The sequence below is a fragment of the Canis aureus genome, chromosome 10 (assembly GCF_053574225.1).
Source record: "Canis aureus isolate CA01 chromosome 10, VMU_Caureus_v.1.0, whole genome shotgun sequence".
In the NCBI taxonomy this organism is placed as follows: domain Eukaryota; kingdom Metazoa; phylum Chordata; class Mammalia; order Carnivora; family Canidae; genus Canis; species Canis aureus.
Window position 1 is genome coordinate 2,556,030 of NC_135620.1, and position 52,641 is coordinate 2,608,670.

The 52,641-nt window shown below is 48.5% G+C and overlaps 1 protein-coding gene and 1 long non-coding RNA gene across 2 annotated transcripts; one reads left to right on the plus strand and one right to left on the minus strand.

The window, feature by feature from the left end:
- The first annotated feature begins 5,722 nt into the window (after window positions 1-5,722).
- Window positions 5,723-47,542, plus strand: GFPT2 (glutamine--fructose-6-phosphate transaminase 2). Its single transcript, XM_077911093.1, has 19 exons — window positions 5,723-6,112; window positions 17,850-17,957; window positions 19,008-19,106; window positions 19,507-19,632; window positions 22,822-22,880; window positions 23,530-23,664; window positions 25,821-25,882; window positions 28,529-28,608; window positions 29,067-29,184; window positions 33,343-33,506; window positions 35,239-35,334; window positions 35,413-35,510; window positions 35,766-35,886; window positions 38,020-38,177; window positions 38,334-38,448; window positions 41,408-41,535; window positions 43,464-43,631; window positions 44,697-44,858; window positions 46,649-47,542. The coding sequence occupies exons 1-19, from the start codon at window positions 6,106-6,108 to the stop codon at window positions 46,691-46,693; spliced, it is 2,049 nt and encodes a 682-aa protein (XP_077767219.1). The 5' UTR covers window positions 5,723-6,105; the 3' UTR covers window positions 46,694-47,542.
- Window positions 35,410-37,154, minus strand: LOC144321847 (uncharacterized). Its single transcript, XR_013387359.1, has 2 exons — window positions 36,919-37,154; window positions 35,410-36,562 (listed from the first exon to the last, which is right to left on the minus strand). It is a non-coding gene; the product is annotated as an uncharacterized LOC144321847 (long non-coding RNA).
- Window positions 47,543-52,641: the final 5,099 nt, after the last annotated feature.

The window sequence follows — 52,641 nt, forward strand, 5'->3', positions numbered from 1 at the left end:
AGGGGTGGTTCCAAGGAGGAATCCAGGGTGTTGTCTCCAGGGGAAAGGAAAACAGGCCCAAATGTCCTCTTTGCCCATTAGTCACTCCAGACATCTTGGCTTCTGTGTCCTAGTGAACTCCCAGGCAGACCCTCCCCGAAGCCTCCTTCTCACCCTCATATCCCACCTGCCTCAACAAACATGAAAACCAGGCTGCACATGAGACAAGAAAGGCTTCGGATTTGCTCTGGAACCCAGACCCTGCCCTATGCAGTTGGACTGATGCTTGCATAGGATGCGCTCCACTGAGCATCTGCATGGGCCACCCAGAAGCACACCTCCTCCACTGTCCAATGGAGATGGACACCAGAAGAGTCCTGGACCCCAAACCTTCACCCTCTGTCCCTGTCCTAGGCTCTAAGAATCATAGGCGAATGTCACTGTTAGACTGGACGACTTGGAGGGGACACGGGCCACCGCATTTGAAGAGCCCCTCCTCTACCCGCCCCCAGAATCTGCACAACATCAGTAGTGGATGGAGTAGTTGACTCAGCTGCCCTAGGGCCCAGCAGGAAACCAGGGCTGGAAGGACAGCCAGCACTCAGCCTAGGAGGGAGGCTAGGGAGGACATGGAGGGCAAGCCCCTCTAAGGATACAGCCACACTCAGCACCAGGCAACAGTGGCCAGAATTGTCAGCTCTTCTAATCAGTCAGAGACACTGGAAGCCCAGGACACAGACTGAGCCCTTCTCAACCCTGTCTCAACAGACAAGAAGGCGAGAAAGCAAGAATGGAGCATCAGAGCATCCAGAGAAATTGGTAGCAGCCAGAGTGGCCAACCACCCCAGTCTGCCCAGGACCGAGAGGTTCCTTGGGATGTGGAAATCTCAGAACTAACCCCAGGACAGTCGCAGTTAAAAAAAAGTCAGACAGCTAGTCACCTTGGGTTACACCCTCAGACAGGATGACAGAGCATTTCCTGAAGGGAACGTGCAGGGTTAAGACAACCAGCAGGGCTGGGTCAGCTTCAGGGGTGCTCAGCTGGAGCATCACCACCCAGAGACCTGATGGATTGGACCCTGACAGGGCAGTGTGGGAGAGGCCACCAGACTTTACCTGAGCCCTCAGGGAGAATATTTATATCCTGACCGCACCCCCCCCTCCAGACCTTCTGCTGGCCAGAGCCAACCAGTAGCCAGGGAGCCTGGGATCCCCATGAAGGCCAGTCTCCCAGGGCAGAGAGTCAGGGGAGGGGTAAAGAGTGGGTCTGGTGCCTCTTTGTCCCAGAGGAGATGCTTGCCTGAAATAATGGGGCCTGAAATAATACACGGCTTGGAGTGGTGGAGCTTCTGTAGTCACATGCAAGCCTTACCATCACCAGTTCCCTGGACCTGGCCAGAGAGCCCCCAGAGTACTCCCAGCGCCTGTACCCCTTGGGGTATGCTACTTCTCTCCATTCACAGATACCCAATAGCCAGTGCATGCAATCCCAGGCTTCTGCTTGCCCACATGCACTCCCACCCTCTCTCACTCCCACCCAGTTTTTCCTGGGTGCCAAGGCAGCAGAAGTGCATTGGTAGCACTGGCACTCCTGGGCCAGATCTGGGTTTCACAGCACAATTTGAAATTATTTCTAATCAGAGATCAATCTCTGGCTAAAAAAAAAAAATTTGTAGTACAACCATATTATTGTTTAAATAATGACTACCAGGGGCACCTGGGTGGCACAGAATGTTGAGCGTCTGATCCTTGGTTTCAGCTCAGGTCATGATCTTGGGGGTCATGGGTTCAGGTTGGGCTTCCACACTTAGCAGGGAGCCTGTTTGAGATTCTCTCTCCCTTGCTACCCGCCCCCCCCCCCCCGCATTGTGCTCTCTTTTTCTCTAAAATAAATAAATAAATCATTTTAAGAAAAATAAATAATGACTACCAATGCAAAGAATAATGTTTCAGGGGTTGGTAAAAATCTGACAGGATTAACTCTTAAAAGTGTTTTTTTATTCTTTATTTCCTAAAATGAATAGGTATCTCTTCTGGAAGAAAAAAGTTACAAAGATTTATAATTAGCCTATTTTTTTTTTTAACTAACTTACAATCATAAAACAATACAGGAGTTGAGGCTTAAGGCAGAACTCCCCTTCGGTCCCCACAGGACAGAGAAAGGAGGTAGAACAAGTCCATGGCTCCAAGGAATTCCTCAGGAAGATAACCTGTGTGTTGTGTTGAAAGGGATGGGGGGGCCTCTCCTGCCTCAGTGCTGAGGTGGGTGGTGGCAGTGGGGTGGAGCCATCTGGCGGCCAAAATTGCACTGGACAACCCTCCCACTTTCCCATGCCCGGACAAAGAACCTGAGGCCTTAATCCCTCCAGGATTCCTGCCTCAGTTTCCCATCCAGCTCTCCATTTCAGGCTGTCCTCAAACCCTGGCCTCGGGCCTGTCTCTCAGACCCTCCTTAGCCCTGAGCCTTTTGCATCTCACCCCATACCTGTCCCCATCCCCAACCCTATAGGAGGGAGGAAGGAGGAGTCTGAGGAGGTGGCTTCCTGATTGACCCCAGGTCTGGCCTCATGTTTTGCACTGCTTTGCACTCCCCACCACAGGTCTCATCTGAGGACCAGCTACCCGGAGGCAAGGAACTCCATCCAAGTCACCATACCTGGGGGTTCTGACCTGGGTTCCCCCAACCCTGTCTGCCATGGGCACCGCTCAGGGTCCCCTTAGAATCTGGCGCCCTGCTGCTGGATGGAGTGATCTAACTCAGAGCTCCAGCTGCAGGCTTCAGCATCCTGCACACCCCCCCTTCCTTGAATCCTCCGCCGAAGCCTGGGAAACCCTGTGCTTCACAGCTCTCTGGGAAGGGTTGGATCTCTGGGCTGAAGGAGCTGACACCAAGTTCTGCCTGGCATTTTGGCTCTCAGAGGGGAATAAGAAGACCAGGAGGAACAGGTGACTAACCCTGGTCACCCTGCAGCCACAGCCCAGCTGAGGTAAGTGAAGACTGGTGCTGAGGACCCTTGATGACAACATGGAAGCTGTTGAAAGCCCAGCAAGGACTCCCACAGGAGTTAAGGGCAGCCCTCATCATGCCATGGACCCCATAACCCTGCCCAGGCCCCAGCAGAAATGTTACAGAAAAAGGCGGCTGAACAGGGCCTGTAGCCAGATGATAGCTGGCACCATTCCATGTCTACCAGGACAGTCATGGGGCTTAGTGGACTGTGTGAGAGGAGGAAGCAGATCTCCGGGTTGTTTGGGAGAATCCAGTCAATGAACAAATCCCCTAAGTGTATCAGAGTTGACCTGAGGTTTGGAAAAAACAGCGCAGGTGAAGAAGCTCTTTGCAATCCCAGCACATGGTCCTGCTCTGCTGGCCAGAAGGGTCAAGGTCACTCCTGGAAAGTGGGACAAGAGCCAGGCTTCCAGCTCCTGCCACTCAGGCTCACTCTCCCAGGAAAACGGGCTGAGGCAAGTGTCTATATACATGGTCTTTCTTTCTCCTTCCTCTGAGAGGGGCCACACAAGGGCCTCCTGATCAGACCAGCCTAGCTGGTCTTCCTCTTCCTAGCTGAGTGACTTTGGGGAGATTGCTTAATCTTACTAAGTCCCAGGGGCCTCCTGGGTTGTACCAGGACAACTCCCTGACAAGGCTGACGGCAGGAAGGGTCTCTAACCAGCAGCACCTTACCAGCTGGGGTCACCAGCTGCCTAACTGCTCCCCTGAACCTCAGATCATGGTTCCTACAGGTCAAAGGAGTCAAGACTCTATTCAGTTGCAAATGACAGAAGTCACTTCAGAGTGCACGCAAAGATGGGAACTTATTGAGTCTTGATACTGAGAATTCCAGGGATAAATGCTGGCTTCAGTTCCAACTAAATCCCAGAGCTCAAAAAAATGTTCATCTTTCTCCATCCCACAGATCTGTTGTGCTCTGGATTGCCTCACTCTCAGACAGCCAGCCCTTCCCCACCCCACCGCACCCCAAAGTTGACAAGAGGGTCCCCAGCATCACTAGTTTACCTTCCAGCCAGCTGTGCCACCAGGCAGGAAAGAGGCTCATCTCCTCTGATTTGTCCCATGTCCCTGAGCAGGCAGAACTCAGCACAGGCCACATGCTGATCCCTGAACCAAGGCCAGCACCAGCCAGATCTAGTGGCTATGTGGCCAGGCCCAGACCACAAAACTAGCCCCCAAAGAGAGGAGATAATGCTAACCAAGCTGCAGATACCTCCATGGGGGTCCTAGCATCCATGCCACTCCCCACTGGGGAGCTGTGAACCCCCAAGGAGGATGGGAGACAGATCTGGACCCTAATAGGCCCCCAGGGCTCCTGGTGTCTTGGTACTAGCAGAGGGCCTGATGACATGATGCTGTTCCCACCTCAGTTACATGGGGGGCGGGGGGTGCTGGTCTAGGGTAGCTAGCACTCTAGTAGTCCTCAGCTGTGGGAACTTTGCACACACCTGAACCTTCCTTCTCAAGTCTGTTAACTTCCTCTGGCAACCTGTCATGGCTCTACTCTGACCTGCACCAACTCCAGCCAGCCCAGTCCCCAGGGAGAGCCTGGCACCCTCTCCATCAACCCCTCCCCATTCTCCCCCCACCAATCCAGATCCCACCTGGAAGTTTCTTCCTTTCTGTATGACACTGGATTAGTGTCTGCCTCCCACCACTATCCAAGCGCCACGTACATGCCCAGGCTGCACCATTCTCACTCATCATGAAGTCCCTTTACGCATCAGGACAGGCATGAAGCAGCTGCTTAGGAATGAGGGAATGAGAGAATGAAATGAAATGAAAGCAACCCTGCACCGTGAATGGGGACAGGCAGATACAGTGACTCCAGAGCTGGCTCCACAACTTCCCAGCAGAATGAATCAACCAAACCCCTTCTTTACGGTCACTGAGCCTTAGTATCCTCAACGGGCAAATGGGCAACTCTGCGTAGGACCTGCCAGAGCCGTGGTGAAGCTAGGGAAAGAGTACACCAGGCAAAATGCCCCAGACAAGAGGCAAAAAGCTTCGTTTTGTTCTCTAACACGACTGGGAAGTATCTGTTTAGAATTTCAAGATGTTTTTTAAAAAAGTAAAATAAAAAACACCAGATGCCTTCAAAGTACGCAAATGATGGGCCAATTCTCATGACCTTCCTCGGGAGACTGAGGCCCAGGCCCGGAGAGCAGTGAGGAAGGGAGGAGCCAGCCAGGAACCGGGCGGAGGAACGAGTGTCAGTGACTCAGAGCGGGGCCAGACTCGGGCTCCTGGCGGGCAGGCGGGCGGGCAGAGATGCCCCTGCTGCCTCGGACCGGACCGGTGCGCTCAGGAGGGCCCCGGGGTGGGGGTAGGGTGGGGCTTCCACGACCTGCGGAATCCCCGCTTTCCCGGTCCAGCCCTCCAGTAAAGCCCGGGCTCGAATTCTGCCACTTTGACTTTGCCACCGCCGGCCTCCCCTCTCTGGCCAAGTCCCTTTCCACCTGGGAGGGGCCCCAGTTCTGCCCTCCCTCGGGGAGGCCCCTAGGGTTCTCCCCCCGCCGGGCGGGGGGCATGCTTGAAGGCCGTCCACGTGCTACGCTTCTGATGCCCTCGGGGAAGCCTGGCACCCGGAGGGGCCCCAGGGGAACGCGGGCCTCGTGCCTGACCCCGCGGTCTGTGCCCTACACACAGTCTTAATCCTCACCGGGACCGGGTAGGAAGCTTTCACTGTCAGCCCATTTCGCAGACGGGGTAACTGAAGCGCAGAGCTACTCAGTCCCCCGCCCACAGCCCCACGCCCGGAGCGTGCGGAGTCGGGCTGTGAACACGGACCGTCTGCCGCCCCCGGTCCAACTCCAGGACCCGACCCCCGACGCCCGCGCGTCACAGACCCGGGCTGCGCGCCAGCCGCCCCTCACCCAGTTCCCGGACTCCTGGGGGCCCAGGCCCCGCCGTTGTCACGACAACCGGGGGCCAATGGGGAGCGGGCGGCGGCGGAGGCCCCGCCCCGCCCCCCCTCCGGCTGCGGGCTCCTCGCTATAAGGGGCGGAGGCCGGCGCGGGAGCGAGGCCAGCGGAGCGCCGGGCGCGCACGGGATCCGAGTGTCCGGAGCGCGCAGAGTCCCCGGGCCGCGAAGGGCGCGAGCAGCAGCCACGATGTGCGGTGAGTGCGGTGGGCGCGGGCCGTGCCCCTCCAGCTTCTCGGCCCCGGGGCCTGGGAGCGGGGCGCCGGGGACCCTGACGGGCGCGGGACGCGGCCTCGACCTGCGCCCGCCCCAGAGGTAGAGGCTTCCACCGGCCGGGTTTGCCGCCTCCTGCCCCCCGCCCCCGCGGGGGTGTTCCAAGAGGTGTGGGGCAGGAGGTGCCCCTCCGCGGGCTCGGACTTGGCGAGGGCAACCCAGCCTGGCCCCCCACAAAAGGGACAGAATTGATCCTGTCCTGGGCCGGCCCTTCACGGTACAGAGGCCCCCCCATGTCCAGTGAGGAAAGCGCCCTCAAGTCGTCCACAAAGGCGGCCACGCACAAGCTCACGCGTCCCAGCCCGGCTCTCGGCCCCCCGCGCCCCCCAGGAGGGGCCACCCCACCTGCACCCTCCCTGGCAGCCCGCCAGGCTCGCCCGCGTGGCGCCGGGAGCAGCCCTCGTGCGCTCGGGAAGGGCCTGTGCGTTCTCCTCGCGTCCCAAAATGAACCTCTCGTCCCTGGAAGGGTTGATGCCGTGTTGCCGCCTCTTTGCTGAAACAGCTCTTGGCGAAGCTTGGGGAGAAGGCAGCGTCGCCTGCCGAGCCTCGAGCCTCGAGCCGCAGCGGGGAAGGAGTCGGGTCCGGGGAGCAGGGCCGGGCTCGGGCGTCCCCCGCACGGGGCGGCGGCGGAGACGCGGTGCTGTCCCGAGAGGCTGCTGCGTGGTGGGGAGGGCGGCTGCGGCCCTGCGCGCACATCTGCAATTCCTTACTCTCCTGGCTGGGCCGCCCCCGCAGGCTGGGGAGAGGGCCCGGAACTTCTGCAGGGACAAAAGGTCACTGTGCCTTTTTTTTCCCTTGAGTAGGATTCAGTTACCCATTTCAGCCTCCTGTGGCTGGAGGACCTGGTGGAACTTTTGAAGCCATGAAAGGCCTCTGTCTGACTTCTCGAGGGCTGTGCGGTGGGATGTGCCAGCAGTGAGCCCTGGGCCAAGATCTGTACAGGCCTCGTTTCTGAGGCCAGCCGCTTCTGAAAGTGAAAAAGAACCTCTGACTGAGAAGCCCGCAGCCCAGCGGCTTTGGGATGCAGCCTCCCCAAGGCCAAGCAGGCGTCAATTTAAATTCCTGAACCGCCAGCAAAAATCTCAGGGCTTTGGGGCATCATTAACAACGTATAGGGCTGCCTGTGGGTATTTCTGGGCTGAGAGGCAAGGCAAAGGTGCCACTTTTGCCAGAAGCCCATTGGAGTCTAAATCCCTCAGTGTGGCATTCAAGGCCCTTGACCAACTGGTAGCCCTAGCCAGACTAGTAAACCCACCAGGATCTGCCCGTCCAACATCTTCCACCTCCCTTCTTGCTCCTCTCAGGTGCTTTCTTGCACCCTTCCCCACACCAGCACCCCAGCCTTCCCTCCTGCTTCCTACCTGCATCCAGCTTTCTCTGTGGTCTCTTTGAGCCTAGGGGAGAGATGGGCTCAGACTCTCCAGATCTGGGGTTTGGTTCTGCTTTCTTAAGGGGCCGCACATATTTGGTCCCCTAAGGAAAGGATGAGCTTTGGGCTGTAACCACCTATGTCCTCACATCAGGGCTCCCCACTAGCAGATCCCACTCTGAAGGACTCAGTGAAGTCGAGGAGCCACGTGGAATTCCCACATGGGGGTTATTTCCTTTTCAAGTAGCCAGGAGAAAGTCTCAGCTAGGTGCTAACGTGTCTTTTACAGCTCTCCTACACTTGCCAAGCACCCCTTGCACGAGGACACTGCCCCAAGCTCAAGCCTCATGGCGGCAGCTGGCTAGAATTAAACCTGTTGTTCTGGGTTAGTTCTGGATTATGGTCTGTGTATGTATGGCCGGTGATACTCGATTTCGTTTTATGGTTGTGCTCTTTCACAGTGCATTTATTTAGGTTTTCAAAAACTTAATCAATTTCATAGAAAACTATTAAGGATATGATTGCATGTTTGGTACAAGGATTTGGCAAAATTTGCAAAGATGCTCTTAGAATAAGTCGCTTGCCCTCGTCACTGAACTCCAAAGAAGTCTATGCGCACCTGTGTCTGAACACGAGCTGTTTTAAGTCCCCTTTCTGGGCAGGCTCTGGCCCCCACTACGATCTGCCACTTCGAAGCCTCCTCCTAGAGAAGTCAAATCTCCAGGGCTGCTCCTACAGAGGTGAACAGGGACTGAGCTGAAGGCCTTCCCTTTAGTTGCTAATGACCATGCTCAGATTGGCTCTCGTTCACCCTCATCTCTCTGCATCTCCCACAGAAAGCCAGACCCAGTACTGGCTGATCCTCCACACACTAAGCAGCTGATGTACTGAGAGTTTAGCATGGCAGCAGGGACCAACACATGCATGGGAATTTGGCAAAAAGGATTACACTTTCTGTCCACGGATTTTTAGATCTTCCCTATCCTTTACCACTGCATTTAGTAATGCATGGCGGTGGAGGCTGGGGGGAGAACTTGGCTATGCAGAATTAACGAATTCTTTATTTTTTCTAGAAGGTAAAGCCCTTGCTTTGAATTCATTATCTTTTGTCTTAGTTGGTGTATTAGTGTCTGCTGGCTGCTGTAACAAGTTACCTCAAACTTGCTGGTTTAAAACAACATGAATGTTATTTTCTCACAATTTGGGAGACCAGAAATCCAAAACTCAGTTTTACTGGGCCAAAATCAAGGTGTCAGGAGGGCCCCACTGACACTCTGTTCTCTGGACACTCTAGGGAAGAATCTGGTCCTGTTGCTTCCAGACTCTCATGGCTGTCAGCATTCCTTGGCTTGTGTCTGTACCTTTGTGGTCACATCACCTTCTCCTCTTCCAAGTCAAATCTCTCTCTGCTTCCCTTTTATAACACTTGTGATGGCATCTAGGGCCCACCTGGATAACCCAGGAGTCTGTCCCATCTCTAGATCTTTAATTGAATTTCACCTGTTAAGACCTTTTCCCATATAAATATTTTTACAGATTCTAGAGGTTAGGACATGATATCTTTGAGGGTCATTATTTATCTTGCTACAGTTGGGCTCTTGCTTTTGGGCACCCTCTCCAAGAATAACTCAGTATCACTAATCCCATATGCTCAAGACACAGCCTCAAGGATGTTGACCAGAGGGCTACCAGTGTCCCCTCTATGCCCAATGCATACACACACCCAAGTCCCCGGGTTCCAGAACTTGCAGACTGGGCCCACCATAGTCAGAAGATGAATATAGGCATCAGTTAAAGATCCCGTCCTTCACTGGCATGGCCAGTTGGAGCAAATAGTCTTCACAATTTTTCTAGAAGTCAGGTCTTGTGTCATATAAATATGGTGCTGACCTTATCTCGCCCTCCATGCAGGTACATACTCTTCCTGCTCATGTCTCCCCTGCAAGAAGCAGACGTGGTTTTATTCCCCAGAATCAGGAGGGGCAGGATGCGTGTGCACGCCCTTCCCCCACAAGCTCTCTTTGCTTACATAGTGGTCTTCAGAAGAGCTTGTTATGTGCTTAGGGGGTTTGTCTCTCATTTCAGCTGAGGAAACAGCCATCCAGAAAATTAGATGACACCGGGGAGAACTCACCCTTTTGTTCCAGACTACTTCTGGCTCTGGGAACCCCATCATATATGACACCCATTTCCTCCCTGTAATGGTTCAATTCATGGGATGGATGCTTCAGAAGAGACTCACCTGGAGTTGATGGGGCACAGACTCTGGAGGCAGGCCACTTGCCTTGCCACCTCCCCAAGCCACAAGAACCTTGCAAAACAGAGCCCCTGCTCCAGGATGTGCAGATAAATGTCTGACAGCTGGCTCCCTGTGGCTAATTTCAAGTCATCAGTGTGGGGTCCTTGAGTGTGGAGTTGAGAAGAGATGAGTATGTTTGGCTCTCAGGAGCGAGCCCTAGCAGTTCCCGCACCCTGCTCACACCCTGCGTGCAAGATTCCTGTGGGCATTCTCGAACAGAGGGCTTCATAGGGGCCAGCTGGGGAGGGGCTCAGCACTGGAAGTGACTCCCCACGTCCCCCGCCTCCTCCCCATTATTACGCCATTCCTCCCTCACTCAGTCTTATTCATCCGGGGTTTCCCAAGTTCGCAGGAACCTTCTGGAAATTTTGTGATGTAACCTTAGTGAACAGTACTTTTAAACCGAAGGATTCTCTTTATGTTTAGTGAAATTTGCTTATAAAGGAAGATTGCCTTGAGGTTACAAACACTCCAAGAAGAAAGTTCTGGAGAATTAATTGGCAAAAACAAGCGCTTTCATCTGATTGTCTGTCTCTTTCATTTTCAAAGGGAATATTTCACCAAAAAAAAGTTTGACCTTTTTTTTTTATAGCCAAATTTTGGCAGGTTAAGCAAAGACTTAAACTTTCTTAAAAGTATTTTTTAGTACAACTTAGAGTATCTGTTACTTCTCCCTTTGTTCTTTGTGAAATTCTAAAATGACAAGGACACCAAGAACTTTTTCATTAAAAATAGAAATGCCTTGCCCATGTTTACTGCAGGAAGCAGTCTCCTGTTATCTCAGAGATTCCAGTGGTGCAGTAACTTTAACTCATGGAGTCCCAGCGAGGCCAGAGGCAGGGTGAGGCCGTCCTGACCCTGAGCCAAGCCCTCAGGTCCCTGTGTCTGTGTGGGAACCTGTGGTGGGACCTCTGCCTTGGCCCACTTCTGTGAGAAGATGGCAGCAGCTGTCGTTGCCATTTTATCAATACAGTGCTGCCCCGAGAGGCCACAACCTCCTCGGGGGTCGTCCCTGTTGGCACAGTGGCCTCCCCGAGCTGGGCACCTCACCCAGGAGAGTAGACCTGCCCCACCTCTCCTAGCACACCACATATATGCGCCCAACCCTCAAACACACACTCACATACGCTCAAACACGTACCCAACACTCAAACACAAACTTACACACATCCAGCGCTCAAACACACATTCACACCCATACGCATTCACGCACCACACACACTAATATGCTCTCTCACCCTGACACTCAGACACTCACATATATACATACTCTCACGGACACACACGCTCAGGAATTCTGGGAGGCAGGAGTCTGACTGGCTGGCACGTCTTCTGCCTGAGTGGGGAGTGACCCCACTTGAGAACCGGACTAGTATCTAATTTGTACTAGGCTCTGGGACCAAGCAATGCTAAGAAGCATGGGATGGTGGTGGGAAGAGCACCCTCAGTCTCGTGGAGCACTGGGGAAGGGATCCCCAGCCTGGTGGGGTGGTGGTGTGGACCTGCGGAGTGAGCCCCTACCCTGGTGGGGTGCAGACTGTATCTCTAGCTGCAACTGTCCACCCTCCCTCACAGTGAGGGCAGGGCTTTCATTGAGGAGGAGAGAGGGTGAGATTTTCCAAAACGACAGCCACAGATTCAGAACACAGACCCCAGCCTGCCAATTGTGAATTTGACCTCTTCCCATGTGCACTAGGCCCCAGACAGCCCCTGTTCTCCTCCACCACCTCAGGCATTCCAGGGTTGTAAAGAAGGTTCCAGGAGTTCGGTGCTACTAGTCCTGGCCATGAGTCCAGGGGACACGGCCACCAGACCTGATCATTGTCATTATGGTTCAGAGTCCCCCTGCCTGAGTGAAAGGACCTCATCATCCTGGTGCCTTTGGTCCTGATTGCCTGTATCTCTCAAACCGTTTACAGAGGGAGCGCTAGAACCCGCAGGTCCCCAAAGGGAGCCAGGCAGAGGGGCTGCAGCCCCCTTACAAAGGGCTAGTCTCCATTCTACGTCATGTCTGGAGCCTTCCCTGGAGTTTATCTTGGCTTTTCTCCCTCCAGAACCTTTTCTCACTCACTTTCCCCATAAGATTTAAGAGCAGGGCCCTAGAAAGCTGTTTAGAAGCTCTGGATGCCGGGGTGGGGTGTGGGCATAGGGCATGTACTGAGCTGGAGTGGTTAGGCCACAGCAGCCTCTGTCCCAGGGCCAGACATTTCTGTAAGCCACCTTGGGAGGATTTCACCACCCTGCCTGTGTAAAGGAGGGACAGATGGACGTAGGGAGAGCCAGACTTGCTGTAGTTGCCATGTCCTATATGGCAGAGAAAGTGGAGTCAGAAATAGCAATGTCTGGTGGGGCCAGGGGGAGTCTCTTGATGTCACCAGGGCCCAGACCCTACCAGGGAGCTTGGAGGTCTTTCCATCAGGGGTGAGGTGGGCATCTCTCCAAAGACCAGGCCCCTTCTACACAAGCGATTTCTCACCCCTCGAATTGTAAGACGGGGCTTATGCTGATTTGAGGAGCAACAGGGAGACACTCGCCATCACTCAGATAGACCTGGCTGTGACTTCCTCGAGTCTTGGACTTGGAGCTAGAGATACCCTGTCCGTTCATGGGAACCACAGCCTTGGCACAGGATGTTGTGAAGATCAGACGAGATAAGGTTCTGAAAGTACTGGCTTCCTGTGTGCTCCGCGCATCTGCTGCTTGGCGTCTCACACTCCCCGGGAGTGGGAAGACCCTTGGGTGGCTCTGAGCCCATCCTTCTATGCATTGGAAGGTGTGCTCAGACAGGGCTTTCTCCTCGAGACCGTCATTCTTCTGGGTGAGCAGGACTTGGGAGCCACGGAGAAGTCAGATTGGGCTGGATGACAATCCCAGACCTACCAAAACTAATTCATATAGTGGCACATGGTCAGATAGTGTACATGGGCAGAAATACTGTGACCATGCAAAGAACACACATGCAGTAGGAAAGGAGTTTCTGCCCTATAGCCAATGCCCTCTTCTGAGGCAACCACTGCCCCCCCCACTCCCACCAACCTCAGGTCTTGAGAGCCCTTCCAGAAATACCGTATGTGTCTCCCAACCCCTCCCTGCATGATTTACTCAGGTTCTGCGAATTGCTTTTTCCCTTAACAGATCTTGGAGATGTAGCTTGTTTTCCAAGAGAATACAGAGCTTCACCTTGTTCTCTGCAGAAGGCCACCTGCCGGGATCCCTGGGTGGCGCAGCGGTTTAGCGTCTGCCTTTGGCCCAGGGCGGATCCTGGAGACCCAGGATCGAATCCCACGTCAGGCTCCCGGTGCCTGGAGCCTGCTTCTCCCTCTGCCTGTGTCTCTACCTCTCTCTCTCTCTCTCTCTCTCTCTCTCTCTGTGACTATCATAAATAAATAAAACATTAAAAAAAAACTATTAAAAAAAAAGAAGGCCACCTGCCTGTGGTCCCATAGTGGCCCTGCCATGTGGCTATGCTGCCACCTACCTGGTGGCATCAGGGACCATCTTCAGGACCAGGATCAGGATCCCAACCTTGCCCCCATCTTAACTCCCACAAACAGTGCTGAGCAGTGGCTCAGGCCTTGTGCATGCACACATGCCCCTCTGCAGAGATAGCCGTTGGAGACATTCCTAGCAACAGCTCTGGTCAACAGATGTGTGCATTTTTAATTTTGACAGATTGCCAGATCCTTCCAGAGAGCGCACATGCATTTAAACTCTCAGCTTCTTGTCAAACTGTTTGATCTTTACCAATTCCGTAGGTAAAAAACCGAGTCTCCTTGTAGTTTTTATCATGGATGATCTGGATCCCAGAAGGGAATTCTGACACCAATAGAAATGCCTGGGAAAGCAGCTTTATTCCATTTCTTTATTTTTCTAAGCTAGTAAGAGTATGATGTTAATGCTGGGTGTTGGTTTTTTTAGTTTTTTTTTTTTTTTTTTTTTTTTTTTCACTTCTTCTCGGGAGAGTGCAGGGAGAAGCCTGCCAAGAGGGAGAGCTGTGAGAGGAGATGGAGGCGCTTCGTTAATGAAAGAGCTTACTGAATAGGTGTCTGAATGCAAGAGATTTTTATGTTGAAATTAGATTTATGTTGTCATGTGCAAAGACCTCGAAAACCACTCCCTGGCACCCCCCCTCACCACAGTATTCTCCCAAACTGTGCTGGGGTGGCTGGGAGCCTCCTGGCTGGGTGTGGACACAGCTGATAGTCCTGAGGACAAGGCGGCTTTAACCAGCCCAGCTACCCCCACCTCGGGTGGAGGAGGGGCTCTGGAGGCAGCACCCCCACCTCCCCACCAAGCAGGCTACCCTGGATCTAAGAGCCAGGGGCGCCTGACAGGAGGACCTCAGAAGTGCAGTTTAACCCAGAGGAAGGAGAATCATAGGGGAAGATTGAAGGATTGCAGAGTAGAGCCTGAGCTCACTCTCATAGAGGCATTTCAGATTCCAAACCTTTCCAGGGTTGGTATATGGGCCTTTGAGTCATCTGCAGTGCCTGTCAGCTCCCCTCAGTGAGGAGCCGCTGTAATTCTAGAAGGATTCCCGGGATGCCGGGGAAGACTACAAAAATGATCTGTGAGTGGCTCCCTCCTTCACATAATTGTCTCCCATGGCTATGTGTCTTTACAGGGACTGGAATTGGCCCACGTCCCCCCAAGAAACTTCCTGATATTTTGCAGGATAATTAACGTGAAAAGTTTCACCCAAACATTAGATTGTAGTGGTGGTCGGACAATTCTGTGAACATAGAGTTGGCCCTTGAAAAATGAATAGTGTGTGTGTGGAGGAGTGGGGTGGGGTTAGGGGCACCAGCACCCTGCACAATCAGAAATCTGCATGTAACTCTGATTCCCTGAAAACTTAGTTACTATTGACTAGAAGCCTCACCAATAAGCATTAACACATATAACTATGTTATATGGAGCCTATACTGTATTCTCATAATAAAGTAAGCTAGAGAAAAGCAAATGTTATGAAGAAAACCTTTAGGGAGAGAAAATATACTTATGTACTATAGTTATCAAAAAAAAAGTGGAGTTGGTAGTTCAATCCCATATTGTTCAAGGGTCAAGTGTCCTGAAAACTATAGAGTTATACACTTTAAATGGGAGAATATTACGGTATGTGACTTACATCCCAATAGAATTGCTCAAAAATTTTTAATGTTTCCATTAGAAGGTAACTAGTGGGGTATTTTTTTTTAATGAGTAAGGTGAGAAAAATACATCCTCTGCCCACGTGTTGAGCTCTGAAGTGTAGGGTAAGGTGTGAGCTCCTGTGACCACACCTTCAGCACCTTCACCCAGCAAGTGCCTGAATATACACAAGCCCCTAGACACAGTGGCTCTCACCTTAGAGTTAACCAGGAACCAAAATAGCTGACCACCAAGATAACCTTAGCCATGTTAAAAAGAAAGCATCTGTCACTGCTCAGAAAGCATAGTGTGCATGTTTTTATATAGAAATTCTATACTTTAATACTTGTGTGCAAATATATCCTGTGTACAGTAATATACAGGACAGAATGCAAAATATCATTTTTAGCACTGTTTAATTTTATTGCCCAGCTTTTGACTGTGTCTAGAATGAATTTTAGCAAGTTTATTATTCATATGCTGTGCCCCTACTCACTGCTTAGAGATATAACATCCCTTTAAGTGACATTGGATAGCTCATTCAGAAATACTATATTGACTTAAGTCTAATCTTTTTTTAAAGATTTTATTTATTTATTCATGAGATAGAGAGAGGCAAAGACATAGGCAAAGGGAGAAGCAGGCTCACTGTGGGGAACCCGATGTGGGACTCGATCCCAGGACCCTGGGATTCGCCCTGAGCCCAAGGCAGACGCTCAACCGCTGAGCCACTCAGGCATGCTTGAATCTAATATTCTCAATGACTGGAAATATTACAGGTGGTTTTCTGTAAGTTGTCCCCTCTGAGGTTCATCTCTGACATTTCCCCCCAGTTTTATTGAGATATAGTTGACATATAACATTGAATAAGTTTTCAGTGTACTAAATGATTTGGTATATGTATATATTGTGGAATAATCACCTCACTAAGATTAGTGAACAGCCATCACCTCACATTGTTACTTTTTCCTTGTGGTGAGAACTTGAAAGGGCTACTGTCTTAGCAACTTTCAAATATACAATCAAGTATTATTAGCTTAGTCACTGTGCTGTACATTGCATCCCTAGGACTTGCTTACCTTATAACTGGAAGTTTGTACCTTCTGACCATGTTTACCTAGTTCCCTCAACTCCTACTCCCCCACCCCTGGCAACCACCAGTCTGATCTCTGTATCTCTGAGTTTGGGTTTTTTAGATTCCACATATCACACAATATTTGTCTTCTTCTATCTCACTTATTTCACTTAGCATAACGCCCTCTCGTTCCATCCATGGTTTGCAAATGGCAAGATTTCCTTCTTTTTTATGGCTGAGTAATCTGTCATTGTAAACATATACCATAATTTTTTATCCATTCATCTGTGGATGGATAATTAGCTTGTTTCCATGTCGTGGCTGCTCTAGATAATGCTGCAGTGAATACAGTGGAGGGAGGTGGATATCTGGCAAATTTTTAATCCCGGTTAGACCTTTCTGTCATCCCAGGAAAACAGTGGGAAAATTAAAAATTAAAATAAAATCATTAAAATTAGAAAAATAAACCTTCTACACCTATTCATCCTTGAGGCAGCACTGCCCAGTGGTTAGGAGCATTTAAATCCTTTGGTCAGATCGCCTTGGTTCCCAGTCACAGCCTCCCAGGCTTCTGTTCCAGAGAGTAAAGGGAGGTCATTGGTAGGTCCAGTGCCTACAGCTGATGTGAGCTTTGATTGACATCTGTATGGGAACACTTGGCCCAGTGCATGAGTTCTCAATAAGAAGAGTTACTAAGAATGTTCCTGAAGGCCAGTATTGTTCACAATCCAACCTCTTGGCTTCCCTGATGAATGCAGATTTACAGTCATTCTACTCCACATACACTTATCGAAGAAGCATGGTATGCCAAGACATAGTGAGAAAGATAAAGATAGAAGTGCCAGCCTGTGTCCTTATCAGGGGATGTAAGTGTTCCAGGATGTAAGAGCACCGGGGTGGCCCAGAGCAGAGGAGCCCATCTGGCGGGGGCCTGGGAGGGATAAGCCTGCCATGGGAGGTGGTTGGATCTTTGAGGAGCACAGGTCTTCCCAAGTCAGGTAGGGAGAAAAAAGGGCAGAGAGATGTCAGGACAGGCAATTCGCAGGAGACCAAGGGTCTAACCTAGTCTCGAGCAGGCAGGGACATAGAGGACTTTGGCAAGAACCAGCATGATGACTGGTTTATCTCCATTTAGGAAACTATTATTTTGAAATACAAATACAGAAAATGCAGCCAAATAAAATCTTCTTGGTATGCAGATCTCCCTTGAAGATAGGGATTCTCCAGGGGCCAAGAGATGGTTTTATTTTTGCTGTTGTAAAAGTAGCGTTTATGGATGTTGAAGCTCAAGGCAATAAATAGAAAGGAATAAAGGCCCCAGTCCCTGTCCTCACCTGCTGTAAGAGGCTGCTGTGACCTCCTTAGGACTCTCTCCAGGCCTGTTCTGTATGGATCAAGGAGTCCAATAGGCAGGGACTTCCAGATGCCCCTGGGTGGCCAGGTGGTTTTGCTGATCTTTGCTTTTGTAAATATTGCCACAGTGAAAGCCCTGTTGGAAAGTACAGCTGTAGGAGAAATTCTCTGCAGTAGGATTGCAAGGCCAAAGTGCGTGCATGTGCTCTTCACGTGACTTGTGAGACCTTTTGTCGGTCTCACGGATGAGGCTGTGGGCCATGTCCTTCTCAAAGCAGGAGGGGAGCACGGCTGTCGGGTTATGTCAGGGAAAGGCTGTGCACATGGCCAGAGAGCCCTCCAGCCTTGTCACCTGTGCCAGCATCCCAGGAGCTTTTTTTTTTCTAAACACCAACCAAGCAATTGATAAACCTGTGGCCTCCCGTCTTTTCACAGGAATCTTCGCATACATGAACTACAGAGTCCCCCGGACGAGGAAGGAGATTTTTGAAACCCTCATTAAGGGTCTACAGAGGCTTGAGTACAGAGGCTATGACTCAGCAGGTAGGTCCTGCGGCCACCGCATGCAAGGACGCATGTTCGTTTCACTTGACAACTAGAGACCAATAGGAAGAAGAAATCAGGGCAAGCAGATCTCCACCGGAAGTGTCCCATCCATATCTTCGTGTCCCTGTTCAGGTCACTGCTGTGCATCTGCTGGGGTGCTCAGGGGTGGTGAGATGTCACAAATAGATATTATTCTTTCTATCTGATTTCATGATAGAATTATAATTTTATATCCTGTGTTCATTTCTCTCCCACATTTTCCATTGTCTCAAACTCTTCCTGACGCTCTTTCTTGGTGGCTGCACACTCTGACAGCCTCAGAGTTCACTCTCCATCTACTTGACCTATAGACATCTGGTCTTCTTTCCATTTTTAATTAAGCAGCCTGAGGGAGAAGGGGGAGGCAGATGATTTTATATATCCATTCATTTTTTTAAAGATTTTATTTATATATTCATGAGAGACACAGAGAGAGAGGCAGAGACATGGGCAGAGGGAAACAGGCCCCTTAGGGGAGCCCATTGTGGGACTTGATCCCAGGATCCTGGGATTGCGCCCTGAGCCCAAGGCAGACGCTCAACCGCTGAGCCACCCAGGCGCCCCTATATCTGTTCATTCTTAATGGAGAGCAAGTCAAATGAAGGATCGCAGGAACACTAATGCAGCAAGGATACCAGCTAACACAGCAGAGTGCACAGTGCACAGCATGACAAATGCCCTCCAGTGAGCCTACTGCCCTCACTGGTGGGCCTGGAGGTGCCTCCCTCACAGGCAGGCTTCCGGGGCTGCACCCCAGTTGGAAGCCCCACCAGGCAACCACAGCCCAGGCCCAGGCATGCGTTCCCTGCTGGCTGTTGAGCACTGCTACAGCCTCTTTTTCCGAGTCGACATCCTGAACACTGTCTAGTTCTCTTCCAGGCCACAAGCCTGGTGAACGAGAACCGATAAATCCACAGTGCTGTGTAGCCCTCACCCGGGGTTGTACTCTGTAACAAAGGCAAAACTTAAATTCCAAAACCAAAAAAAAAAATCATGTGTATACCACAGGTGTGGCCATCGATGGACATAATAATGAAGTCAAAGAAAGACATATCCAGCTGGTCAAGAAAAGAGGAAATGTCAAAGCTCTTGATGAAGAACTTTATAGTAAGTGTAACACAGGCCCTGTCAAAGCAGTAAGTGCAGGGTGCATCAGTTTAAAACCTTTTATTGCAGCAAGACTAAGAATAGGAACTTAACAAGGGGAATCAATAGAAGAAGGGTTCAGCCCACATTGTAAACTGTGTCTCTGAGGGTGTGGATTTTTTTTTTTAGGAGGTGGTGAATGAGCATTTTTAATTTTTTAATGTTTTATTTTTTCTGGCAAATGATAGTGCTTTTCCATTTATAGTAGTGCTCTGTAATTTTCTTTTTCAAGTAAGCTCATCTTGGTTAGTGAGTTAGGATACTGAAGAGTACTGAGTAAACCACAGTGGTGGAAGGTGGGATGTGCTTCTGACCTAGCTGAGGGGACTCCTGTGTCAGTGCTTATTTTTCTTTGATCTAGAACAAGACAGCATGGACTTAAAGATGGAGTTTGAGACGCACTTTGGTATTGCCCACACGCGCTGGGCCACCCATGGGGTCCCCAATGCTGTCAACAGCCATCCGCAACGCTCAGACAAGGGCAACGGTAGGTCCTATGGCCCTGCTCCCCATCCTGAAGGTTCCATCGGGCCCTGACCTGTGCCAGTGTTGAGCCACACACATCACCAGCGGCTGGCTTCTCTCACAGCCCTGTCTTCCCCAAGGACCCAAACAGGTGGCACCAGGCCCAAAACAGGAGGTGAACTCAGCCTGGCTCCTGGGCAGCGCTGACCCTCCAGGCTGCCACAGGAAAACAGTGACGCATCCCAGGCCAGCTACTGGCCCTTGAGACCCAACCCGAGTGGGACCTGGCAGCATGAGGGGTCGAAGAGTCTGGGCACTGTTCTTTCCTCGACAAGGGACTGCAGTGTTCTGGAGGGCTGGGTGCCTCAGGGAGGGGTAGGTGATCTTGAGCCAAGGCCAGTGGCAGTGCTGATCTTGGTTAACATCGAAGTGCCCGCTCCAAACCTGGGCCTTGCAGTGAGGCCTTGGCTGCCAAAGGCTTGAGATCTGGAGACGCAGAGGCTGCAACAGGCAGCCCGGGGCTCCCTCCAAGCAGCAGAGCCCTCCACTTGGTTCCCTACATATTTTTTTAGACCTGAGAATGATAATACCTAAAAGTCTGGACTTCTGGCATCCCTTGAAAAACTGAAAGGTATGGTGACGGGGCTCACAGTAACTTGGAGTTCAGGTGGCAATCTGAGGCTACAAGGTAGGATTCCAGACCCTCGTTGGAGGACTGCAGGTTCCCCAGTTTCCCCACCCGGCCCCTCCACATGGCATGCCTGGGCCTCCAGGACAGTTCTCCACACCATAGTTCTTCACGCCCCCACCCACTCTCGTAGGAGGACTGATAGGTCTAGAGATCCTAGTGGGTCTCCACTGTAGGTTAGGCCTGGTCAGGTCAGAAGCCCCCAGTGACCCACACCTGGGCATGAAGGGGGAGGGTCTCTGGCCTAGAGAATGATCTTTGGAGTCAGCAGGGACCCCCACCCCAGGACATCCCCGGCCCCATATTAAAGTAGAAATCAGATACATCAGAGTTTCTGAGTAATTGAGGAGTGGTTACTGGCAAGCACTCAGCTAAACTCTTGGCCAACCTCACTGCAGTTAATCGTCATGCAAGTAGCATCACAGGAGAGACTGGTGCCTCCCTGCTCACTGTCCTTTACCCCTGTGAATGGTGGTTCATCATGCCTGATTTGGAAGGGTGAGCTCTATGCCCCCTGCTCGGCAGAACAGTTGGGATAACACAGGGGCTGGTCAGAGTCTTGGGTAGTGAGGGTTTTTTTTTTTGCTAGAGATTGACCCTTGGATCTGGTGCATGCCCAGAACCATGGGACATCCACTACTGGGGCAGGTGCCCCATATCCAGGAGGCAGATAGCAGACTCCCTGGTGCTAAGGACCCAGAATGTATGCCCAGCCGAATCCCAAGCCAGATACAGACGCTAGCCCCTGGAGCAAACAGAGTCCCAAGATCATGTACCCTGAAATGTTGCCACCCCAGGTGACACAGTGAACCCCCACTTCAGCATAGATGATGACTCCATGTCCCCCCAAGCAGGGAGGCTCCAAGAAGATCCCCCCACACCCAGACTTGAATATTCCTGCACTGACTCAGGATGAGTAATTGAAAACAACGTGAGAAGGAAGCAGAGATTTGTAGAATTCCTTTAGCAACTCACCAGGGATTAACCAAAGAGCATATTTTTGAGGAAGACTTCTACCCAGCAACAGCATTACACAAGAAACTCACTCAGAATTTTCACAAAGAAAACACAGATTCTAGGAAACAAACTACCGATGAGAAGTTAAGACAATTGAGTGAAATGAAAAAAAAAATGGGACAGGGTTAAGAAAATAATCTGAAGAAACCATGTTGGAGTTGGTGTGAAAAATAAGAGGGGGATGGATATGGCGGCAGTTAATAGAAGTCCAACAGGTGGGTATCCCTGAGAAGAGAACAGAACAAATAAAACAGTAAAAACAAAAGACAAAAAAGCCCCATACATGTAAAGCTGTACTAGAGTTCAGCTGTGCCTAGCACACTTGCTGAACGTGGCTTTTCTATTCAAGCCCTCCAAGTTTTTGCGTGACTTCCCCAAAGTAAACCATAGGTTATAAAAAAATAAAAGAGGAAATTATGATAAAAATAAAGAAAAAGAATAAAGGACCAGCCTGTACTGAAGAAGAACTTGAATTGGGGAGCCAAAGTTTCACTGAACAATAATATGTAGACACATCCTGGTAGAATTACTGACTCTCAAGGACAATAAAGGGTCTTTCTATTATCTGAACTCAGGAGGAGTGGGAGTTACTTACCCAGAAAATTTCTCATGCTGGTATTAGACCTTCGAGTTATTTATCAGCTACTTATTGAGAAAATGCAGTGTTGACTAAGCTGATGTATCCTTGCTCTCTCAGGGCTGGCGGGCAGGGGTGGGGGTGGCTGTTCCTCGTGCAGGGAGTAGCCTGACCTGAGCAGGGTTCTGGAAGGCCGGAGAAGCTGCAGCGGGCAGACCTGCAAAGAGGAGTGTTCATGGCCACACAGGAATGTGGCTGAGCCTGGAGATGCCAGAATTTCTGGGAATTCTTCCTCCCCTGAGAAAATCAGGATTTTTTAAAATAGATTTTATTTATTTCTTAGAGAAAGAGAAAGCATGTGTGGGGGCGGGGTGCGGGGAGAGGGAGATCGAGAGGCAGATGCTCCGCTGAGCAGGGAGCCCAACGTGGGGCTCCATCCCAGGACCCTTGGGACCATGACCTGAGCCGAAGGCAGACGCTTAACCCACTGAGCCACCCAGGGGCTGTGAGAAAAAAATCAGGATTTTTAAGTGAAAATTCAAAAATTTTAAACTTAAATCTTTTTATAATGCGATGTGGGTCAAACAAAGCATCTTCATTCTGAATAATGAAGGGTTCATCCTCCCCCATTTGACATAAATACCAAAGTGTGTTTGACAATACTGTAGGGCACCAGCCAGAGCTCTGTGCATGGTCTGGCTGGCAGGTACTTTCTATCCAAAGAGAACTGTGTATTTCCTTGGGTTTAGATTGTAGTCGTAGTAGATGGTAGACGTCAGCTCTCATCTGCATAAGTGATGTTTGCTAAATAGCAGATGCTGTGGGAGCAGAGCTTGCAGAGTTTCAAGCTGTCAAATCAGTGTCCTTCACTGCTGACTTGAACTTCACTTTCTCATGGCATTTCTGTCTTCACCCAACTTTTCTTCTAGAATTCGTGGTCATCCATAATGGGATCATCACAAATTACAAAGACCTGAGGAAGTTTCTGGTAAGATACTTGCCCTGGATTAACATGTAACTCAAGTGATCTTCCCCAGAAGCTTTCCAACCTGCTCATTTGCCTCCGGGAATGGAGACAGGAACTGAGGGAGACCTACTCTCAGTGACATCTCCAAGCATCGGGTGTACTTCATCCCAGCTCAGCCGCCTCCCCTCACCTTGCTGGAGAAGATAGCAGGGCATTTGCATGTACTTCAAGTGCCACTGCAGATTCACAGAATCAAAAGAACTTGAACTTTCTTTTATTAAAGTGTCTGCATTACATAAGCATATCCACTCATACACCAAATGGAATGTGGGGTGGGAATGCAGATGGCCAGTGTCTGATGTATGACAAGGTTGTGGTGCTGGCTGGGACGTGGGTGGATTTGACTCAACATATTTGATCATTTTGACGGCTGCTGTTTTGCAAAGTCCAGATTAACAGCAAGGACAGGCTTCTGAGGAGGGATGATCTCAGGGAATACTGGAATGACTCAGCTGTGTTGGGCTGTGTGATTCAGGCAGACAGTTCTCATCCTCGCTTTCCTTGTTCTTAAGTCATGTGAGGGTGGGTGGGTCATAAGAAAGGAGGGGAGCTGGCCACGCTCTATTGCGCAATGACCTTTTCTGATCCTCGGTCCCACGAAATATTCCAGGAAAGCAAAGGCTACGAGTTTGAGTCAGAAACAGATACCGAGACCATCGCCAAGCTGATTAAGTATGTGTTTGACAACAGAGAAACTGAGGACATTACATTTTCAACACTGGTCGAAAGAGTCATTCAGCAGTTGGTGAGTTCCTGGTTCCACCTGGTGTCAATAAAGCAACTCTGTACCTTCACTCTTCAATAGCGTCTATGATGCAAATATGTGCAAAGCACCTAAAGTTTAGAAAAGGTTAGTCTACAGTGTCTGTCCTTAAGATGTCATATTGTGGAGAATTGAGAGAAGTCCTGAGGTTTTGGTAATGAACACCAAGTGGGGAGTGCCTGGCTTCATTTCAACCGCCTGAAACTGTGGTCAGAACTTCCCATCTGTGGCTCTCACGTGCAGGACTCAGTTGTGGTGGGTCCTTTGTCATCTGTCACTTGTGTTTCATGTGCCGTTAATTACATACCCAGGGGTCCATTGAACTGATGTGGGAGACTCCGAACTGTAGCCTTCCCTCCTGTTCCAGTGAAGTGATTGTTTACCACGTGTCCTTACTGAGCAGAGTTGGGAAGAAGAGGAAGTAGAGACAGCACGTGTGGACTTTTGAGAAGCTTGATTAAAGTGTGTTGAGAAATGGCCCAGTGGAAGCAGAGGCTTGTGGTTCTGAGGAAGGACTGTGTTTTTGTGATAGGAGCCATCAGATCAGGTCTGTGTGCTGATTTAGGAGAGACAGAGGCCAGTGGTGTCCCAGAGGGCTGGACCCATAACACTAAGCCTCGAGAAGGGGCACATGCTTTGGGAGATTGTCCACGAAGAGGAGGCAGAGCAGACCCAGGCCATCTGCAAGATGTACAGGGAGGAGGAGAGGTGTCCTGACTTTTCAGAGTACCTCCTCCCAGGCATCTGAGATGGCGGTAGCCTGGAGACAGTGTTTGGGGCCGAGGATCTGGAACATCCAGTGTCAGAGGCTGCTGCAGGCACAACACTGTGGTTTAAAATCTATCACCCTTTGGTGTTTTAAGAGCCTTTTTAAGAAATAAATCTAGCGTGAAACCCTTTGCCCTATAACTCCTGTTTTTGGGGGGTCATAACTCAGAAGACACTTATAAATAAGAGCCTGTCCTGTATGAAATGCATAGTGTACTGTACTGTGTGGTTTACAGTAGACCGATTTGGTTTTGCAAAACAGTATTTCCTCATTTCCATTTGTAATTTTCAATTTTGGAACTACCTCCACAGTGACAACACTTGTAAATTTCAGTGAGTTCTCATAAGGCAGAGAATGGGAAGTGTTTTTCTCTTCAGAGCGACATTTTGTTGCCAGAACCAGCAGGATGAAGATCAGGATCCTCAGGATCTTCCTGAAGCCTCTTCATTTTGGGTAGTTGGAAAGGCCTGGGGACACTACTCTGGGTCCCTCTACCTGTGTGAGTCAGCAATCTGGCCAATGCACACTGGCAACGCGGGGTCTTGGGTCTGTCCAGGAATCAAAAAAATGGGGCATTTCAGGTGGAGATCCATATTTATAGCTCGTGGTACATAACCCAAGTCTACTAGGGTTGTGGCAAATTAGTACAAAATGGTCAGAACATAGAGAATTTTGCGTCAAGGATTTCAATATAGCACTTGGAGTCTTGAGTTAGGAGAACTAGATTTATTCTGGTTTGCACAGTGCAACAAGCTGAAGCACAGAGAACAAACGACAGTCATTGCTAAAGAAATAATCACACTGAAAACAGCCCATGCCTCTATTGGGTTTTCCATATGGCAGCCACTGTTCTAAGTACTTTAAGCGCATGAGCTCATAGCAGGCATAGAAGGTAGGACTATTCTCATTTCTGTTCACCACAAAGCACACAGTGATTGCCAGTTACAGGGTTTAAACCCAGGCTGTACCATGTGTCATGAATTTTCTTTCTCATAACTGCTCCCTGAGTAGGTACCATCCCGGAGGCCCCAGGCAGGACCCCCAGCCCCAGTTGTCATTTCCTGAGGCTCTAACTGCACCCATCCACCCATATGGTCACAGAGCTGGGAATCACTCCTTGTGGGCTTGGGCAGGGGTGGTTTCCGTCGAGTACCATGAAATCCACAAGTTCTGGTCTTTGGTTCTTCAATGTAGTCCTATTTCACTTTCTCCTCCTGTCATCACCCTGAATGAGCTGTCCTGCGTTCAGCCCCTTGAAGGAGTGACCCCAGGACCCACCCACTGTGCCAGTGGCCCCTGTCTGGGGCAGTGGGCCGGGCTGGCCGGGCCAGAGCATGTTGTTCCTCACCCTTGTTTGCTGTGTTTGCAGGAGGGCGCATTTGCTTTGGTTTTCAAGAGCATCCACTACCCGGGAGAAGCTGTTGCCACCAGGTGAGGCACAATACATTGACATTTCAAGAATAAATAAATAAAATAAAATTGTTTAGATTGAGGTCCAGAGGAGAAGTAGAGTGTCTGGCAAGCTGGAAGTTACCCTCTAAGGGATAGATGTGGCTTGTGTACCCCACCATCTCTGTGGCCAGAGCTACTGATTCTTAAAAGAGAAACCAGAAAGTTGGATATTTATTTGAAATCTTCATATTTTCAGAAGTTGACAACAAATGCAAACTAAAAAAATAAAATTGTAAGGGGCACCTGGGTGGCTCAGTCGGGAAAGCATCTACTTTCACTCAGGTCATGATCACGAACCGAACATCTGAACATCCACATCCAGCTCCCTGATCAGCAGAGAGTCTGCTTCTTCCTCTGCCCCTCCTCCACTTGTGCTCTCCATCTTTCTTTCACTCTCTCAATCTCAAATAAACTCATAAAATAAAATAAAATTTTATAGTGAGGGGCATATCTAGGTTGCAGGTCAATTTTGGAGATTCTCTTTAGAGAAAGCATGCAGAATTATGAAAATGAAACTAGGAACAACTAGTTTATTCATCCACCCAAAATTTGTTACTCTACGCTGGGCCCTGGGGGACCTAGTAACCCCTAGCCCGGTCCTGCCCTTAAGGACCGGACAGCAGGACAGCGTGGGGTGGAAGGTATTGATGTTCCACATTCGGGGCTGGGGGGTAACGCAGTGGGGGCATGAGGAGGAACAGGTGTCAGCCGAGGGGAGTCAGGCAGAAGGACCAGCATAGCAAAAGCAAGGGGTGCAGAGTGAGCTCAGCACTTCAGGGATCTGCAGGCAGGTCAGGAAGTCGGGAGGTGGGGAACTTTCTTCTCTCCCAGGGCCAGCGAGTGCTCATTGCCTCCTGCTGTGTGCTGGGCACAGGAGAGGGAGACAGCTGTGAGCAGGGTCTTGTACACACTTTCCCTCCAGCTTCAGGGGAGGTGGGGAGTGAGGATGAGGCAGAGGCCCAGCTCTCTGAGATCAGAGGAGTACAGCAGGCTGCAGGCTTCGTTCTGAAGTTTGGGGGAAGCCACTGAGAAGGCACCTGTGGCCCTGGGCAACCAGTAGAGACGATGAGGCAGCCCTCGCAGACTGCCAGACTCTCTAGGCAGGAAATGATGCGAATGTGTCATGATTCAATGTTTTCCTAGGAGAGGAACTAATTTACTATCCAACATCGAGCTCCTTCAATCGTAGGATTGTAAAAGACCACTGGGTCCCTCTCAAATTTAGAAACCTCTTTTAGGGCAGGCCTGGTGGCTCAGTGGTATAGCGCCGCCTTCAGCCCAGGGCCTGATCCTGGCCACATCGGGCTCCCTGCATGGAGCCTGCTTCTCCCTCTGCCTGTGTCTCTGCCTCTCTCTCTCTCTCTCTCTGTATCTCTCATGAATAAATAAATAGAGTCGTTAAAAAAAATAGAAAGCCCTTTTAAAATCTGGTATTATCATGGGATTAACCATTTGAAATGTAAACAAAGAAGGCAGCAGTGTGAAGAAGCTATAAATTTTTTTCTAAATTGACTATAACTAGTGGCTCTGTAATGCCCAGAGCAATCTTTGGGTTGTCTTGGGAGCATTATCTGTGGCAAGGCTTAGAGAAAGCATAGACCTCAATCTACAATAAAATTTGGGGGGGGATGTTTGCCAAGAAAGTTAGATAACCACAGTATCTTCTCATTGTCAGTATTAAAAAGGCTGTTTAAACTGGATCCCCACTGGACTCAGAACCACATCTCCTCTTTGCTTTAGATTTCTTTATTTATTTTAGAGGGAGAGAGAATTTCAAGCAGATTTCACTCTGAGCACAGAGCCCAACTCGGGGCTTGATCTCATGACTCTGAGATCATGACCTGAACTGAAACCAAGAGTCAGACGCCCCCACCTCTTTGCTTTAGATACAATAAAAGTTGTCCAAAATATTCCGGTGCTCAGAGCACCTTCTTCAAGGCCATAGACTTTGTCCCCTCACTTGGAGAAGCCAGAGAGGGGGCTGGGAATAAAAAAATCTAGTTGCAGGTGCTCACTTAGGTCAGCTGCAGGAACTCCCCAAGGCTTTGTCTTGTGAAAATCACTGTCCGCTTTGCAATGGGGTCCACCTCATGCAGACAGGTCACTGCAGTCACCCAAGCAGACAAAACCACCCTTGAAAGCATGTTAAGTGGCTCACCAGGTTGAGCAGACCCAGAGTCAGTCATTTTAATGCCCCCAAAGCTAGAGAACAACTGAGTTAGGCAAAAGGCATGGAGGCAGGGAGAGAATCTTTGGGCAGAGTCTCAAGGACTCCTCCTTTGGAGATGGCAGCAAATGGAGGCCAGCTGGGGATGCCAAATGTTCCAGTATGTTGCCATGGACTACTGAAAGTCTCAGCCTCTGTGATCTAACTCTGGGGATTCACTGGGCAATGGGTGGCACCATGAAAACAAGCTGAAATTCTCCCGCTAGTCTGTTGGTCCCTGCTTCAAGCTCTGGGAGCATCTTCCTGTGGCCAAGGACTCTATCTGTGGCATCTCAATAGGACACCTTCCCCTGGGGGGAGGGTTGGATGCGGGTGCCCATCCTGAGAGCCTGGACGCCATCCAGCCCTGCCCAGGGTGGCAAGGCAATGAGTAACCGGACTTTTTCTTGTCTCTACAGAAGAGGCAGCCCCCTGCTCATTGGAGTGCGGAGCAAATACAAACTCTCCACGGAACAGATTCCTATCTTGTATAGGACACGTAAGTTTTTCGAGAAGGACCTGAACGGGGCTCTGGTGCAGCCAGCCCCCTTCGGAGACAGGATGTCCTCACTCTGCTGGGGCCAGCCTGCACATGGCTCCAGGTTGGAACGGTTTTTGAATAACTGAGACTTTGCTTCATTTTTTGTAAAAGCTTTGTATAATGGATATTTTAAAAAAACTCACAAGTCCAGGGAGTGGCATGCAGCTCCGTTATATAAAGGCGTCCCCGCTCTTGGATGAGTAGTGATTCGGTTTTGTTTTGTTTGCAGCCATTTAAATGCTCTTGCAGTGGTACTGTGCTATTTGGGGATCATTTGCACAATTTGGCTGATGCAGCCAAAGCTAAAAATTGCAAATTTCTCCCACACATATTCAAAGGGGAAGCTGGAGCTTTGCTTCGTGTTATTCAAACAAAATAGTTTAATGGGACTGGAGATTCTTTCCTTCACTTGCTAGGCAATTTTGAGAATGTGAAGAATATCTGTAAAACAAGGATGAAGAGGCTGGACAGCTCGACCTGCCTTCATGCCGTCGGCGATAAAGCAGTGGAATTCTTCTTTGCTTCTGATGCAAGGTAGCTGAACCTTGTTTCTTTTTTTTTTTTTTTTTTTAAGATTTTATTTATTTATTCATGAGAGACAGAGAGAGGCAGAGACAGGGAGCCTGATGTGGGACTGGATCCTGGGACTCCAGGATCATGCCCTGGGCTGAAGGCAGGCGCTAAACCGCTGAGCCACCCAGGGATCCCATTGTTTCTTTAATTTTCTAGGATTATGTAATCAAAAAAAGACTGGCTAAACACCAGTGTTTCTAATTTATCCCCTTGTTTTGGCTGTTTTCTCACTGCAAGGAGCAGGGATGATGGCAGATTCAATTCTCTATGACCCTTCTCTGAGAATCCTTCTGTAGTGAGCACCTTGTGACCAGAGACCAGGTTGCCTGACATGCACAGTGTTTGGGGCCTGCACAGAATAACTGAATTATTCGCCAACATTTTAAAAGTGGGAGATTTCCTGTAAAAGTCTGGATTTCTAGCTTGTCTGGAAACTCAGCAGGTCTGAGCACACTGGGCTGTGCTCCCTCTGGCCCAGCCTGTCTGGGGCTGCTCAAAGGCTGCTCCCATTAGGTGGGGCAGATGTTCCCAGCCCCATGGTCTTTCTTGTACCCCAACTGCCTTGCCTCAGTCTGACCACTCATAAAAGACGGTGCCAAGATGTAGGGGTTTGGTGCAATTGATTTCAAAGTCCTTGTTCTCATACAGACAAAACCGTGATCCTGAAATTGGAGGAAGTCCGCTTCATACTCATTTTAGTACCAAAAATTTAAACACAGAGCAGCCTGTGTGGCTCAGAAGTTTAGCACCGACTTCAGCCCAGGGCGTGATCCTGGAGACCCGGGATCAAGTCCCATGTCAGGCTCCCTGCATGGAGCCTGCTTCTCCCTCTGCCTATGCCTCTGCCTCTCTCTCTCTCTCTCTCTGTCTGTGTCTCTCATGAATAAATAAATAAAATATTTTTTAAAAATTATACACACACATACACACGTGTTCAGAAAAGTCCTACACACTTTCCTGGTAGTTGAAGTAGAAAAGCACCATAAACACCACCACTATCTTCTCCATGCAAACACTTCTCATGCCCCCTTCCTGCCGGCCTCTAGTAGGGTCTTCCCACAGCAGAAAGCAAGTGTGGTGGACACCAGACAAGATCTCCTGGAATGCATGGAGTCATAGCAACCTAGAGCCCTTGGCTGTAAAGCCTGGTGCAGCCCATAGCCAAAATTGTACTCAGTGCTCATAGGAAAGGGCAGTGTTTCCCAAACTGTGTTCCTTAGAGGACCATTCCAATGACAAGCTAATACAATCTCGGTGATTCTAAGACACACAATTATCTTACAGATTTTAGCATCTGTATATGGCATCTTACAATGGTAATTTGCTGCAATGTCTGTGTCTTAGAAGTGTATGAAATAATTGCAATCCCTAAGACCAGTATTACCTTATATTCAATGAAATATCCTAAGTGTTTTTTAAAAAAGAAAAAAGGCATGAATGCCTACAAAGAGATGAAATAACTATGTGTAGGCAATAGAATCCTATGATTTTAAAATCCAACTGAAAGCCTTTTGGAACCAATCCTAGAGGCTGGTCAGAGAATGAAGATGTGGAAATTTGACCTCCCAGCAGTAAGCTATCTGCTGAATGGGACAGTGGGATCACATGCATCCCGTTTCCTCTGTGCCTCCTCACAGGGCTGGCACAGGAGACTCTCAGCAAACCTTTCTTGAACAAGAACAAAAAGGAATCTATTTGCCAGACCTGGAAAAACTATTTTAATCCCTTAAAATGAATTTGAACCAAAATAGTCCAGAATCTGTTTGGAGAAGGCTACAAAAGTTCACTGTGAAAGACAGAAACGGATTTGAATAAAGGGAGAGAGTCCACATTCCTTGGCAAAAGGGCTTAGTATTATTTTTAAAAATTTATTAGTTTAAAATTATTTTATTTTATTTTAATATTTTATTTATTTATTCATGAGAGACACAGAAAGAGGCAGAGACACGACACAGGCAGAGGGAGAAGCAGGCTCCATGCAGGGAGCCCGACATGGGACTCGATCCTGGGTCTCCAGGATCACACCCTGGGCTGCAGGCGGCACTAAACCGCTGTGCCACTGGGGCTGCCTATTTTATTTTATTTTTAAAAGAGATTTTATTATTTGGGAAAGAGAAAGAGTGAGCACAAGCAGAGGGAGGGGCAGAGGGCAGAGGGCAGAGGGCAAAGCAGACTCCCCGCTGAGCAGGGAGCCCAACTCTGTACTCCATCCTAGGATCCTAGGATACATATACAGATGTATATGCACATATAAATGTAAGAGCACTGGTTTTATAATTTGAGCGCCACAATATAAGTGGTGCTTACCTCTTGGAGATGGAATCAGGCCATTTTCTCCCTCTTATTATTCTGTGTTTTCTACTTTTTACACAATGAGTTTATACTGTGTAAAGTTTTTTTCTCCAGTGCAGTGGCTTTCCATCCTTCTTTGCCTGTCTTCCTGAGTATCTGTCTGGAGACACCTCTCTCAGGGCCACAGAATATGATCATTTTTCTCTTTAACTTTGCATTAGGGGTTATAAATGTTCATATTTCTGCACAGGGCACATGTGGGTGTGGCACTTGGTACAATGAGGGTTTTTTCTCCCATGGTCCTATAAGCACCATCTTCATGGGATTTTTTTTAACCACTTGTGTTTTTGATTACCTTTTATTTTCACTTGCCAACTTTTCTAACTCCATTTATTTTTTTTAAGATTTAATTTATTTATTTGACAGAGAAAGAGAGAGCATAGCAGGGGGAGGAGCAGAAGGAGAGGAGAGAGAGAAGCAGGCTGTCCATTGAATAGGAAGCCCAAAATAGGACTCCATCCCAGGACCCCAGGATCATGACCTGAGCCGAAGGCTGATGCTTAACCAATTGAGCCACCCAGGCTTCCTAAATTAATTTATTTTTAAAAGAAACCTTGTGTTGCCATTTTGTGAGACAAAAATCATCACTACTTTCCATGCAGAGAAAGTTATTCTAAAAATAAGCACAGTGAAAAAAAAATAAGCACAGTGACCTTACATTTCATTGGTGGACATATTTTGTACTTTACTATTAAAGTATCCTTTTTACCTTATAAGGTATGAGTGTGTGTGTGTGTGTGTGCATGTGTGTGTGCTCATGTGTGTGCCTGCGTTTTGAAACTGAGTCATTTGTCCTGATGACTTTCCTACTGTCACAATTTTGCTGAGTGAATCCCCCATGGTGTCATTTAACATGTTCCCCTGCCCATCATATTTTCTGTGCCCTGGCATTCACAGGTGTCTAGAAACTTGATCTCCCTTGGGTTTGATTTTTTTTGGCAAGACTGCTTCATAGGTGATGGTATGTCCTTCCATCCAGAGGCAGATAGATAGATAGATAGATAGATAGATAGATAGATAGACAGACAATATATCATTGTCTGTTTTTTTGGGGCTGTAAAGATGGATTGAAGGGTTTAAATGTCAGACAGCCTCACCCCTCCATGATAAAGCTGCTCTCTGCTCTTCACCTCTTGGTTTCAGCAGTCATTGATGGTCCTTGCTTAGAACTGTTAATAATTGGGAGTTCTGATACCATCATTCCTTCTTTATTAGCTATATTCCTTCTATAAAGAGAAACGTGCCTTCATAAATGCTGTGTGTATTCAGAAAGGCAAATCATTTTAAAAGGCAGGATAAGTGTTTCATTCTTTCCCATCCTGGTTCAGAGTACTGTGTTGGCTCCCAAGCATTGTCCAAAGGAGATGACACTGTCTGGATCTTGACTGGAAAAAAGTAATCATAAAAGGACACCTATGAGATTACTAGGGACATTTGAACAAACTGGATATTCAATGAGTTGGAGGAATAACTGACTAATTTTAGGTGTGATCATGGTATTGTAGGTGAAAAAAACAATCCTTCTTTTTCAGAGATAGAAGTTAAATGTTTACAGCTGAGGTGAGATGATGCCTGGGTCTGGCTTCACAATAATTCTGGGGGGAGGGAAGGAGGTGTGAATTGATGTTTATCGTGCACTGTTCCTGTCCCTCCTAAAATGCCATCCAATGCTACTCATATGGACCCACACTTGGGAGGCAGTGACCACCGTCTTGTAGCAGTCAAGCACAAGCCACATCTGTGACACCTGTATTTTCCTTGCTCCAGCGCTATCATAGAACACACCAACCGGGTCATCTTCCTCGAGGATGATGACATTGCTGCAGTAGCTGATGGGAAGCTCTCCATTCATCGGGTCAAGCGTTCAGCTAGTGATGATCCATCTCGAGCCATCCAGACCTTGCAGATGGAACTGCAGCAAATCATGAAAGGCAGGTGTCCTCTGAGGGTCCGTGGACAGCAGCCTTGGGCGGGGGGTGCAGGTGCTCTATGGGGGTGCTCCGGAGACTCTCTGGCCTACCCTGAATGGGTACCACAGCCCTCCTGCCTGCCATGGCCATTGGGGCAGGACTGAGGGGAGGGGGGTCTGTGGCTTGCACAGCCCAGGGGAAGGGGAGCTCCTGACTAGAGCCAGGCACCGGTCTCCCAGCTTGATCTGACCAGTCCATCCACTGCCTCCCTTTACTGACTCTCTGGGACACATTCCTATATCCAGACATCATTGCTCCTTGGGGTCAGAGGCCTGCAATAACAGGGGTCTGTGGCCCACTTCTTCTTTCAGGGAGAGTCTGCCTATAACCCCTTCTCCGCAGGGCAGCCTGGGTAAACATTTAGGAATGTGAATCAGACCCTCTTATGCTGCTGCTTAAAGCCCTCTGATGGCTTCCCACTGTTCTTAGCATAAAATCCATACTTCCTGCCATAGCCCACAATACCCCACGTCCAGCCTGGCCCCACCTCACTCTACCGTTTCCCCACTTCGCCCCGCCTACCTCTCTGGCCATCTCACTGTGACTTAGGCAGGCCAGGCGCTTCTCACCTGGGGTCATTGCCCTTGACTGGCTCCTTTTGATCACCTACCCCAAAACATCACCCCCCTCAGAGAGCTCTTCTTTGACCCTCCTCCCTTGTCTCTGCTGAAGGTGGCAGACAGGGAACACTGTAGTGTTCGGTGTCACACGTGTTGTGTATCCCAGAAAACATTCCTACCTTGTCTGTGACACCTCCACAGCTTCAGGCACGACACCTGTCAGGGCCATAACCCCACTGCAGCCAGATCATCTCTTTGACATCACCTGGCTCCATTCAGATCAGAGCCTTAGAAATGCATGTGTGGCAGAAAAGGGTTTTTTTCTTTTTTAAGATTTTACCCATTTATGAAAGAGAGAGAATACAAAAGCAGGGGGAGGGGCAGAGGCAGAGAGCCTGATGTGGAACTCAATCCCAGGACTCTGGGATTGTGAGCTGAGCCAAAGGCAGACACTCAACCACTGAGCGACCCAGGTGCCCCCGGAAAGGTTTTTCTTTTTTTTTTTTTTTTTTTTTTTAATTTTTTTATTTATTTATGATAGTCACAGAGAGAGAGAGAGGCAGAGACACAGGCAGAGGGAGAAGCAGGCCCCATGCACCGGGAGCCCGACATGGGATTCGATCCTGGGTCTCCAGGATCACGCCCCGGGCCAAAGGCAGGTGCCAAACCGCTGCGCCACCCAGGGATCCCGAGGTTTTTCTTTAAATACAGATGCTAGGAGGGTATTTCTTCAGAAGAAAATTGCATATTTCTCTGGGCTTGCTCCATTTGTACCCCTGTAAGTAGCTTGGTTTTTAGAAGTAAAGCATTTTCCTTTCCTCTGGCCTTGCTAATAGGAGTATGGCCCAGCAGGAGCAGCCACATATTTATCGCTTCCCTCCCTCACTCCTTCAAGCTGCAGGGTCCTATATGTAAAGTGGAAATAGTGATCTTACCTGACCTGCTTCCCTCTCACTTATCCCCATGAGCATCAAGCAGGACTGTTCCCGGGAGGCCCTTGGAAATCTGCAGCGCCCTCCACGTGTGTCACTGCAACTAACTGCTTCCATGACTTTTCACCCTGGTTGGAAGTGAAGCGCTGGTAATGTAACTAAATTAAAATTTACTCCTTTTGTTGATGTTTATTTGACCAGGCAACTTCAGTGCGTTTATGCAGAAGGAGATCTTTGAACAGCCGGAGTCCGTATTCAATACTATGAGAGGTCGGGTGAATTTTGAGACCAACACAGGTAATCGCTGGTCTGTGCCCTGGGCTGATGCACCTACCCATGTGGGGTCAGCACTGATGCCCTGTGTGTGTCCCGCAGTGCTCCTGGGCGGCTTGAAGGACCACTTGAAGGAGATTCGACGCTGCAGACGGCTCATCGTGATTGGCTGTGGAACCAGCTACCATGCCGCTGTGGCTGTAAGTGCAAGGCGCTGGGCCCTTGTTCGTGTTGGGGAGGGAGCGGTGGCCGAGAACAAGATGTGTCTTAAATGCTATCGTGTGTCTGACCTCCTGAATCTGGTGCCCGTGAGCCAGCATGAGAACTGGCGCCGAAGCCTTTCTCCCACGTGGTGGCTGGTGCATGCCTGCAATTCCCTTACCACCTGGACCCGGGGTGCCTGTGTCTCTGTAGCATCTGTGACTAACTCTGGTCCTCATTCTTGTTGGCTTTAGACGAGGCAAGTTTTGGAGGAACTGACTGAGCTCCCTGTGATGGTTGAACTTGCTAGTGATTTTCTGGACAGGAACACCCCTGTTTTCAGAGATGACGTTTGCTTCTTCATAAGCCAGTCAGGTAAAGAAGACAGGTTTGTGTTAGTTCATCTCAGGGTAATATACCTCTTGGTAATATGCCTTACGTCTTCCTCCCTCCTTTATCCAGTGAAAGTCTCTGCACACTGACAAGAGTGCCAAGCTCTCTTGTGCATAGGGTCACTTAATCCCCAGAGCCATCAGTTACTATCCTGTTTTATGGGGGTGACCTAAGGGACCACTCACCAAAGTGCTTATTTATGTGTGCTGGGTTTATTTAGAGAGGAGAAAGTTCTTCAAAATTCTGCCGGTTGAGAGTCACTTTAAGAACTATGTGCCTGCTTTGCAGTGCCCATGCTGCCCAGCAGGGGGACACATAGAGAGACATTGCTCAGGTGTAGGGCCCACCACACCTTCAGTAAACACTAAGCTTGGGCGTTTGCTCTAGTTGGGCTGGGCAGAGAGTCAGGGAGGTAATTCATGGCTATATGCCTGGACTCTCTATGACCTTTAGAAGGATTTTAAAAACATTTTAATTATGGAAAATTCCAAGTCTCTGTAAAAGTAGAGATTCATTTAAGGAATTGCTTATCCTCAGCAATGATCAGCCAGGCAGGGCTTGTGTCATGCAGATCCGCATTAACCTGTCCCCTCCACTGGGTTATCCTGAAGTCAATCCCAGGCATCATGTTGCTTCATAAATACTTCCGAGTGTATCTCTACATAGTAAAAGAAAAAAAAAAAACCATAACCCTGATGTCATTATCACAATGAAAACATTAACAGCAATACACTAATATCCACTGGGACTTTGAATCCTGTTTCCAATTTGCATTTTTAAGACCATTTCTTTTTTTTTTAATATTTTATTTATTTATTCATGAAAGACACAGAGAGAGGCAGAGACACAAGCAGACTCCAAACAGGGAGCCCCATGCGGAACTGGATCCCAAGACCGTGGGATCATGCCCCGGGCTGAAGGCAGACACTCAACCGCTGAGCCCCCCAGGTGTCCCTTTAAGACCATTTCCATTTTCAATAACAAACTAAGAAAAAACAATACGGACACACCCACCATCTGGCTAACTCCCTGGAGCCATGTGCTGCCATATGACTTCAGATGCCAGTGTTGCCTTTGGGTTTGCGATCCTGTCAGAGCCTCAGAATGTTTCATGAATTGGGTGGGAGCTGTCAACCAAAGCAAAGAGGGAGATTTAATGTAAAAATAATGCAGTGGCAGCTTCTGGGTATCTACACAAAAAGAATTTAGTTTCATTTTTGTCCAGCCCTTAAGTTAAAAAAAAAAAAACACCAAACACTGGGAGGGGGGTTGATGAAGATCGAGCCATCCTGCTCCCTGCCTCTGAGCCCTAAGCCCCGTTGGCACTGAGCAAGGGCTGTGTGACAGACACCCCAGTGCCCTAGACACACATGGGAAGAGAAAAAGGAGATGAAGACTGGACCAGACTAGCACCAGCCTACACTGCAGAAGAGCAGTGGCCATGTGGACATGGACGGGTTTAATTTTCTGATTGGATCATATTTAATTTAGCTTCAGGTTTCGGGACTTACAAATACAGGGTTCTTGTGCTGGCTTATCTGCGAACCTATTTCAGTAGCTTTATCATAAAAATAATTTTGAGTTTGCACTGGCAGACTGCAAAAAGTGTTCTTTAAAACAAGATCTATTTGAGAAATGGTATTCAGGGGCATTCTTGCTTTTTAAACGTTAAATCTCAGCACATTCCAAATAAGGCAGCTTAAAGTCCTAGAAAGGAGACTGGGAGCCAGGCTCACCTAGGTAGGCACCAGCTGTCAGTCCCAGCTGCGTGGCCCCAAGAGAGCAAGGCACGACTTCCCTCCACCTCCGAAGACCTCGTCCTCCAAGGGAGAGCAAGCCAATGGCCCCAGGGTTGGGGGTCTGCCGTGAGAGTTCAGCGAAGCAGGGATGGAACATGCTTGCCACATAAATAGCCAAATCTCAAATCCAAGAAATAACCAGAAGCATTGCTGAGTGTGGATCTTCCTTTCTGAGAACATCCCAACTGTGTCTGGGCCCCGATTGGTGCATGAGTGACAGCAAGACTTCGTGAGTTGGGGGCTGGGGGGAAGGGCTTGAGATGGCACAGCCACACTCCTGTGAGCATGTGGCTGAAAGGGGGGACCTCTGTGGCAGGTGAGACTGCGGACACCCTCCTGGCATTGCGCTACTGTAAGGACCGCCGGGCCCTGACTGTGGGCATCACCAACACGGTAGGCAGCTCCATCTCCCGAGAAACTGACTGCGGTGTCCACATCAATGCTGGGCCGGAGATCGGCGTGGCCAGCACCAAGGTAGCACCTCCCACCTGTGCCCCCAAGAGCACACTGCAGCAGGAGAGGGGGAGGCAGGGGGTTGTGTGTGTGGGTGCTTGGTGCTGTGCCTCCTCCCACGTGTCCCACAGGCTCCCATTCGCCCCTGCTCTGCCAGAGTCACCATTTTATCCACAGGCTTACACCAGCCAGTTCATCTCCCTGGTGATGTTTGGTTTGATGATGTCTGAGGACCGGATTTCACTGCAAAATAGAAGGCAAGAGATCATCCGAGGTTTACGATCTTTACCTGGTATGTTCCAGAACTGAAGTTTCTGTATGACTGTCTCCTGTAAACAATGCTGTTAATCACTTCCTCCCCCTCAGAACTTCCTAGTCACCATGAAATGCCTCAAGAAGCTCCCCCCAGGCCGTGATTAAAGTCCACACTCCTCACCAGCCCTTAGGACCCTGCACACTGGGCCCCTGCCACCTCTGACTTCATCCTACTCCCTCCCTTCCCTCCTTGGGCTGCCTCACTGACCTTCTGATCCTCAGCAATACCAAGCTCTTTCCACCACAGGGCCTTTGCACTGGTCCTTTCTTCTACAGAAACCCTCTATCTCCAGCTCTCCACACAGCTGATGGCTTCTCATCATTCGAATCTGAGTTCAGGTGTCACCTCCTGGGACCCTTCCTGGCCATCCAAACTAGTCCCCCATCCCAGCTACAAAAGATTAGCCCATTTCTTTTCTTTATAGCACATGCCATGATCTGAAATCACCTGTTCTCCTGTGTACTGGCTTGTCCCCCAGCTAACATGTCAGCCCAGTGAGCAGACAATCCTATCTATCAGAATCACTACTGGCTGCCTGATGTCTGGGCAGGGCAGGCATACAGTAGGTGCTCAGCAAACATCTGGGAAAGAGCAAATGGCCCTGAGCCCTTTCCTGTCCCAGATTTATTTTCACCAAACTCCCCTGTTTTGCTGGATCCCATCTGTAGTAGTCAGTGAGATGCAATGTCTATGACACTAAATCACAAGCTCTTTGAGGGGACCATGGTTTCAGTCATTCTCCACACATTGATCAGGGCCCAGTGGTAGTACCCTGCCCATGTGACATCCTGAGAGTGCCCAGATAAGCAACGGCTCCTTTCTTTAGGATACTTGCACTCCAGGGAAGCACAGACACCTACTGTGTTTTCTTTGTGCAGCTCTAAAAACCTGAAAGGAAGCAGACCTCACCCCTGGGCTGACTTGGAGAAAATGCCAGGGTACCATGGTCACAAGGCTATCGGGCAACCTCTCCCAGAGACAGGGAAGGACTAGGTCCCCCCTGGGGGCCAGGGGCAAACCCCAGAGAAGGCAGTGAGGGAAGGCCACCATCTAATCATGCAAAGCCCAGACCACTTCCCACCTATTATGAATATCTCTGATGAGGCCATAGTAGTTTTAACAGATGTGATTTCTAAAAAATATTTTTATGATAAAATGTGTCCATTTTTTGAAGATTTACATAACTCAGGCAACCTGTGTTTCGCAAATGGCTAACACATAATGTTACAAAATTATACACATGTAGAACGTCCATTTAAATAACTGTAAGATAGACCAATAAATTTTAATGTAACAAGGTAGGAAAAGTTTATTGATATGATTTCAGATTCTACATTTGCAACTGCTCTTTTAAGAAATTACTGTTTCTTGGGGTACCTGGCCGGCTCAGTCAATAGAGCATGTGACTCTTGAGCTCGGGGTTGTGAGTTCAAGCCCATGTTGGGTGCAGAGATTACTTAAATAAATTAACCAATTTTATAAAAAAGGAAATTACCATTTCTTTTTTTTTAAAAAAGATCTTTATTTACTTATTCGTGAAAGACACAGAGAGAGGCAGAGATGCAGGCAGAGGGAGAAGCAGGCTCCCTGCAAGCAGCCCAATGTGGGACTGGATCCCTGCATCCCGGGATCACGACCTGAGCCAAAGGCATACACTCAACCACTGAGCCACCCAGGTGTCCCTGAAATTACCATTTCTTGAGTTGGATATAATATCAGGGAAGAACATTCACAAATAGTTGAAAAAGTTATTTAAATGTTCCTCCTGGGGATCCCTGGGTGGCTCAGCGGTTTGGTGCCTGCCTTCAGCCCAGGGTGTGATCCTGGAGTCCCGGGATCGAGTCCCATATCGGGCTTCCTGCATGGAGCCTGCTTCTCCCTCTGCCTGTGTCTCTGCCTCTCTCTCTCTCTCTCTCTCTCTCTCTCTCTCTCTGTGTGTGTGTGTCTCTTATGAATAATTAAATAAAATCTTAAAAAAAAATAAATGTTCCTCCCTTCTCTAACTATGAATCTGTAGGAGGCTGGATTTTTTTCCTATACTTCAACCAAAAGAACATATTACAAGAGGCTGAATGAGGAAACAGATGTGAGAATCTAAATGTCTTTATTACAAAGTCAGACATTAAAAAGATTTACAAAAATGTAAAACAATACCATTATTCTCACTAATCTTTAAAAATGTATGACAAGTTTACTGAGACTTTTAAATGAATGAATAAAAACACTTATAATTTTCTCAGTTTCTAATCTGATACTGATAGAACCAAAAGAAATGAAGTGTCTTAAGGATTCACAATAATTTTTTAAAAAGGTTTTATTTATTTCTCTGAGAAAGATAGAGACAGCACATGAGTGGGGGGAGGAGTAGAGGGAGATGGAGAAGCAGACTCCCCACAGAGCAGAGAGTCCAACTCAGAAATCGATCCTAAGACCCTGAGATCGTGATCTGTGCTGAGGGCAGAGGCTTAACTGACTGAGCCAGCCAGGTGCCCCGAATTCACAATAATTTTTAAGAGTGCAAAGAAGTGTTGAGAGCAAAAAATTTGGGAAGCGCTGGTCCAACATACACTGACATTGTTTCCAGAGTTAACATATGGGCTGGATTGGTGGGGCATTGATTTGGAGTGTCAGCTCTGTGGCTAGCCAGCTGGTGATTTAGCCTCTCTGTGCCTCATGCTTTACGTGTAAAATGGAGCTAGAAATAACACTTCCTGCTTGCCTTACATGCTCAAGAAAGCATGAACATAAACAAAATCCTGGCTATTAATAACTTATTTCCTATAATCTACATTTAAAGTCCTTTTAAAGTAATGCAAGGAAGCCAAGGGTATTAAGTGATGTGAGTTTCAAAACTTTGTCTTATCACCATTTTTCTTTGTGAATCTTGCTATAAAGTCTATGTGATTGGCACCCTTCTGCTGTATTCATGACCTAGGGCTGATCAAGGAAGTGCTGTCGCTGGATGAGAAGATTCATGACCTGGCCCTGGAGCTCTACACACAGAGGTCGCTCCTGGTTATGGGACGGGGCTATAACTATGCCACATGCCTGGAAGGCGCCCTGGTGAGCCTCCTCTGCACGCCACATGCCCCCCACCGCCTTCCACCAGCCCCTGCAGGAGGGCAGGCATGGGAGACGCACTGAGACATAGTGGGGAGGAGGGCAGGGCACTGAACGAGGGAAAGGGAGGGCTGTGTGGCAGCATCAAGCACCAGATCAAAACCAGCTGGTCTAGCCTTGGGGACGCCAAGGTGGGGGCCCCAGTCTCCTGAGAAGAAAAGAGAAGGGCACCCTCAGGTGAGCTCCTGAGGTGTCATCCTGTGCCAGGTTCCATCTGCGCTGGCCCAGTCATACTCCAATGAGCATCTTCTGAGAGGCTGACAGTTATTGTCCACATTTTACCTAGAGGGAAACCAAGACTCCAAAAAGTGCATCTTGCTCAAGAGGGAGTGATTATTCTGAGATTCAAATTCAGATCCATATGGCCTCAGGTTTTTCCAGAACCGCACGCAGCCCTCGTTGGAGGATTTGGGCAGATCAGAATTGTGGGGTGGGCTCTCTGCAGAGTTTCCCTGTTAGCCATCAAACTTACAAGGGGAGCTGTAGATCCTCAAGGAATGGACTTCGAAGGCCAGGCTGCCTTTTTTTTTAAATTGGTAACTGGCTACTTTGTGGCAATGAAGATCCAAACTTGAATAAGAGAGCTGATGGAGGATGGGCAGGTGCTGAAATCGAGGGCTTTCAGCCCTAGGACGGACAGGGCTGTCCAGGGGCAGAATCTAGTGCCAGCTCTTACCTCATTATCTGCTTGCTACTTATGGATGGGGATGCCAGCCAAAGCAGACAGGAGACAGTGTCACAGGTGAGGGAGCACTCGGTGCCCAGGCAAGGGCATCAATCATCCCTGGTCCAGCTTGGCTTCCCTCCTCTTCCTAGGGAATAAGTCCTTGCTCTTTCCAGGTCACCCCCATTTGAGAGAAACATTCAGAGAGTTTTACAAGTGGTGGTGGTGGTGGGAGGGCACCAGCCAGAGTTGCCCAACCTTCAGTGAGCTCCAAATTTCACATGCGTCTATGGTCAGAACCTATAGAGGTTCTGACCCCTACCAAAGGAAGTGGAGGGCTGGACATGCTGCTTCCGGGGGCCGGGCACAATAGGAGCAATGCCTGGGTGGAGTACATGTGCAGCTCCCCCTGCCTCTGCTGCCTGGTGCGGGGTGGGGGGGGGGTGGCGGCGCTGCAGAGCACCAGTGTGCTGTGAAAGATGCATATTGAGCTGTTTCTCCAAATTAGTCTTTGGGGGAAGAAAGAAGTTTTTACGATATTACTGGCACCTGTCAATGGTCCCTCTGTGGTCTCTTAGGGGCTGGCACTCTAGCGTCTGTGGTACCCCAGGTGGAGCCACACTCCTGACAGTGTCCCCCCACCAAAATTAATAGTTCTGGGGGAGTTGAGAAATATTTTATTTGACACTAACCAGTTCAGTGACATAGGTTTGATGGTAACTGAATAGAAATGAAATAGATCTCCCTAAACATAGGGGAGAAAATCTAGGAACAACCCAATGTGTGTGATTTTGCTTCATAAGTAAGTTGGAGGAACCTTTTGGAAATTATTAATGGTCTAGAATTGGGGGGAATGACAATCATTACAAATTAGAACTGTAGGGAGGCCATAGGGGCAGCCACAGAGCAGAAGGGGAGAGCCAGATCAGCACCGACTTGTCCATCCAAGGGTGGTGGCTGTGCTGCATGCTGGGCCTCGTGCATGCTCTGGACAGCAGCCAGCTCTGGCCCCTGCCTGTGGCCCCAGCCTTGTGAGATGCCTTCAGTGCTGTTGACCACTTGGTGCATTCGTCCGCCCTGCAGCCCTCAGCTCCCTGCTTCTGGATTCATCCCTTCCACAGCTCCCCTTCCTCCCATCGGCTGATCTGCTCCAGCACCGCCCACCCTCTGCCCCATGTCACACTGACCCCACCTTGTGTTTCCCCAGAAAATTAAGGAGATAACCTACATGCACTCGGAAGGCATCCTGGCTGGGGAGCTGAAGCACGGACCCTTGGCACTAATTGACAAACAGATGCCCATCATCATGGTCATCATGAAGGACCCTTGCTTTGCCAAGTGCCAGAATGCCCTGCAGCAGATCACAGCCCGCCAGGTGACAGCTCTCAGCTGGGCTGGGGCCCCTTCTTTCTTGTCCCCTTCCACACAAGCCCACCTTACCCACTGTCTGCCAGTGCTGGTTAATGAGTGGTCCTGCCACTGAGCAGGCTGGACCACACACTCTCTCCCAGGCCCTTTCATGAGTGGTACACACAACTCAGAAATGGCTGGCCAGCCTGTGGCCATGTGCACACTGGGTCCTCAGGGAGACCTTGTGACCCACATTGGCTCGAGCTATTCTGGATCCCAAGCGTGGAGTGCCTTGGAGGTAGGAGCGCGCAGAGCCCCCCCAGATTCATCATGAAATTAACCAGGGCTCATGAAGTTACCAAGAGATGAAGTCCAACAATGACCTTGAGCTCAGCACAGTGGACAGAGAGAAGCTATAAAGCACAAATCACTTTACGTCCCTACTTAAAACCTTCCAGTGGCTTCCCATAAAACTGTAGTGACCACAAGCCTGCATTATCTGGCCCCTTTCTTCTTCTTCCCCTCATGCCAAGCTGATTTCTGCGTCATGCCTTAGCTCTGGCTGTTCCCTCTGCCCTCCATGTACTTCCCATACCTTTTCCGAGTTGGCCTCTGGTCATTGAGGTCTCTGTCCAAATGTCGCCTTTTTCGAGAGGGCTTCCCAGACCTCACTGGTGTCCTGCAGTCATATAACCACGTTTTACTGCCTTTGTGGCACATATCTGGAATTCATTGTTATATAGTGGTTGGCTTGTTTGTTTTTATTTTCTACCACTCAGTTATGAGTCCCCTCAGAATAAGGAGTGGGTGTGCCCTGCCCTTGGGAAGGCTCATTGAGGCTACTCAACGAATGGGAGCTGGATGAATGCCATAGGCTGGCGATCATCCTACCAGGGGAGAACAAGAGAGACTCACCAAACAGCATCAAACACTTTGTCCTTCACACTATCACCTCCTCCCATAATTGCAACAAAAGCAAAAGATCACTGTTATCATTGCAATGAGGTTTATCTCAGAAACTCTGCTGTGTGTGAGGGGTTGCTTCTTTCAGAGACAATCTGCATGTCCTGATCCTATTTCTGTGCTTTAGGGTCGCCCGATTATACTGTGCTCCAGGGATGACACTGAGAGTTCCAAGTTCGCATATAAAACGATTGAGCTGCCCCACACAGTGGACTGCCTCCAGGGCATCCTGAGTGTCATTCCACTGCAGCTCCTGTCCTTCCACCTGGCTGTTCTCCGAGGATATGATGTATGTCTAAAACTGCGCCGAACCCACCGAAGGGGAAAAACATAACCCCAGAACTTGATTTTGTTCTTAAGTGCTCAGTTGGTGTAAATATTCATAGGAGAAATTTTTTCATTTAAAATAACTCTCTTCTCAAATGAACTTATACCCCTTGAGAGCAAGGTGAGACCTGCAAGATTATGAAGACCATTTCATTAGGCTATAAACTCATCACCCAGAGAAGCGACGTTAATTAGTGCATTTAATAATTTACTCAGTCTTTTCCTTGTACATGTGAATTTTTTAAGATTTTTATTATTATTTATTTATTTATTTATTTTTAAAAAGATTTTATTTATTTATTTATTTATTTATTTATTTATTTATTTATATGAGAGAGAGAGAGACAGAGACACAGGCAGAGGGAGAAGCAGGCTCCATGCAGGGAGCCCGATATGGGATTCGATCCTGGGACTCCAGGATTACACCCTGGGCTGAAGGCAGGCGCTAAACCACTGAGCCACCTAAGGATCCCCAAAGATTTTTTTATTTTTTATTTATTCATGATAGACAGAGAGAGAGGCAGAGACACAGGCAGAGGAGAAGCAGGCTCCATGTGGGAGCCCGATGCAGGACTTGATCCCGGGACTCCAGGATCGCACCCTGGGCCAAAGGCAGGCGCCAAACCGCCGAGCCACCCAGGGATCCCCCTGTACATGTGAATTTTTAAACATTTTTTTGAGATTTTACCAAGGATGGCATTTTACATCTTCCTTTTAAATATATTTATAAGCATTTCCTTATATCTTGAACTTATTGTAAGCAACATTGACAATATTCCCTATACAATAACGGGTTCATGTTGATACTCCAACACAATCTTGCAGCATGGATTATAACAGTGATTTAGCCAGTCTTCTGTTATTTAAACTGTTGCTAATTTGGGGGGAATATCTGCACAAATCACAACTGCAGTCAACATCTTTGCACATATATCTTCCTCCCGCATTTAAGATTTGTCCTCAGTCTGGCAAATGATTCAACATTTTGAGACTCCCTAAACATATTGTCAATTTATATTCCAGAAAAGAACCAATTTATGATCTCACTCGCAAGTGTATAAAAGCATATAATTCGCTGTGTAAAGAAATAGAAGTTTTGTTACAATTTTATTTTGAGAAGCTTTTAAAGATACATAAACATACCAAAAAAAAAAAAAAACCCACACACATAATGTAACAAATACCTCATGGTGTACATAGCCAGAACTGCCATGGGCCAACATTTTGTCATATTTGTTTCTTTTTGTAAAACAAAAAAAACAAAAAACAAAAAAAAAACAACAAAAAAAACCCCCACATTATTGTCACAAAAAGACATTGCAGATAGAGTTGAAGTGTGCCCTGTCAACCATTCCTAATCACCTCTTCTTCCCAACCCCCACCCCAAAAACAAGTCTTGTGGATTTAGTGTGTATCCTTCGAAGAAAAGTGAATATTTAACAGGTATTTAACAGGACAGACTGAGCCAGCTGGTTTTAATAGCATGAATCATATCCTTTTAAAAGTGTTCACACAGAATGACACATGTTAGGTGCATACTAAATGTTTATTGAATGAACTAAACATTACATAGTTGAGTGCAGTTTCTAGAGTAAGGAAGCACTTCCAAGACGTAGGTCTCTGGGAGCTCATGGTCGAAGGTGACCAGGAAGCCCATGTCCTTGTCTTCAAGAACTCTGATAAGAGGCTGTATGATATGGCATGTTTGCTGAGATCTGTGGAGTCCTGAGCGCTTACTTTCTATCTTTTCAGGTCGACTTCCCCAGAAATCTGGCCAAGTCCGTAACTGTGGAATAGAGAACCAGAGGCTGAGGAGGCCCCTGCCACCTATATAGTATGTGGTTCAAGGCCTGCCTCAGGGACGCCCACGTGGGAAGAACAGCGGGCATTCTGTGTGTTCCGAGTAGATCCCAGTAGAGCTTGATGGCTTCCACGTGCCTTGTACCCAAGTGCTTTGCTTACAGCAGATACTGTTTCTCTGTGTCCTGAAATTGCCAGAGGAGAAGGGAATCATTGTTTACACATGGGGATCAGAGCAGACTTTCCCACTACTGTGCAATAGAGACACAGCTCTCTTCAGAGTAACTGTGAACCTTTTTTAACCAACACTAGTTAGTTTTAAAGACAAAATATTTATGATGATTGTATAGCCTTTAAGTTATTTTTCTAGTATGTGGCTTTCTGTAGCCAAGGCATCTCCCAAACTGTGTGGCCCAGCCTCCCGGCAGGGACACTCATCTCAGATTTGAACACAAGGCATTGCCCCTCTGGACTCCATCCTCCAGATTTCCTGTCCTCTCTTGACTCTCCCTGAATCCTGTCCCTGACGTCAGGGAAGCCCTCCCACCATTGCCCTATGCCTTCTAGAAATCCCTTTAAAATCTCAATGCCTTTCAATGATTTCTTCTCCTATAGATTTCCCCACCTCCCCCCACCCCCGCCAGACTCTCCAACTTCTGTTCAATCTGGTCATGGTTCTTTTTAAGCCCAGGCAGCATTTTGGTCCCTGCTCCGACCTATAGTAAAACAGCTTGAAATATCCCATGCAAGAGAGTAGTTTCAAGTGGGCTATCCTGCCCTCTATTTAAAAGCGTGCACAATCAAAATACTATGCAATTTTAAGATAATAAAAACAGTACAATTCTTTTTTGGTTTATGCGTTTGGATTTTTGTTAATCTCCTGCTTGTCATATACTTGGATCTTGAGGGCTCCTCAGGACAGGAAATCCACAGTATCTGGTGGGTGAGTCCTGTTTCTGGGTAGCCAGTGTCACCGTCCCCACATCTGTAACCTGTGTGCTTTCTAGCATGAAAATGAGTATTTATTTTGCGGGACCGAACAAAATGTAAGCTATTTGGGACTCTTGGTTGAATCCACTGAACAGCTATTGGAAGGGGTTGGACCACATGGTGCTGTTTAGGAGGATTGCCCAGAACCCAAAGGCAGCATGCAGGGGTGAAACTCTCAGATCTGTACTTTTTCTTTCCATGAGTCCATTTATTAACTATGATGGTCAATAAATGGTCAATAACTGACCAATTTTATTAATATAATCGTGCAGGAAGATAAGAAGCCAGGGACAGGGTTCTGAAAGCTTGAAGGGTCAGAATTTAGGCTCCCAATGAAAGTGGCCATCCCAGACGGCTTGAACGGTTTCTTCATGACCACTCATTGGTGTGAGTAGCTCTAGTATCCCATCAGACCTCTGTTCAGGATTACCTGCAGGCTACTCAGCAACTATTCTTCCCTCTTCTATGCTATCCCCTGTGTCATAGAGGTTTGCAACCTGGGAATTACATTTCCAAGTTAAATTCCACCAGGGAGAAGCATCATGGAAGGTCTGGAAGGTAGTTTAGAAATCATGTTATTGGGATCCCTGGGTGGCGCAGCGGTTTGGCACCTGCCTTTGGCCCAGGGCGCGATCCTGGAGACCCGGGATCGAATCCCACATTGGGCTCCCGGTGCATGGAGCCTGCTTCTCCCTCTGCCTGTGTCTCTGCCTCTCTCTCTCTCACTGTGTGCCTATCATAAATAAATAAAAAAAAATAAAAAAAAAGAAATCATGTTATTGAGAAATTATGTTACTATTCCTCCTCTGGTAGAAGCAGAGAGAAGCATGGCTTCAGCAGAAAGGAGGGCCTGCTATGGCCACTAGCCCCAAAACACACACTATGACTAGCTCCCTGCAACTCCCCCACCATCCGGTGCTCTGGGCAATGGCAATCATCAGCAGAGGTTTCCTGCGGCTCCTCCAGAATCCTACTTCTGAAGAGCTGGCAGGCACCCTGGAGCCATGGTGGCATTCTCTGAGCCACATCCTCCAGACTTTCCCACAGATTATCCAGGCCTAAATCTTGCTGGAAACACCAGCATTGGTTTCTGTCTTCTAAACCAGACCATGGTCATTACAACTTCTGAGGTCAGAAGGCTTTACAAAGTAGCCAGAACATTTTTATCTGGACAAGAACCAGAGAGGTGCATTTCATCTTACACCCAAAAGGTGATTGCCATCCTGACTTTTGTGCTAATCATTTCTTTGCTTTTCATTATAGTTCTACCTGGGTTCTATCCCCCAGCAATACACCACCTAGTCTTGAAAATGGGGGCAAACACACACAAGATCATGATCCAATTTCCCCCTCTCTGGGAGTTGACACATGTTAGGTGCATACTAAGGCCCCTTCTGGGGAAGTTGCGAGCAAGGTCACAAGTAGTCTTGGGAAATATGGATCTCTTCACATTTGGCTGCTTAGCAAAACTAAGGTGTGGACCAGGCACTGGACGTGCAGTAGTACAGTCAAAGGGAATGGGCTGCCATGCCTCCCGCTGTCAGGGAAAAGCCAAGAACTTCAGTGAGTGACACCCATGTCCTCAGCAGAGCGTGAGGGGAGAGACCTCAGGAGCACATGGTCAGGACAGGCCAAATCCTGATGAGAATCTGGGCCAAGCTGCCCTGCGTGTTCTGTCTTTGGTTTAAGAAGACAGCCTGATAGAAATGAGAGGGTCTTAGTGATGACCATCTCCCTGGGGTCACACTGCTGTAGGACAACGGCTCAGCTCCCTCCACATCTGGTGCAGAGCTGCCTTCAGGGATCCCTCTGTCATCCTCCAAGGGATCCCCGGGTCATCCTGCTTCCTGTATCTCCCATCTTCCTTCTGAGTTTCCTTTTACATTTTGGTGGAGTATATCTTTCTTGAGCAATGGAGCCTGGGAGTTAAATTTTTGAGATGCTAGGAAATATATGACTCCACACCTCACATGGGACTGAGGGTTTAGCTACATAGGAATTCTAGGTCACAAAAAAAATTTTTTTTTCTTCAGAACTGTAAAGGTAATAATCCATTAGCTTGTTCACAGTTTTGCAATGGAGGGCTTCAAGGTCACTCTGTTGTAGGTGACTTTTTCATTTCCTTCTTCTCCCCCGGTTTTCTGGAATGCCACCCTGAGGTGTCTTGGGTCTCTTCTCATTTAGTGTTGATTTCAGTCTGATACCTTCTGCCTGTCAATTCCAGGGAATTTTCTTGAATTACTTTTTTTTGTGGATTTCTTTGTTTTTCTGGCATCTTATTTCAGAGGTTGAAGTTTCTGGACTGGCCTCTCTTTTCCTATCATTTTTATTGTGCTTCTTACATTTTTGCTCTACTAATGGGAGATTTGACTTATTCCCTCAACCTGTTTACTACTAAGGGTTTTCATCTCTGCCAATACGATTTCATTTCCAAGGGCTCTTTTTTCTTTTTTAAATTCTGAAGATATAAATTCATATATATTTAATAACACATATTTTTAAGCCCATACTTTATTCACATTTCCTTAGTTTTATCTAATGTCCTTTTCCTGCTTTTTCCTGACATCACATTACATTTTTCCTTAGGCTCCTCTTAGCTGTGACCATTTCTCAGACTTCCTTTGTTTTTAATGATCTTGACATTTTTGAAGGCCACTGGTGGCCTTTCTAGAATGTTCCCCAATTGGGTTTGTCTGATGTTTTTCACATGGTTAGACTGGGGTTATATGTTTTGGGGAAGAAGACCCCCAGAAGTATAATGCCATTCTCATTACTTCATATGCAGAGGGGTACATGCTATCAACATGTCTTGTCACTGTTATGTTAGCTTGGTCACTGCCTGAGGTAGTGCTTGTCCGGTACTCTAATTTTTCTCCTTTTTATACTGAACTTTTTTGGAAGGAAGTCACTATGCCCACCCCCATTGAAAAAGTGGGGAGTTATGCTTCACCTTCTTGAGATTATCTACATAAATTTTTTGGGATTCAATACAGACTTGTCTGTTCTTCCTTGTTTTTTCATTTATTAAATCATTTATTTCTATTAGTATGGACTCATGGATTTTTTTTTTTTTACTAAGTTATAACCCAATACTGTTATTTCTTTTTTTGCTCATATTGTCTCCCACCATTGGAAGCTCTTTCAATTGGCTGTGTCCCTTTGACTACCCCCTATGTGTGTGTATTTTGCAAGCAGTTCCTTATTTTCTTGTACCACAAGATGCTTCAGGCTCCCTGCCCCAGCCCTAGAATCAATCATTGCTGATTTGGGATCACTGGTTTCTTTTGCTGGAGAGTAGCAGTAGAAAACAATTCCTGGGCTCTGGGTGTGCTTTTGCTATTGGGGTGTCACTGCTTTTATACCATCTCAGCTGAGAGCAAGGACATAGCAGTGCACTAAATATCTTTTTAATGGCTTCAAGGATGCAAGACCTTGTCATGCTCTCTGAAGCTGGCAAGATATTTTTCCTTTTAGAATTTCCTTTCTTTTTCACTATAGTTTCTGTTTCATTCTATATAATAGGCTGTCTTAGTTTTGTGATGTTTTGTTTTTGTTTCTGTTTTTTTGTTTTGTTTTGTTTTGTTATTTTTTTCCACATGGCCTTGGGCTGTCCAGTCAGATTCAAGGTGGGGGGGGATGTTTTGAGTACACCATGGGACCCATTGATGCTGAGATTCACTGCTGGGCAATCTGGGGGAGTTTGCCACAGGGGGGTCGGGGGTGCTTTAGGTTTTAAGAGGTCTGGAAATATCTAGTGGGTGAGGTCTTTGTTTAGGTTTTAGGGCTGGTCTGACTTCCAGAGAAGAATTTCCCAATCCCTTGCCTGACAGCAAGGGTCCAGTTGCTGGTGCTTTGGGGGATGCCTGGAAAAGGAGGGCTGAGTGCCACTGTATTCATTTATACAGCACCTATGCCCTTTTTCTTATCAGAGAATAAGACCCCAGCCTTCTGCCTCTCCCGGCTGTTCCTGCTCTTTTCTCCTGCCATGTTTTCCCATGAGTATGACTGCCCAGCCCAGGGGTGGGAGCCCATGCCCCAGGAGCCCATCAGAGTCATCTTCTGGAGATCTTCAAATTTGATTTGGGACAGAGGGCCTGCCCCCACTTGGGTGGTGGGAGAGCAGAAGGTGACACCAGGAGAAGGAAGCTGACCCAGAGGAAAACAGGGTGTGATGAAAAAGTTTCCCCATAGCTTCCAAGGCTCTGGCCAGGCTCTCTAGGTGGTGGTCCTATGGCCAAATCCACCCATGCTCTCCCAGGTGTTAAAATGCAGAAACATGGGATCAATTGTCCCCACTGGATTAAGCGCAGATTGGCTTTCTCTAACACACAATTGGAACAGTCTTGACTTCCATTCCCTGGCATATGAAGTCCTGGTCAGGGTTGGGGAGGAGATGGGGAGGGAATGCGGGAGCAGGAGGAGAACGGGCAATGTGAGGAGGGAGCAGAGGAGGCCAGCACAAGGACACTCACTGTCCCCTCGTGCACTGGCTATGCCCTGACCTTGGCACTTCTCTCCTTGAGCTCTTGAAGCATTCCCATCAGGTGGGGGTCACCACCCATGCCCACTCCCCATGGAGCTGAGGCTCCAGGAAGCAAACCTTTTGCCTAGAACAGCACAACTAAGTGAAAAGCCTAACAGGAACCCAGTTAAGGCAAGTCCAGATGAGTGGATGATGAGATTGGAGCCATGGAAACCGGTCAGCACTGTGATCCCTGGACCAGCCTCCAGTGCACCCGGCACTCCCAGGTCATGGCATGGAGCCTGAGTTCTTCTTTCTTCCCTCCTGTGCTCCACGCCCCCCCCCCCCCCCGCCTCTGCCGCCCCAGGGCAGGGAAGTGGGCAATGTCTGCCAGGTGGGCGGTGTTTGGTGTCTGCAGCTGCCACCCGGCCCATATAGGAGCCAATAGACTTCATCTCAGAGGGCACATGGTCAGGGCTGCAGAGGCAAAGGT

Coding starts and splice junctions, on each gene's coding strand:
- GFPT2 (XM_077911093.1), top strand. Junction 33,507..35,238: donor ACTGCAGCAAATCATGAAAG/GCAGGTGTCCTC, acceptor TTATTTGACCAG/GCAACTTCAGTGCGTTTATG. Junction 38,449..41,407: donor AGGTTTACGATCTTTACCTG/GTATGTTCCAGA, acceptor TTCATGACCTAG/GGCTGATCAAGGAAGTGCTG.